Genomic DNA, 72089 nt, shown 5'->3' on the forward strand with positions numbered 1-72089 from the left:
TCTGACTAATTTGCTTTAAATGAAAGTAGACTTGGAAAAATCCAAAACACTATTCCCCAGGTCTCCCATCTTCACTGACCCTGCAGCAGATGTGACCCCGAGGAATTGATGTTGTCTCTGTGGATCGACAAGTAGGCTTTCCCGTTTGTCATGCAAACAGGTTAAATCATAGAAGACATGTAAAGCCAGTTGTGCTTCTTTCTACCTTACAGAAGCATCCCACACATGTGAGCATATGTGTGAAAGTGCAGGTGCACACAGCACATGTGTGGAGTGAGAGGGATGTCTCCCTGTCATTCTTCCTTCTTTCCCTTCCTTGGAACAAGGTCTCTTGTTCGCTGATGCGTATGCTAGGATGGTGACTGAGCTGCTGGGCACTCTCCTGTCCCAGCTCCCATGTAGTAGTGCTGAGATTGCAGACGCTCACACTCTGTGCCCAGACTTTACATGGGTTCTGGGGATTTGAACTCAGGTTCTTGTGTGTTTGCATGGCAAATGCTTTTATCTACTGATCCATCTCCCCAGGCTCTTCTTATGTCACTCTAGTTTTAAGACACCGTCCGTAAGATGTGGACAGGGGCGGCTCCTATCACTTTCCTCTGCATGAATGACAGTAGTCTCAACGCCGGCATCAGGGGGGCCCAGAGAGCTGTTTGCTGGAGATGTCTGAGCTTGGCTGCTAGAACACTCGGGATGGAATGTGACAGACTGGTTGACTCCCTCAAACAGTAGAAGTCTGTATCCTTCCAATTCTGCAACCTGAAAGTCCACTGTCGAGGTAACAGAAGGATTGTTTTCTAAAAGGTGGGGCCTCTCCTTTGTCTTCATATTTTCTCTTTGATATGTACACACTGTAGTGCCTCATCCTCTTCTGAGGTCACTAGTCTTGTTGGATCAGGACCCACCCGTCTGAACTCTTTTAATCTCAACCACTGGCTTAAGGACCTTGTCTCTCCACATACTATGTGGCCCTAATTTAGTCTCTAGCAAGGTGTCTAATGGCAACTTATCTCAATGCAAAGAGAAAATGTGCCTGTTGAGTTCTGATAACGGTGAGGGAAGATGGAATTGGATGATGTGATGGAAAATAGGCAATTCTTGGGAATTCTACACACAGATAGAGAGGTTGGTTAAGGTCACTGTTTCTTCAGTCAGGGAAATAGCAGAGAACTTGAACGTCTACATGACTGTAGAATCCAGGGCTGGGAAGGAAGCAAAAGCCAGTAGGAGACACTGTGACCATCATACAGGGGCCAAGAACTGGATTGAACTTTTCTTTAAGACTTGGCGCTCTTGGTATTCAGAGGGGGTCAATCAAGCTACTTTTAGGTGTTGGACCACAACATAGAAATATTTTTTTTGGCTGTTACTATTTCATAATTTGGAATCTGTTTGTAGGACTAAACTAGAGATATTTGTTCTTTCTTCTACACACTGCAGGCACATCTGCTTTAAGCATCATAAAAGCAAAAACTTTAAAACTCTCAAGGTATCCGAGATGTAGGTGCAGTAGTAATGTATCCCTTCCACCATAAGAAGGAATCACTGGGAAGCTAGCAACTTGCTCAGGTGCTCACATCTGAAAAGTTCAGTGGTTTGGAAATCTAGACAAAGAGCACAGAACTGAACCTTTGCTGGAAGAAAGGACCATTGCTGCAGCTACCTGAGAAAACAGGTCCCATATTGAAACAGATGAGAAAGGCTGCCACCTCTGAACATCCACCACCACTGTTAATGGTTGAAGACTTCTACTTCTTTTCTTCAGAGAAAGGGTTCATCATGAAGACAGACAGTGTGAGCAGAGCATTTTTTAGCAAATTAAAACAAAGGACTAATATATCTAGAGGGAGGTTGGGGCAGGATAGCCCAAAGTCAGGGATAACCCCCTACTTGGCTCTGCATTGTGCTTTTTAAACAGGTTTGTATGAGTATTTAAGTGGTTAGAATTAATATGGAGATAAGGTAATGTCTTTTTCTTCTCAAATCCTGGTAGACCAGATCTCTTTTTCAGGGTGTTTCTTCCCAGAGCTGATTGGAAAGCTTCTAAGAATGGTCAGAGCCACAGTGAGCGATCCTACACTCGTACTGTGGAAGTGAAGGAAGCCACCACTTGTGTTTTGTGTCATTGGGTTGCCAGTCACCCTGTGCACTCTTGTGATTTCCTTTAGGAGGCCTTTCTGCATTTAAGCCAGTTTCCTTCTGAATCTGTGTGTTTGCTAAAAGGGAGACACATTGTCACATACCCCATTCAGCATGTACAATGCAATTGAAGGAAGTTAAGGGATCTTTAAAGGACTTCATTAAATCTGTGTTCAGAACTTTGTATTTGAACTTTGAACACCATCTTTATGTTTATTTAATATGTATTAATTCCTTGCCTCCATTTGTTTGTGTACTATGTGTCTTCTTGGGGTGATTCGAACCAAACTCAAGTCATCTGTAAGAGTAGCAAATGCTCTTAACCACTGAGACATTTCCCAGTCAACTCCCACCCCCACTTTTTGACTCAAGTCCTCACCAACTATCCCAACTGGCCTCAAATTATGTACCCCAGACTGGCTTTAAATTTAATGTATAGACCATTGAATTTCCTAGACTCTGAAGTTAAGAGAGTCCATGTCTTAAGTTGTCTGGGTTCACACCTCTACCTTAAAGCAAGAATGTAGAAGTAATTTGGTCTTGCAAATGGCTTTTCAAGGGAACAGGCTGCCTCTGTAACTCCTGTGGATTCCCCCTGATGCTCCATGCTTAGCACTGGACAGGTGTTTGGTGAGCGCCCTTGGCTGTGAAGTCAAGTGCTAATATGCTCGAGCTTTATTTATCCTCACTGATGTGCGCTGGGAGCCTCCTCTGCCAAAAAAGCCAGTGATGTAACAGTCCCACAATTAGACCTCCACATTACACCACCAGGCACTCTGTGTCCCCAGTCTCAGTGTGTCCCTACAATGACGTGCTACCAGTTGCCAGTCTCACTGCCACCTAAACTCAGCTGATGAGAATGTGAGGTTCACTCTATTTTTATTCCCAGAAGAGGAAAATCCAGCTTCACTGAGCCAATCGCAGCGTTGTCATTCAGCAACTCAAGCGTGAGATCAGTCCTCCTCCCCCTTATTTTGTAAGTAGTGTGTTGGAAGTTAAATATTAACACGGAGAAGTCTGTAAAGTCAAGCAAAAGCAGTCTGCATTGTCAGAATGGGGAACGTAGTCTCCTCTCACTGCCAGGACATCTGATGTCAGGAATCACGGTCTAAAAATGTCTTGTCTCCTGCTTCATCTTCACAAAATGGCAAGGCTTTTATGTTATATTATTTCACCATTTTAAAGATGAGAGAGTTAAGTTCATAAAAGGGGATGAAACTTGGCCAATGTCCTAAAAACGGTGATGAATGAAATGTACAGAGGCTCTTCACTAGGCCTAAATTCCTGCCCAGTAGACCAAAAAGAAATTGGAGTTACTTATGCTGAAGGAGAGAAAGAGGGAGAAGGAGAGGGGGAGGGGAAGGAGAAGGGGAGGAGGAGGGAGGAGAAGGAGAGGGAGAGGGAGGGGAAGGAGGAGAGGGAGCGGGAGAGGGATGGGGAGAAGGAGAGGAAGGGAGAGGGAGAGAGAGACTGAGAGACTGAATGAATAATGGGGTAAGTGAGCAAATCCTCAGACTGGCCAGTCTCCCCTTAGCATTGTTAAGTGACTTCCAATGACCATGGAGGGTTCTCAGTCTGTGTGTGTGTCAGTCACCTTCCTTACCACCTCAGTGCTACACCATATGTGCAACTGACATTGCTGTGCCTTTGGGGTCACCCAGATCTCACTGATTATGGCTTGTGTTATACAGGTGAAATCTGAATAGTCTCCCAGAAAATGGAGATTGTTCTGTCTGTGGTATATCTCCGTATCACCCTGGCAACTACACATAGTCCATAATTCCCAGAGCTTTTACCTTCACTTCCTGTTTCTCTTTTGTATTTAATGTAATCTTCCCCCCTCCCTATGTATGTATGTGAGTATGTGTGTGTTTTTCCCTTTCTCTCTTTCTGTGTCTCTGTCTCTTTGTGTGTGCACATGCACACATGCATGCGTGTGCACATGTCTTTGTGTCTGTGCACAAGCAGAAGCCGGAGAAGGCATCAGACCTTTGGAGTGTTGTTCCTGGTATTTGCAGGACAGTCAGCTTGCTACGTAACTGCTGGGATCTGAATTTGGGTCCTCATGAGTGTATAGTAAATGCTTTTAACCACGGAGCCACCTCTGCACTGTTGTCACCCCCAACTCCCATTGCCATGTCTTTAGTCAAAGAGAAGAAGTGGACAAGGATTGGAGACAGTGGCAACTGCCAGGACAGGGAGCGCTTAGTGGTCTGCTTTTGTCTGAATGCATGCTATGTTGGTTAGTTGTTTTTTGTTTTGTTGTTGTTGTTGTTGTTGTTGTTGTCAACTTGATACCAGGTAAATTCATCAGTGAAGAGGGAACCTCAGTTGAGGAATCAGCTCCATCAGAGTGGACTGTAGGCAAGTCTGTGAGTCTTGTTCTTGATTAATGACTGCTGTAGGAGACCCCATCCACTGTAGGTGGTTCCATTCCTAGGCAGGTCATCCCGGGATGTATGAAAAGCAAACTAAGCAAGCCATGGAAAACAAACCGATAAGCACACTCCTCCATGGCTTCTGTTTCAGTTCCTGCCTCCAGGTTCCTGCCTTGAGAGTGTCTGCTCTGACTTCTCTTAGTGCTGGACTATAAAGTACAAGCTGAAATGAATCCTACCCCAAGTTGTCATTTTTAGTCATGATGTTTTATTGCAGCAGCAAGCCAGCATGTGTGCTAGCGACAAACTCAGCAATTGAGGAAGAATGGCTTGGATTGATGGTGGTGCAACCTGGCCTCACTCAGCCCACACCAGTACTTTAAAGGCTGAGTCACTCCAATGGTGCCTAGAACACCACACTCCATGCCAGATCCCTCTCCCCTTGAGATTCTTGGGACAGTGTGGCGTGTAATTCAAAATGCTTAACTCCACAGCTTTCTGTAAATCTTGCAGTCCAGGGCAACCTGCATTTACCCCATTTCCCCATCATTTCCAACTCTAAACCTTATGGTCTTGATCCTGGCGGCTTCCACAGCAGCTGGGTCCTCAGAGCTACTAACGACCTGGGATCTATGGGATTCCAACAACCTGGTGACTCCTCTACAGGGTAAGGAAAGGACAGTTGAAGCACATCCCAGGACAGCCTCCAACCCACAGGAGCAAGTGAGGGACCAACAGGCTATGAATGGAGTTTCAGGACAGCCTCCAACCCCACAGGAGCAGGTGAGGGACCAACAGACTATGGATGGAGTTACAGCATCGTGGGAGATACCTGGGTGACATGAACACAAGTGCGACCACTCAAAAAATGAACTTTCCAAACATGAAGCCACGATTGGAAAGGTTTCGGGTAATCATTTACAATACCAGCGGAGGAGAAACATTAACATAACAAGGAAAACCAAGCCAGTGAAAACAAAAGAGAAAGGAAAATGATGACAAGGTTGGAGAGACTATGCCGAATGGCACAGCGATGAAGGTCACAGGAGTAAATTGGAAGAAGTGGAGAAGACATAACTGGACAAAGAAGGAGAGGACACTCCCCTGAATCAAGGCTACTAAGGAGAACCAAGAAGTTTTGTCAGTGATAGTGGGCAGCTCCTCTAACCCTGCAGTCAGGCCCAGTCTGATCGCAATGATGGGGACAGCTGCTCCAAGTGACAACTGTTAAGAATCTGGCGGATCCTCGCTCACTGTCACTGCTTCAGGACCCTCAAGGGTCTTCTCCATCTTGCTTTTGTTACTTTTCAACAAAGTCTGTGGCCCACGTGGGGAAAATTCTGTCAAAGCTGTGCTTTTTTTCTCTTTAGTTCAAATCTGAAAATGGCCTGCAGGAAGGACTTCCAAAGGGGTGACGCCAGCTGTATGCATTGCCTTGACAGAAAGGATTTACAGTCAGAAAAGTCTCTCAGGAGCTCCTTCAATGACAGGAGTTGTCATCTAGAATACTGATAGGAGGAGAAGCACCAGCAAGTGTAAAGGGCAGATGGACTCAGCTCAGGTGACAGAGTCTGAGCCATCAGTCTGCAGCTCCAGGCAATGGCATCCAGGTGGCCAGACAGGCCAGTCCTGGCACAGTGTCCCTCACCACACCCCATAGCTTGCTCAACTCTAGAGTGACACTCCATGAGGAAGATCCTTGGGCTTCTTTGTCAGGAACCATAATGGGACAAGGTAATAACTAGCAGGTGGTCTCCCCGAGATGGCCTGATTCAGATTATTGTATTATCTGGACAGGTTTGCTCTTACTGGGCAAGGCCGCAGGATAATTTATTTTAGGAAAAATTCCTGCTATTAATATCCCTTTCCTGTTGTTATTAAACATATTTAACAATCACTAAGTAATAGCCCACCCCTTTGGAACAGATCTCTGCAGATCTACGAAGATGTACTGTCTTGTGGTGATGCTATATAGACAAATAGATGACTTCTTAAGTCCTAATGATGATCCTATAAGAATTCCTAAAATTATATCAGTGATTATTAAGCTCTTTTATAGTGAGACTGCTATTATGTCTTTTCTTCTAGTTAAAACTGCAGTGAGAACTCTGTCAGTCTCCCAAGTGTCACCTGTTAATCGCTCTTAGATAGTAACCAGACTTTCTCCTACTCAGATCACACTCCAAGAGGTTGTAAAACAATTAACCAAAAGTCATAAAAAAAGAACGATTTATTATAGGTTGGTACAAAAGAAAATATTGACTTGGTTTACCTATACAAAACTTCACTAATAACTTAGTTATAGTTTTAAACCTTTAGTGAACCAGTGGAGCTGTGACAGGTGATGGATTTTTAGCTAAATAATTACTCCTAATGGATATGCATGTAAACATTCTCTGTTGTAAACTTGTATTTCAATTTATGATTTGATTTTTGTGTGAGCTTGTGATGAACTTTTCAACATGTGATCGTGTATTCTGAAAGATGTTTAAGTGCTGAGGACAAAGAGAAGAATCAGAACTGAGCTGAGAAGAATTGAGTTGTGAGAGGGAACTGAGCTGAGGAAAAGTTTTTAGTACAACACCTTTTTGACAGAACTGAACCCAAGGAGAATTTAGAAGTATAGGCATAGCATTGGAAGAAAAGGCATTGAAAGTATAAACATTATTGGGACATAAGAGCAGGAGGAGAGAGCAAGATTAGAAGAGAATGCAGAGTGGAATAACTTAGAGACCATAAGTAACATAGAAAACACTAAGAAAGCAATGTGCAGAATGCAGAGGGAAAGAGAAAAAGAAGAAGAAGCTGAAGAAGCTGCAGAGCACAGAAGGTGCAGGTATGCTTCTCTTTACCATGGGACAGAACAGGTCCTTTCTTAATAACAAGGCAGGCTTAGTCTTACTAAAGAGAGCAAAGTGTTCTTCTTACAAATATGGGTTTAATTCATTTAGTGTTAAAAGGGTAGAAGCTTTTTCTTTCTCTATGTAATAAAAATTGGAGCTCACTTTTCATCCAGAGTGAGTGAGTTCTTTCGGCACCAGTGCTTGGTCTTTTGCTCCATGTGCATATATAACTATGGATGTGTATGTGTAAGTATGTAGAATGTATGCATGTGTGTGTGTGTGTGTGTGTGTGCAAGAATGTAATTGTGAGATTGCATACAAGCTTGATCCAACTAGTGTGAATGGAAATGCATAAATGCACATTTGTGAATCTGTATATGAGCCCATATAAGTTTATGTATATTTGCCTATGTAAAAGTTTTTCCTTCTGCAAGCACTATTCACTTCTCTTGGTTCAATAGAAGTTTATTGCTCCAAACTCCCCCATAGCCTGACAAGCAAGAGGCATAGGGACAAAAGGGAAAAGGCTCTAGCCTTTATTTTATCTCCTTCTATTTTAGGATGAGGTGCTAAGTTCCAGAGACTGCAGTTTCTGGCCTCAGAGGAACACAGAAGGCAGGTCAGTTACAGTAGCAGAGCATAGTGACTTAGATATAGATGAGTAAATCCGCTACAGTAGCATAGTAACTTAGATAAGTAAACTTTTTATTATTGTACAGCAACCCTAAATATCTTCTAAGACAGAGTCCTACCCCCATATCTCCTAAGACCAAATCTTACCATCCACTGATGCTCTTCCTCCTCACTGCCTCAAGAAGAACCAACAAGAAGGAAAACCCTCACCAGGGCTGGCCCTCTACACTTGTAGTGTGGACCCAAGAGAGAGCTGAGAGATGAATATGCAGAAAGAACTGAAGAACACCAACCCAGGAACCGAGCAGCAGGATGAGGAAGTGCATGCTAAGATGGATCCTCGTTAGTGTTGATTTAGGGCTCAGGGAGAAAGCTGACCACACACTGAGAGCGATGGTCAGGGTGGGCCTACAGGGACTAAGGCTCCTTGAAGCAGATTGAGGAGCTGTGATGCATGCCCAGCCAGTTTCTCTCAGTCAGCTTCTCTCAGTCGGTGTTGTGGCTTCTAATGGAGAAGGGGAGGAAGAGAGAGGATGGAAGGGAGAGTGAGGAGACAAGAGGCAAGACAGTGAAGAAGTGGGGGAAGGAGGGGCAGGATAAAGGGTAAGCAAGAGGAAGGAGGTGACAGGAAAAGGGAGGAACCAGAACAGTGAAGAGGAAAGGGGAAATGAGGAGTCTTCTCCTGGCTGGACTTGGATGGAATGCTTCCATCTATCTGTGCTCTCTGTCTGGGGTGACTTGATGCTTTTTTACCTCCACAATGAAAGTCATATAACACATATGTACTCAAGGGCCCCTTCCAGTTCAGGCTATTTATTTCACTTTTCCATGTCTCAGACACCCATACTTCTGTTCTTCATGGTCCAGCTCTGAGGACAAGCTGCTCATCTTCCCCTGGGACTCCCTCTTCTGGGCTTACATGGTTTGGAGTTGTCATTTCTTGCTACTTGTCACAGAAATACCAACTCGCACACACAATGCTCAAGGTTCCCCCTCCTCCCTCTTAGGGAAGCGGTCTTCCTTCTCTGCTAGTTGGTTGTTCCAGTTATTTATTCAATGGGGAAAATAGGTGGTACGGTTCCTTCTCATTGACATATGGAAGCCCCAATGCCCAGTAACTCAGAATGTGCCACTGTTTGTAGTTAGGGACTTTGGGAAGGTAATTAACCTTAGATGAAGCCAGCAGGGTGTGGTCTAATCCAACTTGCTGATGCCATTATAGGAAAGCAACTCTGAGCATGGAAACATCTAGAAAGTCTTCACAGAGACAATGGGGGTACAGTGGTAAGTCCCCGCCAGGCAAGGACAAAGGCCTCAGAGAAACCAATCCAGCAATATCTGGATCATTTAATTAAATTTTGGGTATAAGCCCTTTGGATAATTTGATTCCTTAGACATTTCTGGAGGACAACACACACCTCACATCTACTTGGGTAAACATGAACGCTGGCTCTACAAGAAAAGTCCCCAGCATCAGATGTCCCCTTTCCATGGACTCACTCTCCTCAACATACTCAGACCATCACAGCAGATGTGTATCAGATCAAGACTCACTAAGCGGGGTGATGGGTGTATATTTTGTGGGGATCAAGGAGAGTATACGGACAGCTATAGAAGGGCAGTGCTGGACAAAGATTTAATGGAAGAATAGAAGAGATACTACTGTGAGGAGGGAGGTTCACCTGGGCAGCCAAGTGCTTGGCTGAACTTGAAATTTGAATGTAAAGGAATGAAAGACATCATTTACTGGCAACCAAGATCTTTGGCTTTGGTTGTCAAGTCTGTGTTCATGGACTTTTCTCTCTCTGTGGTTGCACTAGTCCTAACCTATCCCCCTGAAACTTGGGCTATCATTCATTCACTCACCCATTCATTCAGTCACTCATTCTCTATATATTGTGGTTGACTCATTCTCATATGCTAAGTGATATAAGAGTGACAGGCTTCAGAGAGGCAAGCAGCTAAGTTCACTCCTTCAGCTGTGTCTGTCTTCATTAAACAAATCTCTATTTGGTTATCTATTTCCTTATCAACTATAATAAGTAATATTTATGAAGATGTTAACATGTGTGTTTCAGATACTTTTGTTTTACCCTAACTAGAGAAGTTGGGTATTATCCTTACTATTCTAATTTCACAGCTGAGGAAGTTGCAGCTGAGGTGGGTTACAGCAGAGAGATGTTAGATGTCGTTCTTAAGGTCCTAATCAGTAGGGGCCACACCAGAATTTGAGTGCAGTAATGTTCGACTCGGAGTTGAAACTTTTAGCTGCTATTTCATAGTCTCTCTGAAACCATACCAGGGGTTCTGGTTCAAGAAAGATGAGGAATTTTTCTGAATGACAGTAAATCTTCATATTAAAAATGCTAATCAAAGGTATATGTATACCCAGTGGTCAAATTTGACTTCTATGTAGGAGTCAAATGGTTTTCAGTCTTAAAAAAAATCAATGTTGTGTTTAGTTTTTCATAGTCAACTTGAAATAACCTAGACTAACCTGGGAAGAGAGTTTTAATTGAGGAATGGTCTAGAACACGATGGCCTGTGGTCATGTTTATGAGGAACCACACTAATTATTAATTGATGTGGGAAGACTCAGCCCATATGAGTGACACCATTCTGTAGTGCGTCCTAAACTGTAAGAAAGGAAAAGGCAAACAAGCAACCCAGCCTGCGTGCGTTTATTTCTTTCTTTTTTTTTCCTTTTCTTTTTTATTTTCGGAGCTGGGGACTGAACCCAGGACCTTGTGCTTGCTAGGCAAGCGCTCTACCGCTGAGCTAAATCCCCAACCCCCGTTTATTTCTTTCTGCTCTTGACTGTGGGTGTGATGTGACTTGAGCTCCTGCCATTTTGAATTCTACACTATGATGAACCGTAACCAGGAAGTATAAAGAGAACACATCCCCTTTCCCATTTTTTATTTTTTCCACAGCATTTTATCACAGAAAAAGAAACAAAACTCAGACAAGTGCTTTGCCCACTACTATCCACTTCTATCTTTAATCCCAAATAAAAAACATGCAGCTCATTGTGACGTACTCCTTCTTTCTTCAGTTTTAGATATGACCCAATGAATTCTTATCATGAAGGCAAAGGTCCTCTGTCTTTCATGGTTTACCTCCACCAATATAAACCACCTCCTGCTCACCCATCTACCCTCCCAGTTTTGTCACATCCCATGTTCAGTATTTATACTATTTTATATGAATATAATCTTTCTATCAATCATGTGTACTCACTAGGATGCCCTTCTTATTTATTTATTTATTTATTTGTTTGTTTGTTTATTTGGAGCTGGGGACCAAACCCAGGGCCTTGCATTTGCTAGGCAAGCGCCCTACCACTGAGCTAAATCCCCAACCCCTAGGATGCCCTTCTTTTGTACAACTTTCTATTTTCCTGGAGTTGATAGTTGCCTCATGTTTTCTTAAACTCTCTATACACTCACTGCCCTTTCATCCTGCACCTTGCCCGACTTGTCCAGCTCTCCCCACCATGTCTAGTCTGGACTCTGGCAGAGCAGAAATTCCAGAGTACTCTAAGGTCATGGACACCCTTCTTCTTTAGTCCTAACTGAGAAGCTCCTTGAGAAAGGTTCATAGAAGGAAAATGTTGAGACCTTGAGTATTCAGATAAGCATTTATTCTCATGTCTGTTTGGCAGTTTTTTTGGGATGAGAATCCATGTTACAAGTAGTTTTTCTTCTTCTTCTTCTCCTTCTTCTTCTTCTTCTTCTTCTTCTTCTTCTTCTTCTTCTTCTTCTTCTTCTTCTTCTTCTTCTTCTTCTTCTTCTTCAAAAATTTGGTTTATTGTAGCTAGACTCTCCTGCAATGTTAAGCTGGTTCTTGATCCTTTAAAATAAACTGGTTCTAATATTTGGATTATTAATAAGTTTTGGCTCTTCTCTTAGTCCTATGAATCTATTGGGATGTGACTTGTTTTCTTCTACTGCTGTGAGATCCCTGTGGCCCATTTATCAGGATGCATAAAGTATTTGAGTTTAGGAAGCATTTTTAGAAAGTTTCCTTGTTAATTTTTTCAGACGTTGGCTCCTTCTTGGAACACTAGGCTAAGGTTTCTTAATTCTCCCAGTGCAAACAAGTTTATTTTTAATTCTTCTTGGGTCGAGGAGATGGCTCAGTGGGTAAAGTGCTTGCCAGACAAGCATGAGAACCTGAGTTTGGATTCCCAGCACCCATGTTAAGGTACAGTAGCGCATATGTGGATCAGCACTTCCACAGCAAGGTGGGAGGTGGAGACAGGAGGATCCTTGGAACTTACAGGCCCGGGAGCCTGGTGCACACAGAGCAGAGTAGCAAAGCACCTTGCCTCAAACAAGGTTGAAACCCAGGAATGTCCTCTGACCTCTGCACATGTGCAGTGACATGTACATGCACACAGATACACACACACACACACACACACACACACACACAGGCACACAGACACACAGGCACACAGGCACACAGGCACACATGCACATATTACTGGCTCTAAGTAGTGCTTAATAATCACTGGGAATCCCAGTAGAACCGAGACGGCTTCTTGCAAGTACAAGCCTTAGGGCTCAAGTTTATAGCCAGACTGCTCACGTTCCTCAGTAAAAGCACAAGCTTCTCAGAACTCTGGGTGGCCCTCTCTGCTAGTGACCCTTTCCCACCCAAGGGCTCAGTCCCACGGGACACCCTATGAATATGAATTTTCTCCAATCTCCATGGCTTTTCCTTCAGTGACTCATCCATGGCAAGCTCAACATTATCTCTCCCCACAGCAAGGCTGAACTTTCCGTGATGTGGGCAGCGGTGGTCAAGGAAGGAGGTGAGCAGTGTGTCTGTCTAGAGTCCTGCTGAGTTGATGGAAGCTTTTCCTGTCTGACCTGCCCTTGAAAAGGACTGTCTGTGAGCTGATGACTTGGGGACATGGGGCTGAGAGGACAATGGGAAAAAATGTGCAGACCTGTAGGGGAAACCCAGGGGATGAAGGCCAAGGCTGAACGTAAGTGCAAATCCTTTGGAGTTTTTTTTGGGGGGATGGTAGGGGGTCGCTTACCTCTTGACGTGGAATTAAAATAGAAAGGTTTATGGTTTTAGAGCAGAGAAACAGTCGAGTCATCATGTTTACTAATGGCAAGCGTAAATAGAAGATAACCATTCTCATCCAAACTCCCCCACTTAATTTTAAAATTAGTAGGAAATAAACCATTTAAGTGGAACTGGGTGGGATGTATACAAAAAGCTGGTCATATTTTCAACAAATGAGCACCAGAAGCTGTTATGACAATTATTCTTTAATGATGACCCATGACTCTCCCATTGACTCCCTGAGGGTAACCTTCACCAGCTACCAACACCCAGGGCCTTTGGTGTGATACGATGTGGACTTGGTTCATTTCTAAGACTTAAAAGCATCAAATGGCGAACAAACCGAAGCTTTCTCCAAAAGATCACTCAGTCATGGGCCACCTCAGAAGCCAAGGGGAACATGTTAGTTCTGAGGTAGCAGCAACGAAGTACTCTGAACCAGTGCTCTGCTGGGTCCTCTTGAGTTTAGGTCTCGATCCAGCTCTGTGCACTTCTCTTCACAAACATGGTGCAGCCAGCCTTGCTCCAACACCTCTGCCCAGCGGGGGAGGCCTCAACAGGTTTCTGTAGGCCAAGAGCATCGGATTGATCTTCCGTGGTCTGTTCACTTACTTTCGTCCTCGATATGTACAGATAGTTTGGACCCTGTAAGTAACTGGATTGTCATCTGTGCCCCATGAGTAGAGGAAGAGGAATGAATGGAAGCTGCATATGAGGGCACATACATGTTAGCCCAGCACTTGACAGGTGGGGGCAGGAAGATGAGTTTAGGTTAGTGTAGGCTATATGAAAGCCTGTCTCAAATCCAACCAACCAACCAACCAACCAACCAACCAACCAACCAACCAGGTGTGTGTGTGTGTGTGTGTGTGTGTGTGTGTGTGTGTGGCGTTTGTGATATGAAACCCTGTCTCAAAACCAACCAACCAACCAACCAACCAACCAGGGGGGGTGTGTGTGTGTGTGTGTGTGTGTGTGTGTGTGTGTGTGTGTGTGTGCGTGTGTGCGTTTTGATATGAAACCCTGTCTCAAAAAACCAACCAACCAACCAACCAACCAACCAACCAAGTGTGTGTGTGTGTGTGTGTGTGTGTGTGTGTGTGTGTGTGTGTGTGTGTGTATGCATGTTTGTGATATGAAACCCTGTCTCAAAACCAACCAACCAACCAACCAACCAACCAACCAACCAACCAGGTGTGTGTGTGTGTGTGTGTGTGTGTGTGTGTGTGTGTGTGTGTGTGTGTGTGTGTGTGTGTGTGTGTGTGTGTGTGTGTGTGTGTGTGTGTGTATGCATGTTTGTGATATGAAACCCTGTCTCAAAACCAACCAACCAACCAACCAGGTGTGTGTGTGTGTGTGTGTGTGTGTGTGTGTGTGTGTGTGTTGTATGTGTATGTCGTTCTCTAGCACTATTTACCTCAACTGCCTTGAGGTAGAGGAGACGGAGTCTCCCACTGAACTTCAAGTTCTCCATTTTGCTAGGCTAACCAGCCAGTGAGCCTCCTGTCCCCGTTCCACAATGCCGGGGTCACAGGCATACACAGCAATGCCTGGCATTTTGCATACGTGCCAAGGACTCAAACTCAGGTCATCATGCTTGAAGAGTGGGTCTTACCCACTGAGCCAGATTTTAAGGAAATTGTTTTAAAACAAGTAGTCAGGGAGCTGAGTCAACCAACCCGTGTCAGCAGATTGTCACGGACCTTTGATTTCTGCTATGCATTAAAATCTTGCAGGGTGCGGTGAGGCGTCTACGCTCAGAGCCAGGAAGCTGCTAGTCAAGATTACATGGCAGGTGCACTCCTGGCTGCTTTCCTCCACTCATAGCCATCTTTGGAGACTGCTCTTGGTCTTCGGGTTCCTCTTAGCAGACACAGTAACCCAGAGGACCCGTGGGAGCTTGACTCTGGGTGTGGGTGGGTGTGAGGGCTTGCCTGTTTCACTCGTGGGGAATCCTGTCCTTTGTACCAGTTTGCATGGAGAGCGTGGCCTTTTCTTCTCTTCTGGTCTCCGTCTGTGCAGCATGACAGACTCAATAAAGCTCACCAGCCGCACAGCACATTGCGTTATTTCACCGGTGCTGCCTTTCTAGAAGACATGAACATTCAAGGAGGGAATTCTCCTGAGGGCAGAGAGGGGGTCAGGAGGGTCTTGTTACAGCCCAGGCCTGGCCCCGAGCCTGGCACATAGTTGATACTTAATAAGTTCTGCTCAGTAAAGGGAAGCAAATAGCAAATGTCATTTAATAACTCCCCCAGTTCTCAAAAATGTTTCTGCGTTGGAGCCTGGCACAGCTAGCATTTAGCGGAGGCTCTGCACTCCATGTGTGTGAATTTAGTTAACACTCACAGCCATCCCGTGGTCTCGTTTATAAAATCAAATGTGAACGTTAGACTTTTCTCCGCAAACAGACAAATATGGTTGTCCCCTTGTCCCCGCATCACAGGTCAGTGTCAGACTTCCTGATGAACACTCCGGGAAGGGGAGAGTTAAGTTCCTTATGGTCTGACCTTTTGGGACTCATCACATTACACTGTTACAGCCCAAACACTGAGCAGTTCTCAGACAGGCAAGGAGCCCCTGGCTTCTCTGATTCCCATATGCCTATCTTCTTTCAAAGTTAAAAAAAAAAAGCACAAATAAATGTACTGCTGTTTGAATCTGAAGTGTCCTCCAAAGGCCTCATCTTCAGCATAGTGTTTCTGGGGGATAGTCGAGCCCTTAAGAGGTGGACTCTACCCCACGAATCATTGTGGGAGCCCTTGAAGGGAACTGAGGATTGTCAGTCCCTTCCTGTCTTCATTTTCTGGCCTCTGTGGGTTGAGCAGCTTGCTTTATCCCGTGGGGCCTCTAGGTGCAGGCTTATCACAGGCCTGTAAGTAGGGGGACCGACTAACCCTGGACTGGAACCTCCAAAACCGTGAGCCTGCTGGATGTGGTAATGTACAACTGTAGTCCTAGCCCTGGGGAGACGAGACAGCAGGATTGCCACAGGTTCAAGGCCTGCTTGAGCTATACAGTGAGTTCTGAAGAGTAAGGAATGGCTCAGAATTTAGAGTGAGACTTTGTCTAAAAATAAATAAATAAATAAATAAAACCTAACAAAACCACAAAACAACCAACGAGAAAAAAAAAAAACAAACCAGAAATAGCAATAGCAACCAAACAACAAAATCCAAAACTGAGCATGCTGGTTATGTCTGTAACATTGACACAAGGTAGCTCGCTAGAAGAGGGAGCCTTCAGTCTGTGAGGGATACCTGTGGACCAGTCGTCTGTGGGGCAGTTTCTTTATTGATGAGTAACGTGGGATGGCCCAGCCCACTGTGGGTGGTGTTACCCCTAGGCAGTAGTAATGCGTTGTATAAGAAAGCAATCTGGGCAAGCCAAGGAGAATATGCCAGTCAGTAAGCAGCACTCCATGATTTCTACCTCTGCTTTTCTGCTTGAGTTCGTGCCCTGACTTCTGTCAGCGATCGCTTTTGGTCACGATGTCTACCGCAGCAAGAAAAGGCAAACTATGGCAGAAGCAGGTACTAACGATTGAGCTATTGCTGTGACAGACCTGACCATGTTGTTTGGGGGGTGGGGCGGGTGTTGGGGTACTGTTTGGAATTTGGGCTGGAAAAGCTATTGCACACTCAAAGCTTTGTGTTCTGTGGGAACTTGGATAAGAGAGAGTTGAGAGAAGTGCGGCTGATGAAGGCTTGGCTTATGAAGTTTCAGAGAGAGGAGTCCCTTAAAGCCTCTGTCTGGACCACTCATGTGATGCTTTGATTGAAGAATCTATGGTTTCCAGTGAGCCTCGGCTGTAACTTGGCCCAGTCTAGAGACATCTGGGAAGAGGGAGCCGCAACTGAAGAACTGTCTACATCAGATTGGCCTGTGGATGTGTCTGCAGAGCATTTTCTTGATTGTTTAGTGGTGTGGAAAGGTCAATCCCACTGTGGGTGGTGCCATCCCTACGCCGGTGGGCCTGAGCCGTAAGAAAGGTAGCAGTGTGAGCCAATAGGTCCATTTTAAGGACCAGGCCTGCTTCAGGGAGAGAACGTAAGTCCCAGAAACTAAGTCATAAGACACCAGCTCTAGGAACAGACCTTAAAATCCAGAACAAGGTGGTAAAACCTCCTCCCAAAGGACGGCCTGGGGAATAACCAGGAAAAAACGAGGAAATAGCTTATCTCAGAATGGGCCATCTGCACTGGACAGCCCTATTTCGTCACACTGCTGAAAGTCCATGACATAGGAATGCAGACCACTGTGACCTCTACCTACCAATGAAATCTTACATTACCTAATCCTTCTAGAGAGTTCCCCCAGTTGCCTATAAGAAGGTCTGGGGTTGACATTTTAGAGAATGGTTGACAACCCCTCCACCTACCCCCAACCCCCGCATGCTGGTTGCTTCTGCAAAATGAATACTCTGTTTTTGCATACTGAGTCTGGGGTCACCCTTCAGCGATTTTCGGACCCTTACACAAGTAAGCAGAGTTCTTCCATGGTCTCTGTTACAGTTTTTGCCACCGAGTTCGGCCTGACTTCCCCCAAGGAAGGGCTGTGACCTGGAAGCGCAAACTGAAAAACCCTTTCCTCCCCAAGTGGCTTTTGATCACAGTTTATTAAAGCAACAGAAAGCTCTCTAACACGGAGAGAGCTCCATTGCTCTCCAGGTGCCTACAGCCTGAGTAGGAGTTGTGCTTAATCCCCCTTCCGCGGGACAATTATCCAGGATTTCCTTGTCTAAAGTCAACAGAGACCAACCTCTTTGTCCGGGGCTACATCCTTTGCTGCATGGTCACCTGTGCGGCTTTGAGCTTTCCCTCCGCTGAGACCGCTCATGATCGGGCTGGGGAGGTCTGGCTAGATGCAGCAGGAGGTAATATCTTGGTGGAGGGCAGGGAGGGAGCCTTATCTCCTGCTGTAATGTGGAAGGGGTGACAGAATCTCAAGCAGTGAGGGCCTCTACCTAGAAAAAGCCTTTCAGGATGATCTGTGACTGTAAACAGGACCGAGGCATTTTCTACTTTTGAGCACAGCACATTGGAGGGGCGGGGCAACGGCTGGGGATCCCTCCTTCCCCAGTCACCCTCTGCCATCTGCCGGCCACAGCCGGAAGTGCTCCTGAATCGCTTCAGGTGGTTCCTGTGGGGAGTTTGTTATGTTTTTTGAGTATATAGGGTCTCACCACGTGGTCTAGAGTGGCCTCTTCTTCCTCATCTGGGGGTTTACAGGAGTGAGCCATGGTGCCAAGCTCAGGAAGGAAGTCTTTTTAGCTGTATCTGTTCTGAGCTTGAGATGCAGCTTCTGAGAAAAATTGTGTCACAACTCACCGGACTCCATAATTTATTTCCCTCAAAATTACAGTTCCGAGGAGACTTGAACATCTGAGTGATCGGTTTGCCATTTTTATTCCTTTGCTGGAGAGGTGACTTTTGAACTCTGACTCTGTGACCTTTTAATTGTAGCTTAGCAATTATTTACTGTGTGCATGCATGCACATGTGGCAGTTGGAGAAGGTCTCTCAGGAGATGGTTCTCTCTTTCTACCACGTGGGACTGAACTTGGGTTGTCAGTGTTAATGACATGTGACTTTACATGCTGAGCCATCCCACTGGCCCTCTATAACTTCTTTATGACGTTGACCAGGAATTGTCACCTCTTGGTTCTCCATCTCCTCGTCTGAGTCAGTAGACCTTGTGGGAGGTGCTAGACCTTGCTTCTCTAGTGTTTGACTCAGTTGACAAAAGCTTACAGGTGTACAGCCTGTAACAGCTTGCACTCCACTTGCTCTCAGTAAATCCCATGCACCATGCTCTTGGATGTACCTAAGAGTTTAAGCAGCCCTTAGACTATGGGACGCAGAGCATTCTGAGAACTACTTATGCATATGTGCCTGTGCACACTGTCTGTGCCACATTTTAACACCACAGTCAATTCAAACAGTGTCAGCCCATGCTCTCAAACCTTTCTCATTCCCTCCTGCTAGAGCGATTCATATTCCTTGTGACCACCTACAATACACTATCTGGAGTGTGGCTGTTCACTGCTATCTGGGAATATGGGCCTGAATTGGCCGGGTCCTTAAGGGTCAGGACTTGTCTATTGTTTCACAGTGTCCCATGCTAGGTTACTTAGCATGCACTCGATAAAGACCTGTTGACAGGATCGCTGTCATTGGATTTTCCGGGAATCCTGGATCAGGTGGAGCGGGTGAGAACTGTGGTCGTTCTGTAGAAGAGTCATAGAGACTGGACTTAGAGGACAGTGGTGGAATTGAGAGTGGGATTCAAGGCTGGGGAGAATAAATATACATGCAAAAGAGTGAAGAAATAACAGCGATAACAAGCCTCACCCGGGGCCCAGATGCAGGCACACAATGAGGATTCACTACGCTAATACTCAGACAAGGTCCACCTTTCAAGCTGGTCCTCTGTCCCCATCCTACTCCACAGGAGGACAGCTTCATTGGGGAGGTCACACTCACTTTTTCTGTCCTGTTTCTGACAGTCCCATTAGCCATGAAATGATCAGTGAACCCAAAATAGATGTCCAAATATTTGTTCCCCAAACTAGCTTTTTAATTCTTTTTCAATTACTTTTAAATTTTAATTATTTTTAAATTCATGAATATGAGTGTTTTGTCCGAATATATGTCTGTCCACCATGCCTAGTCCTGATACCTGCGGAGTCGAGAAGAGGGAATCAGAGCCTTTGAACTAGAGTTATAGATGGCTGTGAGCCTCCATTTTAGTATTGAGAAGCCAACCTGGGTCCTCTGGAAGAGCAGCCAATGCTCTTAACCATGGAGCCATCTCTCTGGCTTGAAGTTTGTTTCTATTTATGTGTATGTCTATGTGTGTATGCAGGCCAGAATAGGATATTGGATCTCCGTGAGCTGGAGTTATAGCCAATTGTGAATTACCTGATGTAGGTGCTGGGAACTGAACTCTGGATTTCTGCAAGAGTAACAAGTGCTTTTATTTGCCGAGCCATCTCTCCAGCTCCCTATTTTGACTTCTCAACAGGCCGAAGAATACCATGAGAACAGCCCTGTACTTCAAGGACTTCAATCCTTCTTGATGATGTTCAATAAATAGCAACAAAGGCTTACTGATTGTGTCTGTAGTGCTAGAACCCTCTCCAGAATCCTGGGACCTACAAAACCATGAGGTGCTTGAGAGTAGAAAGTATATCTTATCCCATGTTCTTTTTCATGCTGGGGTTTTGTGGGTCCTGGCCCAGGCTCCACCACTGAGCTACAACCCATCCCTTCTAATTCATTCTTAACCCCTTACGTGATACACAGAACTGGTGGTGGTGGTCTTGGTGACGTCAGTGACAGAGATGATATTAAGTGTAGTTGATTGGGCAAAGTCACTGTTATAAATGCATTCTCTTATTCTCAGCGACCTCTGAGGCAGGTCCCTTGAACTTTACTTGGAGGAACACATTGCCACATCAGAGGGTCAAGTCGTTGCCTAAAGCCACCTCTGGGAAATGGTGGGCATGGGATTTAGACCTGGATCTTTCTGACCCCTGGAGCTGAGTGATGCTGATATCATAGTGTGGTCCATGGTAGGTGCTTAACATCTGCCTGTGGAGCCAAACGGAGAAGATTGAATAGAATTTGGCAGGGTTACTTCCCCTGCCGGTCCCACTGAGAGCTGACTTGAGAAGGCGTTATTTGTTACAGAACATTATTTTATCATTAGTTCCACAGTAGACCACTAGTCCCCCGAGGTAGGCAACTTTCACGATGTGCTTCACATGCATTTTTTAACCCTTGTAATAGTTCTGACAGGAATACGTGATTACCCTCATTTTTCAGATGAAGGAACAAAGGCATAGGGGGAGTGGCTTGCTGCCAGTGCGGGGCTTGCGGTGGGAGCTGAAAGGCTTCTATCTGTCTCTGACATACCCACTTTACTCTGGTCTTTTCCAGGTCACAGATGACCTGGCCCCATGCCTCAGAGTTTCTGTTTCCCTTGTTTCCCCTCTCCAGATCTCTCTTCTAGCTAGCCCGACAAAAATCACAGAAGCCTCATAAAATGACAATCAGGGCTGGGCTGACTGGTCTAATCTGGTTCTCCATCTGCTCTCTCTTACTAGGACAGCTACAGGAAACCAACAGTGGATGTCAGAGGCGACAGAAGCCAGGGTCTGTCCATGGAGAGGGCTGGACACAATCTCTACTGCCTCTGCCTCATCCCCTCTCTTCCCCGTGGCTCGGGAAGATGGGCGAGCCAGGAAGAACATAATTTATTTCTCTAGAAAAAAGAAAAGAATTCCCTTGGGAAATCTGCAGCTCCGTGAGCCAGAGGAGGCTCTGGCTCCTCCCTCATGGTGTCTGCTTCGGGAATGAGTTTTCTCGGCGATCCTCAAGAGGCTGGGTTCTGACTCCTCCCCAGACCTTTGGGTTGGTACAGGACCAAAGCCCACGTTACTGGGTCTTTATAATTATACACTTGTATAACTTGTAGAACAGCCCACAACATCCTTTGTTGCATATTTATAATGAGTTGTGTTTCATACGATCCTGAATAGTCTGGAATTCCATAAAACAAAGTGGACGGAATGAATGCTTCTCTAACACACAGGAACCAACAAATAGGATTGGCAGAGGGCACCTGCTAGCATTAAAGTAACAGAAGAATAATTGTGGGAGTGTTCCAGAGCAGGGTGCCTTCTGTGCCTGGAATCAGGGAGACCTTTGCTTTGGGTTTATTGGGGAAGGAACTTAGGAACCGGGGATCCCTGCTAATCTCCCTAATCTAAGAATGTGGAGTGTCTCAGTGCAACTCCGCTTAAAAATAGCTAGAGTTCACTGTGCATGTGTGCATGCATGTGTGCTATGTGCATGTGTGTGTGCTGTGTGAATGTGTGCACGCGTATGTGCTGTGCATGTGTGTTCATGCATGTGTGGGTACACACATGTATGCACATGTAAAGGCCAGCACTTAATCTAGGTGTCTTCCTCAACTGCTTCCCACCTTGTTGTAGACTTACTTGTTTGTTTGTTTTTAGAGAGCCCCTCACAAGCCCTCAGGGTCTGGCTATTACCATCCCTCCTATGCTGGGCTTATAGGCACATGTCACCAGGCCTGGGTTTGTCATTGTGGGTCCTGGGGCCCAAACTCAGGTCCTTATGCTTGCATGGCAAACATTTTACTGACTGAGCTATTCCACAGCCCTATTCCAGTTCACCGGAAGGCTTTGTTTGCACTGGGCATCTAGTAAAGTCAGGAGAAGGATAAGCCAAACACGGAATAGTGACACGTCCCTATCAGTTACAGGCTACGTGGAGTTCTTATGAGAGGTTGTTCAAAGCCATCGCCAAACTATGACAAATCTCATTCATTGAAGGGATATCTATGTGTCTCTTTAGATAAAAAGTGCTGTCTCCTTGGCCATTTTGCAGACATGCTCCTCCCTCTGCTTCCCTGCTCATACCTTCTGGTGTCTCTGTAGGGAAAGCTGCTATCTGGTGAATTAAAATAAGCAGTGTGTGTTTGAAGAGATTGGTAAGGGGAAGACTGTTCAGAACAGATGAACGCCTTTGTGCTCCTCAGGCCCTAAGGCAAGGACCATTTTCTTCAGCCAGAGACAGGATAGCCAAAGAGGGACCAAGCAGGTTAGAGGGTCACCTGGTGCAACCCCATTTCACAGGGGTGACATTACACTTGGTGCAGTGACCCTCTGACAGCAGGTCCCTTCACGGCAAGACTGATTGATGTTCTTCCAGGAAGGGAAAATGCCAGGGTGTTGAGCATGACCCTTGGGGTAGAGAAGACAGCCTTGGTGGTAAACCCATGTCGAATGGCACCGCACTCCTGAATCTCTTCACCCTGTGCTCCATACTAAGGGATACAGGGAGACTTTGGGTTCTCCACTAAGGTTTCTCAGAAGGACCGGGGAAGTGGTTCACTGTTAAAGGGACAGACAAAGGGTAGGAGAGGCTGTGCCTACATAGTGCCTAATATCTAGTTTAAAACCCAGTGTTGCCAGACAACCAGATGTTTCCACACACACAGATGTCTGTCCACAGGAAGATCCGCCACTACCTGACTGGAGGTGCCCACTTCCATCTGGTGGTTCTGGAGAAATGGGCTTCTGAGTTCACGTTTGAGTGGGAAGAAGTGATCCAAAGCCAAGACCAAGGCACTCAAGTTCATCTCTCCTCCCTGCCCCCGGCATGCCTATCCCAAACTCCCCAAAGTGTGCAAGGAGTGCCCGGTCCAGGGGTTTCACTGGTATTTGTCCACACATGAGCTCAGCTCATTCCAATTGTGCTGACTCAGTTTCCAGGGAATAAAAACCGAAGTGACAAAGAGACAAGGTGCTAGGGGAATGGTGACCTCTTCTGCTTGAACTTACACACACACACACACACACACACACACACACACATACGAGCACACATACACACATACACACACATGAGCACACACACATATATACACATACACACGAGCACACACACACATATACACACACACACGAACACACACACACATACACACACATGATCACACATACATACACACACATATACATACACATACACATGAGCACACACACATACACACATACACATACACACATACACACACGAGAACACACATACAGATACACACATATACATACACACATATATACACATACACATACACATGAGCACACATAAACATACACACACACGAACACACACACATACACATACATACACACACATACACACACACGAGTGCGCACACACACACACATACACATACATACACACACACGAGCACACACACATACAGATACACACACATATACATACATACACACACATATATACACATACACATATATATATACATGCACACATGTATAACAAACATGTACACACACATACACACACACATGGGCACACATACACATGGGCACACACACACACACACACGCACACACACACACACACACACGAGCACGGAGCCTTAATTGATTCAGAGTTCTAACGGAGGAAGAACAGGAAGCAGAGCAGAAAGAAGAGACAGTTTCTGGGCTTCTGTGATGTTGCTAGATTGACATTCTCCACCCATGCCACAAAGAAGCAATGTGGCTCAATTCACCCAAAGTCACATCAGCATAAAAAGCGAGCCTGGGATCTTGCACTTCAGAGCCAATGTGCCCTTCACACATGTTTGTGTGTGTTCCTTCACGCTCTTTTTCTAGACAGTCCTGTGAGCCTTATTGACAGACGACTGGACCAAAAGGCATGACCAGTGGCCCTTACTCCCAGCATGTGAAGGGCTGACCAGTCTGCACCATCACATCTGTAATTTCTGTGACCAGTATACTGCCGTTTGAATTACCCCACGGTGTTCAACACGATGACCACCGAGTTTCAGGAGAAATAAAGTATTCTTCTTCCCATGGGTTTGGAGAAGAAGTCAGTTGTAAGGGCCAGCTTTAGAATGATCCATTGTTCTGAGCCAAACTGGTGCAGGTTTCTTCAGGTCGGATCCCATCAGCACCAGCGTGACACGGATCACTGGTCGTGAAAGGGGTCTGCACACGCATCTGTGTAGCGTTAGTCCCAAGAGAGCCATGGTCGTGCTCTGAATGGCTATTCAAAGTGTGAATGGTCGTTAAATGGCATTCTCTTCATGCTTTCAAGCCCCACCGAGGAATGTCAGTCCATCTCCTGCTCATTAGAAGTGACAATTCCCAGGCCAGAGGAATGACCAGCACAGCTAGTGAGATGGACTCTTTAACACAAAGGACAGGGTACAGCTTGGAGCCAGCTGTGCAGGAGAGGACACTATGGTGGGCGGGGCTTGGAGCTTCCAGCTACACCTTCCTTATAACGAATGTACAATAGCGTAAGCTACCTCAGAGATGCTACAGCCTAGAAGTGGAGTGAGCTCCCAGTTCCTCTTCTCAGTTCCAGCAGAGGTACCCTCCAACACTCACTCATGTGCTCACACTCATGGGCTCAGACTCATGTGTTCACACCCATATGCTCACACTCATGTGCTCACACCATGTGCTCACACTCATGGGCTCACACTCATGTGCTCACACCATGTGCTCACACTCATGGGCTCACACCCATGTACTCACACCCATGTGCTTACACCCCTGGGCTCACACCCATATGCTCACACTTGTGCTCACCCTCATCACACCCATGTGCTCACACCCCTGGGCTCACACCCATGTGCTCACACCCCTGGGCTCACACCCATATGCTCACCCTCATGGGCTCACACCCATGTACTCACACCCATGTGCTCACACCCCTGGGCTCACACCCATGTGCTCACACCCTCATGGGCTCACACCCATGTACTCACACCCATGTGCTCACACCCCTGGGCTCACACCCATATGCTCACCCTCATGGGCTCACACCCATGGACTCACACCCATATGCTCACACCCTGGGCTCACACCCATGGGCTCACCCTCATGGGCTCACACCCATGTCCACACCCATGGGCTCACACCCATGTACTCACACCCATGTGCTCACACCCTATGGCTCACACCCATATGCTCACCCCATGGGCTGCACCCATGTACTCACACACCATGTGCTCAACCCCATGGCTCACACCCATATGCTCACAACCATGTGCTCACACTCATGGGCTCACACCCATGTACTCACACCCATGTGCTCACACCCCTGGGCTCACACTCATATGCTCACCCTCATGGGCTCACACACATGTGCTCACACCATGTGCTCACACACATGGGCTCACACTCTTGGGCTCACACACATGTACTCAACCCATGTGCTCACACCCCTGGGCTCACACTCATATGCTCACCGTCATGGGCTCACACTCATGGGCTCACACTCATGTACTCACACTCTTGACTTTTCCTAGCTTCCCAGACAAGCACACACCAAGGCCCTAGATGTCATTTCAGCTCATTTCTGATAGTAAAAAAAATATTTTCAATAAATTTATATCATTTATTTCCAATAAATTTTATTCACTTATCTTTTGATAGTAAATTCTGATAGTAAAGTATTACAAAAGCACTCGAAATGTTTTGGGGATCCAAATGAATACCACTGGAGCGGGAAGGGTGAGCACGTCTATGCCGGGGGCCAAACCTCACACTCGTGGTAAAGTAACAAGGGGTTGAATAGAAAGGAGCACAGCTCACGTTCTGGTGGATAATTTGCTTGCTTGGATCCCGCTCCTCACTTATTCAGTGGTCTCTCACAGGAGTTACCAGAGAACCATGGTATATTCCAGACAGGGCTTTGCCACATTGATTAGTCTGTGTCTACTGTCCTCTGTGATCCAGACCCCGGCAGAGCTCGATGTACGTTGACTTTGACTTGGTCTTCGAGTGCTAACTCAGTGAACGGACTGGGTCTGTTCGGCCGCTGTAGTGGGGACGCATATGTCCCTGTCATGCTGGGAGGTGGAGGTACAGGCCTGAGAGGATTGTATTATGAATCCACTCTTCTTGTGTTTATCATTAGTGAGCGACTCTTCCACCCGGGCGTGACGTGAGCTTCCTTTGATGTCAGGCAGCTCTGCATTTGTTTCATTTCCTCCCCAGAACTGCACACTTCCTTATTTTCCCAGAGTATGTTTGGGGGATGCGTCTACTTAGCAGGAGAACATTTTCAATAACCTCTCCTGCTTTTATTGCGGCTCCATTAGCGTTGCTCTTTTGTTGTACAAGTTCACCTGGGCCCCATCAAAGCAGGAAGGGGACTCCGACTTCCAAGATCCAGTTAGGCAGACAAGAGACACAGAGTGGTAGAGAAGAAAAAAAAAAATAAAACAGTTGTACTGAGGGTCAGGGTGGTCTGGAAGGCAGGAAAGTCACAGCAAGATGAAGGGAAGTGTGGGTGGTAGCACCTGAGAGGCGTGAGTGAGGCCAGATGCAAGCTTTCAAAAGGCAAGGATGGGGCTTGGGGAAATGACATTCAGCAAAGTGCTGGATGTTGGGTTTGGACATGAGCACCTATGTAAAAACTGGGGATAGCGGCTTGCACTTGTAACCCCAGCACCAGGGAATAGAGGCAGAGCCTCCTAAATCTCTGTCCGTGGAACTCAGCTCAACTATCTTAACCGAGCAGTTATGATGGTCTCCTCTCACTGCAAAATCATTTTCAGTGTTTTATTCACATTGTTGATAACCTGGGTGTGTCTAACGAAGGTCTACCGTATATTTTCAAAATGTAGGTTAAAATGAATGGGAAATATTATAACAACGCGTCTTTCTGGAGTAAAGTGTGAACTGTGGTTTGTATTGACCATGCTCACGTGTGCACATTCGCACGCTGTATTGATTATTATATATGCACACACGGGTCTGAAGGAAGATGTGGGCAGAAGTTTGGCATTCGGGACCCAGAGTGGTCAACCCTGGCTTTGAATACTTGTTATAACGTCTGTATGGCCTTGGGTCAGGGCTTTGACCTACGGAGATCCTTTCTTGTTTACTCGGTTATGGCGCTAGTCAGAGTAAAATGATACAGTATGACGTGCAGAAGTTCCTGGAGCATGCGCTACACCAGAGACTGTGGTGGACAGGGCTTGGCGCTGTCATCATTGCTAGCACAACTTATTAGTTAATTTCCTCATTGCGATCGTAAAACACTGAACAGAAGCAACAAGGGAAGAAGGCTTTATTTTTGGCTGGTGGTTTCAACAGGTCCATCATGGTGGCATTTTGGGAGGAGCATTTTGGTCCCTGGTGCACGGGAATCAGAGAGCTAGAGGGGAAGTGGAGCTAAATACAGCCTTTGGGTGCCTGCTCCTCGGCAGATGTCCACCAACTAGACACCATAACATCCGCATCCTTCCAAAACAGCGCCACCAGCTGGGAAATGGGTGTTCAAACACACAAGGCACCAAGAGACATGTCACCTCTAACACGGCGGCAAATATTCTTGCTTACAAAGTTCTTTCACCTGTGGACATCTTGGATCTAGTCATGGATGATAAACTGAGTTGAGACTCTTTTTCTCTTTTCTTGTTTTCTAACTCAGTCTTAAGCATCGTGCAAAACTTTAAGAAATCTATATTCCTTAACTGTTTGGAACTAGAAGGCGACACCAGAGTGTGAGGACTTACTGTGCCTCCCAACGTCTCCCTGATGCATTCCAGACAGTAAAAGCGTAAAGGTAAATGATTGTTCTGAGCCCAGAAGAATCCCATATTTGGTGAGAGAGGCCAGTGGCCTCTGGAACTTTCTGAGATAGTCATAAGAAATATTTATAGCTATAGGCAGCTCTTCTTCAACAAAAAGCATTTAAAAAGTACATACACACACACACACACACACACACACACACACACACACACACACACACACACACACACCCCACACTCTAGCCAGGTCCATGTTTTAAGGTTGCTAAAATCTATCGTAGGTGACAAATGTGATTTTTGTTGTTGTTTTAGTTATAAAATTTGAACTTAAATTCTGCCTCCTGTCTAAGTGGAACTCTGCTATTTCCTAATTGGTAGAAAATTAGCTTGCAGCTTTTCAGTGCAACGTCTCAGACTTGGTTTGAGGAGGAAGGAGAGGAGTAGAGGGCTTGGCAAGGTTGCGGTATTGGAAAAATACCTTTGTCTCCTTTCAAACATTTGGAATGAATGAGACCCCACATATGTGTTATTAATAAATACCTCCTTCGCCACGAAGAGAAATCAAATCCTGCAGACCCTGATTCTTTTACACTGTGCTCATCAGAATCGACTTCTGCAAGGGCAACTTGAGAGCTAAGACACCCCCCAGAGTCTTTGTTCTTCCACCGAAAGGTCATGTTTTTGCCAACACTCCCTGCAACTTGAACCGGGAGAAACTGCAGTTCAAATTTGGAACCCACAACCTTGAGGCGTTAAAAGGCCAGTGAGACCCACGCTGTATAAAAACTCACCCAGAGGACATGCTTAGGATAGACAGGGCAATGCCTTAGAAAAATACATGCTCTAGGGATAGAGGGTAAAGTGCTTGCTTTGCGAGCTTTCCTTAGGCTCCAGAGCTTGATCCCTAGGACATAGAAAAATAAAAAAATCAGCTGCAGGGGTGTGTGTTTGTAACCCCAGCACTGGAGAGGCAGAGATAGGCAGATCCATCCCTTAGGCTCTCTGACCAACCAGCCCAGCCTATTCAGCGAACTCCAGGCCAGTGACAAACTGTCTCAAGAAAACAGAGACTAGTGACTGGAGAGAATTGTCTGAAGTTGTCTTCTCGCCTCCACATGCTTGTGCACCTACATGGATGCACCCTCACTACATGCACACACACGAATACACACACATACATGCACATATGTATCCGCACATGCACACACAAAGATGGAGGAGGGGGAGGGGGAAGGGGAAGAGGAGGAGGAAGAAGGGGGAAGACAAACATGTCCGAGGGAACAAAAGATCTGTTCACTGGGGCAGGTTTCTGGCAGAGGTTAGATTTTTCTTTCCTTCTGGGAAAGCTAAGAAGGATTACCAGCCAGCCTGGGGAGTAAGAAGTTAGCCTTGTCTGCAGGACAAGTGGGTGCTACGGTGAAATGTAGACTGTCTCCATAGGCTCGTGGGTTTGGCCGTTTGGTTCTTAGCCAGTGGTTCTGGTTGGGGAGGTTAAGGAGACCTTGGCAGGTGGGGTCTAGCTGGAGAGAGTGGAACTCTGGGTAGGGGAGGGGCATAGCACTTGATGTTTACAGCCAGCCTGCTTCCTGGTTTATTTTGCTTTTACACAGGGGTGAGCAGGCAGCTTCACGTTGATCCTGCTGCTCACAGCCCTGAGCTGCTCTTGCCCCACGCCTTTCCTACCCCTACAACAAACCAGAATAAGTCCTTTCTCTCCTGCATTGCTTCTTGGTAAGTATTTGATGACCGCTCACACACAGAAACTAATACAGGGGACTTGTAGACCGAGCGCTCAGTGAGTCTCACACTGCACTGGACATGCACCATGACCGTCGAGTCTTTAAACAAATTCCACTGAGTAGACGATGAGCAGCAGGAGGAGCCGGGTTCTGGCTTCACCTTCTTGCTTTGTCTGACACAGGACAAGTCAACCCTGAGGAATTTTGATTTTTTAATACGAGCTCGGCAGGCTGCAGGGAGATGCTCCCAGGGCTGGGAGGATCAGAATATGGTATGACCATGATGGGGTTCACTGACTTGGAAAGCATGCATGGGGCCACGAATGTCACAGCCTACTTGATGAGATCAAGAAGCACCTCCACAATCAATTCCGAGTGTACCTGTGAGGGGTCATCGAAACGAGTGATTCTCAACCTTCTTAATGCCTCGACCCTTTAACACCACTCCTCATGCTGTGGTGACCCCTACCCATAAAAGCATTTTTGTTACCAATTCATAACTGTAATTCTGCTACCGTTATGAACTGTAGTGTAAGTATCTGTGTTTTCTTATGGTCTTAGATGACCCCTGTGAAAGAGCCAATCAAACCCCCAAAGCAGTCATGACCCACAGGCTGAGAACCACTGATCTAGACTGAGGGACACCTCATCGTGAGATCTAGACTATGTCCCTAAGAGAGATTATCTCAATGGGAGGGCACATTCTGACTGTGTAGGACCATTTCCTGGGTGGGGGTCCTGATCTACCCATCTTCCTCTCTCTATCTATCATCTATCTACCTATGTATCTATATCTATCTTTATCTATCTATCTATCTATCTATCTATCTATCTATCTATCTATCTAACTATCTGTCTATCTATCTAATATGTATCTATTATCATCTATCTACCTACGTATCTGTGTATGTCTATCTATATCCATCTCTTTGTCAACCATTTATCTACCAATCATCTATCTACTATCATCTATCTTCCTATCTTTATCCATCTTTCTCTATCTTTCTCTATCTCTATCCATCAATTATCTATCTATCTATCTATCTATCTATCTATCTATCTATCTATCTACCTACCTACCTACCTACCTACCTACCTACCTACCTACCTATCTACCTACCTTCCTATTTAAAGGAGAAATTGAACTAGGTAAATCCCTTGTTGCTTGATGCTTGCTAAGTAAAGATACAGTGTGACAAATGTGACCAGTCAGCCACCTGCTCCTGCCACTGTGCCTTCTTAGCCCGGTACGTGTCTATCTTAAGGGACTGTAGCCCTCTCCAACTGTAAACAAAGAGTTGCTTCTCTCTCTCTCTCTCTCTCTCTCTCTCTCTCTCTCTCTCTCTCTCTCTCTCTTCACAGCAGCAGAAAAGAGGCCAAGACCCTGTGTCCTGTGGGGCGCAGAGCCTGGGTTAGGCTTTCTCTTCTAATTCCTTCATTTAAAGTACAGGCTGAGACTTGAGTCTACAGGGAGAGTAGATCAAAGGAGGCCTTGAGGTGCCTTCTCTCTTCCTCTTGCTCCTCCAGCGTGAAACCCCATGCTGTGTTCCTCCAGGAGAGGAAGCCTCAGCAGCTAGGGAAAGGCACAACATCGCTTGCTGAAAAAGCTGAAAACTATAGAAATCTGGAGCCTGGTTTTCCTTTGGATTAAAATAAAGGCTGGTCGAGAGGGAAGGGCCTTCTGCTATTGATGACAGGGCTGGACTTTCCTTTCCCAAGGAAGCTTCTGCAAGCTCTATTGGGCAAATTCCACTGACTTCACTGCTCCTTAGAGCAATTCAGAGCCACCTGGAAAAAACGGGTTATAGACAAATAATGAATCGGCCACCTTGCTAATAAACATAAACTGCTTTGTTGTCACCCGGGGATGTCACCTGTGCCCGGAGATAAAGTGTGGATGCTATGCAGCCAGCAGGGAAGTGTTCTTAGACCTGTAAGACTGCACAAGAACAACACTATTCTAATATGTATTTATTTGTGTGTGTGTGTGTGTGTGTGTGTGTGTGAGTGTGCCTGTATACTGATGGTGGTGGGTGTGAGTGTATGGTACGTGTGTTCAGCTGTGTTTCCAGGCCTGGAGAGGCCATGCGATCCCCTGGAGCTGTAGTTGTAGGCACTTTTGCGCTAACCCCCCTGGGTGCTCCGAACCAAACTTTGTCCTCTGGAAGAGCAGCAACCATTTTTAATTACTGTGCCATCTGCCCAGCCCCTCTTGTGTTTGGCCAGCTTAAAATGTTCCCACGATCCTGCTGTCCACTACTGACTTTTTGCACAGAGTGAAAGTCCTCATTCTGATTGCAGAAGGTGGGCAGTGGATGCAGTCTGAGGTGTTAGAGCAGCCTCTGCTTCTTATCTGAAAGTCACCGTGGCTATGCAAGTTAAATGCGTGTGAGATTCCCGAAAGAAAACAGCCTAGAGTGCCAAGAGGGAGTCTGCCGCTCCTGGAGGAAGGAAAGGAAAGGAGAGCTCAGCACAGAAGAGCAGCCAACAGGGACAGGCAGGCCTCTGTGCAGTTTCACTGTTTGCTGCTTTTGGAATCACAGGAGGATTTAGGAAACAGCTGGACCTAGGGGTGCACTCCCTTAATCTGAGCACTTAGTGGGGGAAGGGAGGGTAGATATTTATGAGGTTGAGGCCAGCCTGGTCTACTACATAGCCAGTTCCAGCGTAGCCAGGAACATAGAGGTTCCCTATCTCAAAAAATGGGTAATGTTAATTATAGAAATATTGCAGTTACATGAAATGGTAAAGGTGAAGAGTTTGGGCCTAGGGCGACTCACGGAGGCAAACCCTGCTGTGCAAGTTGGAGAAGCTGAGTGTGGATCCTTAGAACCTACATAAAAAGCCGGCTACGCTGGTGCTGTAACTCAGATCCTTGAAGCTCATTGGCTGGCCAGCCTAGCTGACTATGTGAGCTTCAGGTTAGGGGAGAGACCCTGTCTCAAAAACTGCAGGTGGAGACTGATGGAGGAAAGATAGGAGTATCAGCCTTGCACCTCCATTTGCACACATACACCTGAACATAGTTACACCTGAACACATGTACACACACATACATCTGAACACATGTACACACACACATACACACCTGAACACGTGTACACACACACCTGAACACAGGTACATACACATTCATATGAATACATGCACACACATATACCTGAACACATGTACACATACACACACACCTGAACATATGTACATATATATATATACACATATACCTGAACACATGTATGTACATACATACATATGAACACATGCATACACACATACACCTGAACACATGCACATACACATGAACACATGTACATGAATACACATACCTAAAGACATACACACACACCTGAACACATGCATACACACACATACACCTGAACATAGGCACACACACATACATATGAACACATGTACACACATGCACCTGAACACATGCACACACACAAACACATGTACATACATACACACACCTAAACACATGCACACGCACATGTGCGTGCACACGCGCGCACACACACATGAACTCATGTATACACACACACACACACACACACACACACCCCACAAATAAGTAATCAAATCTGTTCCTTAGGGGGAAAATAAAGCAAATGCCAACAATTTTAATATAATTATTCCTGGTCTATAAAATCATCATATAGACTTCTTTCCAAGATGCTTTACCCACTCTCTGTTTACTTCTTTTAGGTTAGTTGCGATGAAATACACAGAATGTGAAAGTCATGATCTTAACTGCTGTGCCGTGCTCGGTGCTGTTGAATGTGTTCACTGTACAGGGCCAGTTCTGTCTGCAGACATGACACAGAGGCACACAGATACCGGAGGTGGTTTGAATGGAAACGGCTCCATAGGCTCACAGGGAGTTCTTTTCTCTTCTCTCTCTCTCTCTCTCTCTCTCTCTCTCTCTCTCTCTCTCTCTCTCTCTCCCCTCTCTCTCTCCCCCTGCCTATTGATCCAGATAGAGATCTCTCAAGCTACTTCTCCATACCATGTCTGCTTGCCAACATGCTCCCCACCACGATGACCATGGCTTACACCTCTGAACCACAAGCCAGCCCCAGTTAAATGCTTTTCTATTAGAATTGCCACGGTCATGGCGTCTCGTCACAGCAATGGAGCAGAGACTGAGACAACATTTCTTTATCCTCACTGATTTAAGATTAACTTGTTATTTTTATTACTTGTGTGTGTGCGTGTGTGTGTGTGTGTGTGAGAGAGAGAGAGAGAGAGAGAGAGAGAGAGAGAGAGAGAGAGAGAGAGAGAGCCCTTAGAGTACAGACAAGAGCATCAGACCTACTGGAGTTAGAGTTGTAAGGGGCTGTGACCTGCCATGTTTTCTAACCACCTTTACATACATGGTGGGCATCAGTCTCACATCTCCAGCCTTGTATGACAAGTGACTTTATCTACTGAGCCATCCCACCAGCCCTTAAATGACTTTTTCTTGAATTTATTTTATTTTAGTATGTATGTATGCACGTATGCCTGCATGCATGCATGCATGTAGTGTGTGTACATATGTATGTATGTATTTAGTGTGTATGTATGTATATATTCAGTGTGTGTATACATGTGCACCTGTGTGTGTGTGTGTGTGTGCTCGAGCATTGTGTATTTAACCATCACAGAGTACATGTGGAGGCCAGAAGAGGACTTAAGAGTCATTTCTCTCCTTCAGCCTTGTGAGTTCTGGCTGTCAGACTCTGTAATGAGTGTCTTAACTGCTGAGCCATCCCACTGGCCCTTAAACAACTTTTTAAAATATTGTTTTGTAACTGATCTCTGAGGCTAAATTTTTAGCCTAACGTCCTACTTTCCTTTCCACCTCATACTGTAGTCACTGACCATGAAAAGACTTGGAGGACTGGGGAGAAAAGAATAGAGTATCATTTTTAAGAACAGAGCTGTTCCAGAGCTGGTCTGAGCCTGCTCTCATGGCTGTCACCTGACTCTGAGGTATCCCAGGCCCTTGGGAAAGCAGCCACCTTTGCTGTCTACCAAGGCTCAGGATATGACAAACTCCATCATTGAAGAGCAGTGTGGATGCCTCACCTGCTGAGAGCCAGGCTCCCTGCTCCTGTGTGCAGACTAGGGGTGCACTCATGAGGTGTTAATGCTGTTCTTGCAGACACTGACATGATCCTGGAAGGTGAGAGAGGACAAAACACAAAGGTAAAGAAGGAATGAGAAAAATACTCCTTGGCCAGAAAGACAGCTCAGAAGTAAAGCAGCACATGCTGCTCAAGCACGAGGACCAGAGTTCGAATCCCCCGCACCCACATTCACCTGAACTGGGTATTGAGTGTCTGTCACTCCCGAGTTCCCATAGCAAGATGGAACGAGGAGCCAGGAAAATTCCCAGAAGCTCCAGAGCCAGCCGGCCTGCTGGATGCAGTTGAAAACAACAAATAGACCACCCCATCCCAAACAAAATGGGGGTGAGCATAGACACCTGAGCTGTCCTCTGATTCCACACATGCACCAGTAAATGTCCACACACATTTCCACACACGCACAGTTATAAAAACCCATATATGTCCACCCACACGTATGCATACATCAACACAGATGACATGAAAACGTACTCCTTAAATATGTCATTATTGCCAAGCCCTCAGTTGGAAGCAGCAAGCTGGGCAGACTAGAGAGTTGGTATTCTCCGTGGGCTCAACACATGGAGGCTATGGCCTCCTAGTATTCCTCCTGAGCAAGTCCCCACGGATGATATTTGCCCACTAACCACGTGTGCCACGGATAAGCTGAGACTAGCTGAGGGTTCACGCATTGTAAAAAAAACAATTACCCAAACGTCCCTTTGTGAATCCCACCCTCTCGGTTTAGCCTTGTTTTTCCACTTCCTGTGAGGTGACTGGTGTGGTCCTGGTCTTCTCTTTGCCTGGTGGCACCTTGCGTCCAATTCTCTCCATCTTAGATACCAGGATTTTTGGACTTTAACAGGGATAGAAACACTTTAAAATAACATCAAAGGATGTTGTGCTGCCTGGCTTTGTGTGTCAACTTGACCCAAGCTGGAGTTATCACAGAGAAAGGAGCCTCCCTTGAGGGAATGCCTCCATGAGACTCAGCTGTAAGGCATTTTCTCAACTAGTGACCAGGGGGGAGGACCCAGCCTATTGTGAGTGGTGCCATCCCTGGGCTGGTGGTCTTGGGTTCTATAAGAGAGCAAGCTGAGCAAGCCAGGGGAAGCAAGCCAGTAAGCAACATCCCTCCATGGCCTCTGCATCAGCTCCTGCTTTCTGCCCTGCTTGAGTTCCAGTCCTGACTTCCTTTGGTGATGAATAGCAATGTGGAAGTGTAAGCTGAATAAACCCTTTCCTCCCCGACTTGCTTCTTGGTCATGATGTTTGTGCAGGAATAGAAATCCTGACTAAGACAAGTTGGTACCTGAGACTGGGATATTGCTGTGATAGGCCTGACCATGCTTTTGTTCGGAAGAAAGTGAATTTTGGGACTTTGGATTTGGAAAGCAGTGGAATGCTTTAAATGGGACTTAATGGGCTGTCCTAGTAGGACCATGGAAAACTTGGTTACTGAGAGTGATTTAAATTGTGCGGACCTGGCCCAAGAGGTTTCACTGGAGAAGAGTTTCAGTATGTGGCCTAGAGATTGTTTCTGTGGTATTTTGGGGGAAAATGTGGCTGCCTTTTGCCGTTGTCCAAAGAGAGTGCCCGAGGCTAGGGTGAAGAGATTTAGATTAATTGCTTTGAAAAAACGACGTCGACGTCTCAAAACGGCCTGGTGTAAATTCTCTTGTGTAGTTACTAAAGTTCACTCTCATGAGGAGCATTTTAATGAAAAGGAGCAAGCTGAGAAAGGAAAAATACAAAATATATGGCTTGAGTATTAAAAGGACACTGGGAAGTGAAATGAAGCTGAATCCTGTGTTCAAGGACATTAAATTGAATTAAGGGAGTAATGACCTTGGGGCAAGATCCCACCCAGCTAAATTTAGGATCAGGCTCCGTAGTACAAACCTTTAATTCCAGGAGGTAAAGGCAAACAAATTTCTGAGTTCAAGGGCAACCTAGAACAGAGCAAGTTCTAGGTGAAGAAAAATTTAAATCCTGGCTTGGTGGACCACACCTTTAATCCAAGTGCTTAGGACACGGGCATGAGTTCTAAGTCAGTCTTCCTGCAAGCAGCCTTTAGGTGAAGATGTAGAACTCTCAGCTTTGCCTGCACCATGCCTGCCTGGATGCTGCCCTGATCCTGCCTTGATAATGGCCTGAACCTCTGTACCTGTAAGCCAGCCCCAAATAGATGTTGTCCTTTGTAAGACTTGCCTTGGTCATGGTGTCTGATCACAGCAGTAAAACCCTATCTGAGACAGATGTTATTAGCTGAGAGCTTTTTTTCATTCAATAGTCCAGTGAAATTATTTAGGAAATGTCCTAAGGTGGCCGGAGAGAAGGCTGAGCCATGACGTACCACCATGCAAGTGTGAAGATGTGCATTCTGCCCTTGGAATTCACGTGAAACAGACAGCAAAAAAGCCGGGCATGGTGTCACATGCTTGTCATCTCAGGAGGATTCCTGGCTCCTTAGCCAGACAACCTAGCCTAATGGGTGAGCTCCAAGCCCATAAGAGATCTTGAGACCTTGCCTCAAAAAACAAGATGGTCGTCGACACCTGAAGTTGACCTTTGGCATACACACACACACACACACACACACACACACACACACACACACACACACACACGTGTGTATGGATATCTACACGTGCATGCACACATAAACCCATTGAGAGCACACAATTTGTTTTTCACACAAATTGGAGTAGCTGACTATTGTGTTTGAATGTGGAGAATATTTTTCTTCGTCGATACATAATTTTATCAAATTTTGGAAAACTGAGCATGCTTATAAAGAAATACCAGTAAAAACAGACATTATGGAAAAAAGATAATTATGCTCTATGGGGCCTGATTTCATCTTTTCACGGTCATGTTGGAATTTGCATTAAGGCATCTGGCTGCTGCCTGGAACAAGAGGCATAGCTAGTTACAGACCATCTGTAGTGACAAAGACAATGTTGGACATGGAGTAGCATTCTGTGCTGAATGAATGAACGAATGAATGAATGAATGAATGCTGGTTTGTAATGCATGGGTTTTAAGGAGGTTGCTGACAAATATTAGACAAAGAACTATGTACCAGTTAACACTCACCTACTCGATAAAAATGTTTCTGTGCAACAAACACATGTGTACTTGAAACACAAATACATCACACACGAAATCACTGTCTAATGAGTTTATTAGGAAGACCAATAAGCCCTGGCAAGTCAGAGAAGAATGGGATGCTTCGCTTTACCGTCGAAGCTGAGTGAGTTCATGGAAGGACTTGTAATAGATTAATGCTGTCTGGCTTCCCGTGGTGGGGGGAGCACAGGTTTGTGGACTCTGGTGGACTGCAGTGCTGGACTAGGAACATGCACAGAGTTGGTAAGAGGCTGCAAGCTCTGGACATGATGCTTGAGTCCCAGAGACAAAGTGAAGAGTTGGTGTGTGTGAGTGTGTGTGTGTGTGTGTGTGTGTGTGTCTGTGCCTGTATGTGTATGTCTGTCTCTCAGTGTGTGTCTGTGTGTGTGTGTCTGTGTGTGTGTGTCTGTGTATGTGTGCCTGTGTGTGTGTGTGTGTGTGTGTGTGTGTGTGTGTGTGTGTCTGTGTGTGTGTGTGTGTGTGTGTGTGTCTCTGTCTGTGCCTGTGTGTGTATGTCTGTCTCTCAGTGTGTGTCTGTGTGTGTGTGTCTGTCCGTCTGTCTCTGTCTCTCTCTCTTTCTCTTCCTCTTTCTCTTTCTCGCTCTGTGTTAGGGGCAGGATAGCAAGATAGAGAAGGAGGTCTCATTGGTCCCCCAAGTAACAGTTGAGGAGGGAAGGGAGTTGGAAGAGGGGGGGGAGGAAAGAGGGGATGGAGTTGCTACCTAAGTTGTGAGAGGCACTCAGCTAATTCAGACATGTACAGAGTGGTATCCACAGCCCGTGTGCACTGACTCCTAGGTAACTTTCAAAGACAAGACTAGTCTGTCTTGCCAGAGTGCACCCCAAAGTTAAAGACCCCAAAGCAGAGGTGAGTGCAGGAGACATTGATCTGGGCTCCCCCAGATTCCTCTCAGGGCAGAGAGCTTATTCCATGTGATGCAAGACCCAGGCACCAGCCTCTGTCGCAGAACCCCTTCCAGGGAAGGCCCGACTCCACCCACTGGTGCTCAGACTGGGAGGATAAGGGCACCTCCCCCAGGCCAGCTGGTAAAGGCCCTGAGGGGTTCCAGCACTCAGAACTCCATGAAGGGTGGGTTGAGGCTGGCTTTGAGACTTCCACATAAATTGCCTTCTTTCTCTCTTCCATCGTTTCCTTCCCTAAGATGCTGATCCTGAGAGAAGTTCCTAAAAAAGCACCGCAAGGGCTCTGTGGGCCAGGGCACCCTCCAAGGCTGGCAGTCAGCTGGTGGCAGGACTCTCTGAGCACAATAGTTTGATGGTGTGTTATGGGGACATAGGTAACATTGGATAAGAGGGACCAGGAGCAGGCCAGGTCCTGACACATACTCTTACTCTCCAATACTGTCTTGCTTTAGGGTACTTCTCTGACCGGGTTTGGAAACTGAGGCTGGCAAGGGCTGGCAACATAAAGAGGAAGCAATGACTATGGCAGACAGGACTGGTTTGAGCCTGGCTGCAAAGCTTATAAATTAGAATGAGGCTGTTATCAGGAGGAGGAGGAGGAGGGGAGGGAAGGAAGGGGGAAGAGAGAGGGGAGGGGGGGGTGGGAGGGGGAGGGAAGAGGAAGGGGAAGGGGAAGGGAAGGTGGAGACTTACAGGAAGCCACAGGCAGGGAAGGTGAGGGCCACCACAAGGATCTACTGTGGTATGACTGACAGGACTGGGGTGTGGTCCATAGCTGAACCCTGGAAGATGGTGACCACCAGAGATGAGGAGTTGTTGACCCTCTCTGTCAGGAAGGTAAAACCCAGCATGTTGGCAAGTCGGTCTATGGGAGTCTACCTCTGGCCTCAAACTGCAGTTTCTGATCTGAGGGTCCCACACAGTCAGAGCACACATGCGGAGACCATACTGTGTACAGTGCACTTTGGTGGCACACATCTGTCACGTGGTACTTGGGAGGCTGATGGAGGACAATCAACAACTCCCAGACCAGCCTGGGCTACCTACTGAATTCATCGCCTACCCTGGGCTACAGAGTGAGACCTTCTCTCAAGAGTAATGACATAAAAATAATAAAAATGTTGGTCCGATTAATGTTTCTTTCACGAAGCATTCTTTATCCGCATTAGTTGCTCAAGGGGCACCCATGACTGAGGGTGGGCTGTAGTCTATCTCAGTGCATGTAAACTTTGGTAAGTTTCTGCTCCGTGGACTTGCAGATTGACCTGGTCCATTTCTTGCCAAGGGACACCGAGGAGTTTCTGAGCTTAGCTGTAAGCTCCGCGGCAGCCGGACTCCTCCAGCTGGGCTCATCCTCTGCCGCAGAGGTAGAGGGAACGAGGAGGATGGGCCCCACGAGTGTCTGTGACCCTCCAGGCAACCGCAGGGAGCACCCTGGTCGCCCATTTCTGGTAGGCAGTTAGCAGATTGCAGCCGGGTGAGTCCTGAGCGAGGAGTCTGCCGCTGCCCATCTCGGCAGCAGATTTTGATAGCTCCCCCGGTTCCTGTGAAAAGCAGTCACTCCGCTTGCTGAACGTGTTTCTCAAATACCGGCATCCAGGGACTGCAGACTCACAGCAACAAACGTTACGAGGCAATATTTCTAAATAGACATGCCGAAAAAAATCCAAATAGGACCATTAAATAATAATCCTCATTAAACCCAACCCAAAACAAACAGTCATTAAAAGTGTATGGAAAGGAAAGAGAAACAGAACTCCAAATGTTTTTAGGGAAGATTAATAATTTGCTTATTAATTTGATTGGATAATGACCTATCATTTTTTTTCTGAAGTGGAACATTTAAAAATATTATTAAAAGCCCTTTTTAGTTTAGTTTTTTTTTCCTGACACAATGTGGCTGTCAGTGATGCAGAGTGGTTTTTTTTAAGTATGCAAAAATAAAGCCCAATATTTTACAATGTGTTGCCTCCCCACAACCCCCAAGGAGGCAGCTTTCTCTAAAACATTAATCTGTGGTTTAAAAAAAAACTCACTGCTAATTCATAGGAAATTAGACAAGAAGTCTACTCTGCAAACACCCCTGCTAAGGCTTCATTAGTGTGTATTTTCACATAATTCAATTAGCCAAAACACATACGCATACTAGCCGAGCTGTTGGCTGCTCTGGGAGTGTCGGCAGGCTTTAAGCAGATCTGAAACCAAATGGCATAGACGGCTTGCGAGGCTCTGTGCACACAAAGATACCTTCAGGCTCTAATAAATTCGTGAAACTTTTTAAAGTCTGATTTCCTAGCAGGCAATCACTTTTAATTAACGGGCTCACCTACAGCAACACATGTCCTTCAAAAACTTACATTATTTTTTCTTTTTGAATTTCAAAGTTTCTATAGTAAAAGTTGAATAGCTGAGTAGCTTAACCTCAAAAGGACTCCAGGCTTTTATGACAGTTATAAATCACTGTGGTGCCTTCTCTATAAAGAAGAAAAGATTCTTAACACAACAGAGAGAGAGAAGGAGACCTCTTTTTAGTCATAGCTAGAAGCAAGCATTTTCTCCAAAGGTCAAAAAAAAAAAAAAAACTTTTCCTCAGTTAAAGAATAATTTTAAGGACATTGCTGTTACTTGCAGAAGTAATCGCTTATAATTTACTCTATGAATTAAACATTCAATTTCCAGGATTGAGGTTTGACACGAAGCGGACTCCCTGCTTTCTCAAGCCGGCTTTGTGGAGTTTCTCCTCTTGTCAGTCTTCAGTAAACAGGGGCCGTGGTTGAACGAGGGGTCTTAGACTTAATGAGCCCCTCTCCTTGAGGAAAACCAGCATTTAAATGTTCTCTGAAAGCCATGTTGGGGTTCTCCCCCCTCCCGCCCTTTCCTTTCCAGGCCTTTGTTTGAAAGGCAGGATATGCTTCCCTGCTCCTGGGCTGTCTGAGGCTAACAGTTAGGCTGCAGAGACCTGGGAAAGAGATAGAATTGTCTGAGATGAGGGAAGAGTCAAGATGGAAAGGAACCGTCTGTCTCCTGCCACTGTCCTCAAGCACCCTGGATCTGCCTCAGGTTCAAGCAGAAACAGTCAGCTCCACAGCCTGGTAGAGATGTCTGTCTGCCCCAGCTGCCCCACCAGCAGGCCCCCACCTGTTTCCACCACCTGCCTGCCCCACCTGCCCCCACCAGCTGCCACCACCACCTGCCCCTTCACTCCACCAGCGTTTCCTCAACTGAGGAGCCTGCCTTTGTTGTCTGATTGCCATTCCCTCCTCCAAGTACTCATTCAGGCAGACTTGGGGACCTCACCCCCAGTAAAGCAAATTAAGGGAGTAAGAGTTTACTCTGGCCCACATTCAAGGCTACAGTCCATCACCATGGGGAGGTCAAGGCAGCAGGAGCTTGAAGACATTGGTCACACACATGCACAATTAGGACTCAGAGAGTAATGAATGCATGCTGTTATTCTGCCCCAGCTCCATTTATACAACCAGGAGCCCAGCCAGGGAGCAGTGCCGCCCACGATGGACAGGCTTTCTGCATCAGTTAAGTCTATAAAGATACCCTCACAGCATGCCCAGAGGTGCATCTTCCAGCTAATTCTGTGTTCTGTCAGTTGACAGCTAACACTGTCTGCACAGGGCATGTTCTTAAAAAAGTGATGTCTGCCCTTCTAAAGACTGCATCTATCTGTGGGGCAGAAATGACTGGGGGGGGGATTGAGGACACTTAGCCCCCCTTCCCCACCGGGGTCTTTCCTGAAGCCACTGGGGGTGACCACCCTAATATTCTTGCTAGTCTCCCAGTCTCATTGCAGAGTGCTGAGGCATTATTTAATAGTGTTTGAAGAGATTAGCCAGGCCACAGACAGAACAATTTTCAAAACATCAATCTGCTTCATTCCAGGCTTAATTCTTTCAATAGTTTCCCATTGCCCTGAAGATAAAATTGGAAATGGTGTTGGCGACGTCGCTCAACAGGTCTGCTCACTTCAAAGCCCAAAAGGCTGAGTTCTATCTCCTGGACCCATGTAGTGGAGGGGAAGAAACTCACTCCTACAAGCTGTCCTCTGACCTAGGCACATATGACAGCACACACACATGCATACACACACACACACACACACACACACATACACACACGTGCACACATACACAAACACTCACACATACAGGCACACACTCCTACACATGTACACATACACAAACACGCACTCACACATACATGCACACATACACAAACATGCACACACACATGCACACACACACATTCATGCAATACACACTCACGCATGTACACACATGCACACACACATGCATGGACACACGCATGTGCACACACAGGCACACATGCAAGCACACAGAGTAAATAAGTAAATGAGTGTAGAGATGTTATCAAACTCGGAGGTCACAATCTCTGCCCAAACCATCCTCCCCCAAGACAATTTCAAGAACCAAATTAAAAGGGGAAAATGGAAAAAGGGCTTTCTTCAGTGCGGCCACATTGGGAAGAGGAGCAAAGGGCTCTGGAGCACCCTGCAGATAAGTCTTCAGGGTCCTGCCGTGATACCAGAGCTTAAATAGAGGCCAAGGACATCACAGCTACGCAGTCCTGGTCACGGAGTGGCCTGCTCACCTTGCGTGGGTGACAGTCTCATTCAGTAAGGTGGGCTGACGAGTTAGAATTGTGTGGAATGTCCTTCAGGGAGACAAGATACCCCTCTGGCTGGCACCTTCTCCCAGCACAGATTCCTTGGAAAAGTTACTTTGTGTGTGTGTGGGTGGGTGGGGGCATTCACTGTTTCAACAGGTTGGAAGATACAAGTGTCTCTTCAGAATATCTTCATTTCTGCCAGGCTGGGTACAGAAGCATTTAATTAATAATTAATTTGGAGACAGGGTCTCTCTCATTATGCAGCTCAGGCTGTTAGAACTCACTATGTAGACCAGGCTGAGGTCAAACTCACCTGGCTCCGTGCTGCAATTAAAGGTGTGCACCACTATTCTTGGAAAATAAAGACTATTTTTTTTTTTTTGGAGCTGGGGACCGAACCCAGGGCCTTGCGCTTGCTAGGCAAGCGCTCTACCACTCAGCCAAATCCCCAACAAAGACTATTTTTAAAAGAAGAAATGGCAAGGTCTGACTGGACATACAGTCCCTGTATGACCTCACCTGCTCACATCGGTGTCTGGTACTGTTCTTGGGACAGAACGATGAAGACATGCACCTTATACACTAGTAGTGGGGAAGAGACACCACATTAAATGAATAATAAAAACCTAGGACCGCCTGCAATTGTGAGGGTTATAGTGAGGCCTGAGAGCTGTCAGGTAGGTGTGGAGCTCGGGTCTCTGATGAGAACAGATGGAGAGGGAGAAGCCACTAGTCAGGGAGAGCTACCGAAGGCCCTTCCCTATGCAAAGCCTGTAGAGTCCCTGAGGTTCCACACACTTGATTCGCTCTGGGCAGAATGCCAACACCACTGGCATGTGCCTGGCACATGAGACTCTATGACCTGTCTCAGCCTGGCTCTCTTCAAGAGCGGTGGACTTTTTCAGACATAAATTATGAACTTTGCATTGATGAACATCTGGGTGCTTTGTGATCCTTCGTTCATAACTTCTGTCTGTGAGTTATAGTCATTGAAGTTTCCCCTGGTTTCTTTTTATATTATTTTAATCTTTAAAGGGTGTCTCTTCAGTAAGGTGCATACACTTAGATGTACACTAAGTGCCTCTGGCGTCTCTTCCCAGTGAACTCTCCACACGTGTCTGATTAGAATTGGAACTTCTAGGAGCTGGAGAAGCACTGGACCAGAAAAGCTCACTGCTTTTCCAGAGGACCAGAGTTCCCTTTGTGCACACACATAGGGCAGCTTGCAACCTCCCTGTCTTAGGATTTGTATTCTGTCACACAACATTATGACTAGGAAGCCCATTGGGGAGGAAAGGGTTTATTCAGCTTACACGTCCACATTGCTGTTCATCACCAAAGGAAGTCAGGACTGGAACTCAAGCAGGGCAGGAAGCAGGAGCTGATGCAGAGGCCATGGAGGGATGCTGCTTACTGGCTTGCTTCCCCTGGCTTGCTCAGCTTGCTCTCTTATAGAGCACAAGACCACCAGTTCAGGGATGGCACCACCCACAATGGGTCCTCCCCCCTTGATCACTAATTGATCCTTACAGCTGGATCTCATGGAGGCATTTCCTCAAGGGAGGCTCCCTACTCTGACAACTCCAGCTTCTGTCAGGTGGACACAACCCAGGCAGTGCACTCCCCATGCATGTCTCTAGGTGTTTGGGATCTGCTGCCTCCTTCTGAATTGTGGGTTCTCCCACCGTGTGCATTGGAAATGCGTTCTAACCATATGCTAAAGCCCTTCCTCCCCAGGTTGCTTCTTCCCACAGCAACAGAGAAGCAAACTAAAACAGAGGAGTTGTCAGATGGCCTTTCTCCTAAGATGCAGGGCCTCTGCCTCCACTGATAAGCAGTGGCAGTCCATCAAGGTGGCAGGTTACAAAGATAACGCTGCAGATTTCCCTGTCAGGGCCCAACATTTGCAAGGTCCAACTGCCTGGTCCCAAGTATGGGAAACAGTAACAGTGTTTAACAGCTACTTACAATGTCTAGATCCTCTAGAGATCAGTTAACACTGTATCTTTGTGATTTGCTCTTTGGTTCCTTCCTTTAGACTGGCTGACCAAAACAATAAAAATTGAAACAAGTCAGACATCCCTGGTTGGAAAATTCTAAATATAGCAAAAACACCTGCGCTCAAGCCTGCTCTCCTTCTGGTGGGGGAGTTGTTTCCTTACAGAGAGAAGTATTTGTTCTCTTAATCAGATGCGCCAACCTCAAATGATGCTCGTCTATTCATTAAAGCTGACTAAATGACTTCTACTTAAAATTTCCCTTACAGCTACTTAAGAAGGTAAATTTGTTAGCATTTTTTTTTCTCACACGAGGATTTGTTACCAGGCAGCAGTTGGCCTTCCTGCCTTGTTCCAGGCTGTACTAGTTCAGTGCTATATTTAGAGACTTACAGAGATGGTTTGTCCCAGGTAATGAAACCATAGCTCGTCTCAAAATGTGATCACCTCCCAGACAGATTTTTTTTCTATTAGAAAGAGCTAGCTTCCTGGAGGCTACCATAGTTTTGTTTAATTGGCTGGTTCTGAAAATAACCATTTAGGTAGTTTGAGAGCCATCCACTCTGATGTATTGTGTAGGGTTCTCTAGAGGGACAGAACCAGTCTCACTGCAAAGCACAATCATGAAGGGATTTACGGTTGGCTTATGTAATTGGAGCCTGGGAGATCCAACAACGGACATCTGCAGACTTGGGAGGGGGAGAATTCGGTAGCTGCGTAGTCCAAGAAGCTGGAAGGTCCCGAATAAGAGGAACCAAGAAGGGAGCCCTGGGTGAACACAGTGGTGCCCATCTGAATCCCAGCACTCAGGGGCAGAGGTGGGCAAAAGATCTCTGAGTCTGAGGTCAGGCAGCCCCAGTTGGCAGCTGGAGGACTGGAATTCCCTGGAGAGTTCCAGAGTGTCTCTGTGAAAGCTGAAGACCGCAGCCTGCAGCAAGAACACTTTTTCTTTTGAAATGTGTGTGTGCGCACATGTGTGCATATTCACACCTGTGTGTGTATGTGTGTATGTGTGCATATTCACACCTATGTGTGTGCACATGTGTGCATATTCACACCTGTGTGTATGTGTGTATGTGTGCATATTCACACCTGTGTGTGTGCACATGTGTGCATATTCACACCTGTGTGTATGTGTGTATGTGTGTGTGCATGTGTGCATATTCACACCTGTGTGTGTGCACATGTGTGCATATGCACACCTGTGTGTGCACTGTGTGTGTGTGTGTGTGTGTGTGTGTGTGTGTGTGTGCCAGTGCCAGAGATCTTCACGTATTATTCCTCAGGCACTGTCCACTCTGCCTTTTGAGACAGGATCTCTCACTGGAGTGGAACTCGACAATGAGGTTGGATTAACTAGGATTGTATGCTCCAGTACACCAGGCTTCTTAATGTGGGTTCTGGGGTATCTGAACTCAGGTCTTCATACTTTGTGTGATACATACTTTACCAACAAGCTGTCCCCCAGCCATCTCCAAGCCCTCAGTATACACCGTTGTTCTAGAAGAACGGGGATGTTCTGGATGTCTCTCTCCCTCCATTTTCATCCCATCGGGGCCCTCGCCAGTTGCACGGCGATGTTCATGTTTCTGGCTGGCGTTTCCCTTGCACTGAACCACACGTTAACACTCTGTGGAACACATGCAGTGGTGACTTTGCTCCCTAAGACAGCTCTCAGCTGACCCCCCCCCCAGCAGAGGTGTTTCCCATTCACTGCTGGCCTGTCCCAGCCTTTCTCCAGTGTCATAGACACAGGGGAGGAGTCACCTAGTGTTGTCAAGTCCTGATGCCTTTCAGGGCTTTGCTGTCAAAAGTGATCCCTCGGACTTTGCAAACTACTCAACGAAGGTACCAAGTTTGCAGACAGACGCCTGAAGATACTGTGGCCAAGACAGTGGAGCGAGGAAAGTCAGCAAAGGTGTCAGCACTGGAGGTCTTTAAGTTGAAGAACTCACCCAAGGGAATATTTTTCTAAACGAACCAACTCATGCTCAAATGAACCATGAAATATTTATCTGGAAACTGTGACTGCATGTGTTTCCCAGCAACGTGAGGTTTTACCCTAAGAGGACCGCCAAGACATGAAATTGAATGTGAAGCTCTTGTATGCAGTGAGATGTCACCCATCACAGTGAGCTCTGGGCTAGCTGCGGGGGTGGGAGTAGAGCCCATCTTTTGGTAATTAGAGAGTGTGGAAGGGAAGCCATCTCTGCAATATGTGACTGTGTAACTCTCCTCAGACCCACCCTGGCTTCTGCCCACTGCCCACTGCCCACCTCCTTGACTCTCAAAGTGTCTTGTGTTTTGGGTTATATACTGTGGCTATACCATCCATAAGAGACCTTACAGAATGCTATGATATGAACCCTAAATAGTTAGATAGCGGCTGGCATCAGAGGAGCCTGAATTTTCTTCAGAGAAGGACGGGAATAGTTCAGCCAGTGAGCGCTTGCATTTCTTGTCAGCCAGATTCACTTTTTCCTAAAGATTTGTTGGGGCAGAGGAATGAGGGTGGGTGGGGGAGCTAGAAGAAAACATTGGTTCCTCTCCAGCTGGTGCCTGTAAAGGTCAGAAGAGGATGCATGTGTGTATGTATGTATATATATACATATATGTATGTATGTATGTGTATATATATGACTTGACGTAAAGGCAGTTGTGAACCTGACATGGGTGCTGGGAACTGAACCTTGCTCTTCTGCAGTGAAAGAAGATGGGGTTCCAGGAGACCGGAGGACAATGGAATGAGCAGTGTGCCCAGAGAGTGCAGCTAGGCTAATCAAAGAACACTGTGGTGTTTACTCTGTGAATTTCAGAAAGGCTGTAGACAAGTGCCTCCCGTTCTCCTTCTGGATGAAAGTGATGGTTGTACTAACCCTGACAGTCGCATGCAGACATGGCGGTGGTAGTGGGAGAGGCTATTTGTCTTTTAGGTTCATAGGTCTCTGGATCATGGGGAGCGTCTGCTGGATTTGACGGAAGTCATGAGATACAGGGCTTCATGCCTGGCCACTGATTAGATGTCCTGTTGGTGATTATTACCAATTTGACAGACTCTAAAGTCCAGAGATGACCCTATGGTGGTTTGAATGAGAAACTTCCCCCATAGGCTTGTGTCTTTGAGCATTTGGACCCCAGTTCAGGGAGGTTATAGAACCTTTAGAGGGTACACCCTTGCTGGAGGAAGTGCATCCCCGGGGGAAGGGCTTTGTGACTCAGCTTCACTGTACTCTCTTCCCTCCCTCTGCTTGCTGTTACAGATGAAATGTGGTCAGCTTCTGCTCTTACCACGATGTGGTGCCCTCAGCGCCATGATGGACGCTCCCTCTGGGATCGTAGGCTGAAATAAACTCCTTTATAAGTTGCTTTTAGGCATGGTATTTGTCATAGCAGTGGGCAGGTAGCTAATACGTGTGCGCCTTGCCTTGACCGTCTTAGTTCACTGGTGTTGGTAGATCCTCCTGCCTGTGAGTAGGGCAATTCCTCAGCAGAGGACCCTGGGCTGTATAAGATGGAGAAGGTGAGGCAAGCAGTAGGAAGTGTTCACTGATCTCTCTTGGCTATGATGGGACCGTTGCCCTGACTTCCCACCATGCCAGACTACACCTTGAGCTGTGAGCCAAAATGTTCCCCCTTCAAGCTGTTTTTGTCAGAAGACTTTATCACAGAAACGGGAAAAGGAAGGAAAAAAGATGATGTTTTGGTTTTCAGGAAGAGGGAAGTTTTTGTGGACAGGGCTATTTGCAATGATATTCTTTCTCTCTCTCCCTCTCCCTCTCCCTCTCCCTCTCCCTCTCCTTCTCTAATTCTCCCTCTCCCTTTTCCTCCCTCTCCCTCTCTCTTTCTTCTTGTCTGCCTGCCCCCGTGTGTGTGTGTGTGTGTGTGTGTGTGTGTGTGTGTGTGTGTGTGTTTTCTGTATTGATTGATTCCTCTACTCAGAATATACCTTTCTGCCCTAATGACTTCTGGATTGGCTATGTGGTTTCCTTGTAAGGGATATAAATGTATAAGTGGGTTTAATACATGATTCCCCAAGGAGAAAGGCTAGTTGAGCTGTGTGGACTGACCTGTGTCTACCAACCATTGGTCTCCCTTTCACTCCCTCCATGAGAATCACGTGCCTGGAACTTAGAAGTGAAGAAATGTTCATGACACAGCTCAAAAGATGACCATAGACAGGCCCGCCATGCTCACAAGTCCTTCCTCCAACCTCAGCGAGCAAAGGTAAATGTTTATGCTTATGAGACACTGAGATTTGCGGGTTGTTTGTTACGGCAGCCAAAGCTGAGTATCACAAAGAGAGAAGGAACCACACATGAGACAGAAGCAGAAACATTTTATGCAGGTCAACAAGACTGCGCTCAGGACTGAATTATGCTGAAATCCAATGTTTGCTGCATGTAATGTTGGACTTACCTGAAGAAGGTGGGAAAATCAGGGTGAGAGTTCCAGTGCTTTTGTATCTGAGATACAGATGAATATTTTAAAAATTGAAGACATTTTTCAGAGTTAGGCACTGACTTAAAAGTCAAGAGCACACTTATGGCTAAGTAGATGATTGGTCAGAGGAAGGTGCATCGAAGGTGTTTCTGAAAGTCAGATGCATCTTCATGTCCCGTCCCATGCAGAATTCCCATGTGTTACTAGGAGACATGACATCAACCAGTAATGATGGCATTCCTCAGATACTTCAAACATTAAGGACTGTGTCTTCCATATTTAACTAACGATGAAACATTTCAATGACAAATATGAAATTTGACCTTAGATCAACTTTAAGATGCGTAACAGACCACTAACTACATGCTGTTAAGGTAATCAGGTTTAAGGTGAACAAGGCAGTGGACTCACTGGGTGAGTTAAGCTGAACAAAGTAAAGTTAACAGTCAGACCGGGGATGCCGGTAGAAATGAAGTTAATGTGAATGTGCTGTGTGGGTTACTTGGTCCAAACTCAGTCACTGTTAATGCCATACAGGATTAAGAAAACACTCAATCATATTTCAGCCTTGCTGCTCAATTTTATAAAAAGGGTAAAATATTTTTTAAGCTCTAGAAGAAAATACTTTTTCTGTATTAAGATTGACAACATAAGATATCCATGAAAATAACACTCTGATAAAAAGTAAATAAATGAAGTCATCCAGGGGACTAAAGATGGCTCAGTGGTAAGGAATATTTGCTGCTTCTGTAGAGGACCTGCTCAGTTGCTGCAGAGACAAGGTGGCTGATAAATGTCTGTCTCTCTTGTTCCAGGGGGCCTGATGTGACACCATAGTCATCAGGCATGCATGAGGTGCACACACACACACACACACACACACACACACACACACACACACACACAGGAGGCATACCTTCAGAATAAAATTAAATAAATCTTTTATAAAAAGGCCGCCAGCCAGGTGTGGTGGTGCATAATCCTAGTGTACAGTAGTGGAGACAGGGGCTTTAGGATGTTGAGATCAGTCTAGTAACTTAGCAGGAAAAAGAAAATACCTGCAGGGCTGTGTAGAAGAAGCACCAGAAGTTGCTTCAACTGAAAAAAGAAAAGCTTCAGTAAATTGAGTGGCCCGAGATAACCTTTATTTTTTGCGTGTAGGTTTGCGTGTGTGGTATATGCACATGTGCGCACTAGGGATCTGTTCTCACGCTTTCATAGCGAGCCCTCTGTGAGCCCCCGTCCTAGCCCTGAGTGTTCTTTCCCTGTAGTGTCTAAACACTGAGAATGTTACAGGGGTGTGGTGGATACTTTGCCCTCTCAGATGTTTTCTCTAAAAGTGCTGACATTGTCTCATTACGTGCTTCTCAGAGTAAAGAGAATGGGTCTCTTACTGAATTCCATTATGCTACACACGCTATGGAAAATTCGTGGTTCTTACCTGGGTCTAAGCATTGCTTTAAGCCTTCTTGTCAACAGTCCTACACACCACCATCCAACTTCTCCAAATTGAAATGGAGGGGGAGGGGGGAAACAGAATATTTATTCAAGAATGACAGTGGTGCAGCCAGACCTATCAGTAAACTCCTTTCAACCTCAGTGACTCCAGAGACAGAGGCAGGAAGATCACAAGGTCAAGACCTGCCTGGACTACACAGGGTGAATTCCAGACCAGCCTAGTTAATTTAGTGAGATCCTGTTTTAAAACAAGAAGCAAGGGCCAGGGACAAAGCTTGTTGAAAGAATGGCTTGCCTGACTTATACAAACCCCAGGGTTCAAGGATTTGATGGTTGAGTTCTTGCCTTCCAACTCCTGTTGTAAGAGCCGTGGGTTGCTGATTTATTGTTCTCATGTTCTTGCTGGGAGACAAGGTGTCAGCAGCAAATTGAACTTGAACCTTGCTGTCATTACCACTTTGTACAGGCTGTTAGAGGTCTTGATTGGGCACTGATGGAAAGAATTTGTTACAACAAACTTCACAGGGCCAAGTTTACTGTCAAAGCTCTTTTTAACATGTTCCTGGCACTTCTGGTTACTTCAGCTCTACTAAATCTGTTTGGTTTACAGAAAAAAATAACAGGCTAGGAGAGGAACCACGTTAAAGGTCAGCAACTGTTGGGGGCAACATATTAGCTACTTTTCTTGTTCTGATGAATGAATGCCTAATGGAAAACTGGGAGGTGCGGGTTATTCTGGGATGCGGTTGTCATGGCAAGGAAGGACTAGTAGCAAGGACACTTCTGGCTATGGCAGCAAGGGCCTAAGTTTGCTTGCTCACATCTAGGTGGATCAGGAAGCAGAGAAAGGGGGACAAACATGGGCATTCAGTTCTTGTTCTCCTTGTTCTTCAAGGCAGGGTGCCACAAACATTCAGGACAGGTCTATCCTCTCAGGAATCTGTTCTGGAAAATGTAGCAGTGAATTAGTTACTAAATGTATCAGTGAACTAGTTAACTGCTGTGGCTCTGTCACGTGAGTGCTGCACCTGCCCAAGAGCTCTCTGGATTCACTTTAACCCTGAACGAAACACACACACACACACACACACACACACACACACACACACACACACACACACACACACACACCCCTGCACACTGGTGTTCTCAGCAGATAAAGTTGACCTGCCTTGGCTGGGCATTTCTAAACCTCCCCTCTGTTATTCCTGAGTTAACATCATTTAAAATCTATATTTCATCTCCGCTATCCCAGAACCAATCCAGGAAGTGGCCCCTAGGTCCACTTTCCTAGATTCTTACATGTCAGTCGGCCTTTATCTTTCTGTTTTCCCTTCATGGTGATTTTCCTGTTCTTCCTCCTCTCTCCCTCTGTCCCTTGCCCTTGCAATCTAAAAGTCCTGCCTCTGTCTTCCTGCCCAGCCATTGGCTGCATGGCAATTCTCATAAACACTCTCAAAGATGGGCCTTATTATTGCTCTGGTCATTTGTCAATCTATTCAATCAAATTAATTTTGACAAGATTAACCATTGCCATTCAAGAATATTAATTCAAAAATATGCCATAAAATCAAATATATCATAGATTTTGTTTTATGCTTAATATTGTGGATAACTGAAGCATTCAAGATAGCCTCAGGCTCTTGGTGACTTCAAAAGTGGTCAAGGTCTTTATAAACTTATTTATTTCACATCTATTTTTTATTTATATATGTTTATGTGTGCCTTGTGGGTATAGGCTATGTGTGTAAGAACATGTAGAGGCCAAAAGAGAGAGTCAGATCCCCTGGAACTGGAGTTACAGATGGCTTTGGGACACTGGCATGAATATTCGGAACCAAACTCAAGTACTCTGGAAGAGTAGCAAGCATTGGTAACCTACGGAGCCATCTCCTCAGACCCTAAAGATGCAATATGTGAATGCCTGATGCCTGAGACCAGAAGAGGGTGTAGGAACTGGAGTTACGGATGGTTGTGAGCCACCATGTAGGTGCTGGGAGCCGAACCTGGGTCTTCTACAAGAGCGGCCAGTGCTATAACCACTGTCTTCACCCACAGTTATTTTTAAAACTCTACTTTGCACTGTATCATTAGAAGACTGATGATTCTAGATATAAGTACATTTCAATCTGTAGAGTTTTATTCCCTTCTGCAGAATTTTTGCCTATGGAAGGAAGAGAAACCATCTGTAGCTCCAGTTCCAGGGGATCCATTGACCTCTTCTGGTCTCCACTGGGATTTGGTCTGTGTGAACCCACACGTACACACATACACTCAGATAAAAACAATGCACCTTGGAATGTCGGTCCAAACTCATGATCTAAGCACCTTAGCAGTGGATTCCAGAAAATTAGGAAACGACACACAGCAGCCTCTGAGGCCCTTTGTGAGGAGCTGAACTTGCTAAGGTTTTAATCTAGGAGAGATGAATGATGCCGAGATGCTGACTTGAGGAAGCACAAGGACTGACGGGCGTAGGTGTTTGGCTGAGGAGTCAGAATCCAAGCCAGAATTTAGAAGTTTAAATAAGAGTAACTCCCAAAGAATCGGCTTAGGGTGCTGTTTCCCTCTCTTACAATGGAACAAGACAATGAACTTGTAAACTGAAATGTTTACTTTGCCATTCTATTCCTAGACAGGGCAGACCCACTGCTTTGAGCCTTTGGTGGGCCAGCTTAAAGCAATACTGGAGATGTATGTGGTAGGAAGAATTACTCACCTTGTAGCCAGGAAGCAAAAGATGAAGAAAGGCTCAGGTCCCATAATTCCTTTCAGGGCACAGCCTGCAACAACCCAAGGATTTACCACTGGCCCTTTTCATAAAGGTTCCACCCTCTCTCTGTGTAAACCACGCAGCTGACCTAGTCTTTACCACATGGGATTCATAAATATCCTTGTTGTTGGGACTGGACAGATGGCTTTGGCAGTCAAGAGTGTTTGTTGGTCAATTAGGAACCGCCCACACTCCAGAACAGGTGCTCCCCCATTTCCTGCTCCCCATCACTAGCAGCCAAAGACACCGGGGTTCCACTCTTGCTGTGGGTTCCACTCTTGCTGTGGGTTCCACTCTTGCTGCGGATCCCACTCTTGCTGTGGGTTCCACTCTTGCTGTGGCAGCGGCGCTGTGAGCATGCTCCATTCGCACTGTAAAGCCCGTGCTCCACCACAGCCCGGTTTCTCTCCCTTTCCAGTTTGCTCAGAGGCAGCTCTTTCGCCTCTTCCTCCACCCCACAAATCTCTTGCAAGAGGTTTATTTTGTGGCATGATTCTGTAGTACCCCTTGACCCTCCGATCACCCAGACAAGTCTTTTGCCGAAGCACAAAATATTTACTGCTCTTGTAGAGGCCCGGGTTCAGTTCTCAGAACTCACATCATGGCTGACGACTGGCTCCAGGGGATCCATTGACCTCTTCTGGTCGCCACTGGGATTTGGTCCGCGTGCACCCACACGTACACACATACACACAGATAAAAACAATGCATCTTGGAAAATATTCTACACTACAGCAGCTACTGTGACACGGTTACTCTAGGTTTTTGGGAATCGGCTAAATCGCCAGAAACATCTAATTCTGACTAGACGTACACTAAATGGGGTGGGCACCTCCCCGGCAAAGCAGATGGCAAGAGGACTGAGGGTACAGTGGGCTTTTTGCCTAGCCGTCTCTCGTCCTCACGGGGAGCTCATCTGCTTCACTGCTGCTGTATTCCTTCACTGCCACGAAAATCCTCCCCAGTGACCAGTGATACTAGAGGCTCTCCAGGAATCTTCCAGGCTTTCGACACCCGGTTAAGACTTCTGAGATGCCTAGCCTCACGGCTGAGAAGTTATGGGGTTCTCAGCCTCTCCAGGATGCAGCCAGACACTCACATAGTATTGTATCATCAAATCTCTCTCTCTCTCTCTCTCTCTCTCTCTCTCTCTCTCTCTCTCGCGCGCGCGCACGCGCGCGCGCGCGCACGTGCGCACACACACACACACATATATATATATATATATTTTTTTTTTTTTTTTCATTCCACCCACTGGTTAAATCACTTCTCTCTACTTTCTGCCCACGTTCATCCCTTTAATTGGCTTATCTGGATGGGTGGCCCAGCACAGCCTTTGGGGACTGCGGGTGCCTAGGACTTCTGCCCTAAAACTCAGGCTGCCGGCATGTTTATTGTGTTCCTACGGTCTGTGATCTTGATCTTGTGGAGGGGGATGCGGCGCTCAAAGCATCTAGGGGCTAAATGCTCTGTAGGGTACGTTAAGGAGGATGCTCGCGGTACTTTCTAGGCGATACTTCCTAAAGGAATAGACGGTTAGGAAAACAACGAAGGAGCGCGTGCCCTTAAAGCCGATCACATTCAGGACGCATCTGAGTGGAAAAGAGATGGGGTTAAGATCCCCCAGCCGGCACCGTCTCTCTCTTCTCCTGGGGAAGCACGGAGGCTCCCCTCCCCCACCACTTTCTTTCCTTTCTCCTGGAGCAGGAAGCGGGGCTTTTCGATGGAACAAACAAACCTGCTTGTTCGAGGCCTGGGGCAGGCCACTGCACTCTAAGGTTTCCGTCTGAATTAAAGGCGAGGCTACCGAAGAGGAAATAAAAGGACGCGCGGGGAGATCAAATGGAGCATTTGTATAGAGCCTTATTCAAAATGGACACAAATGCACCAACTTTTCAGAATTATAGGTGAATCAAAGGAAAAATTACGTCCAAGGAGATGAAGCAGGGCCAGCAGTCTGACCACGTACGGAGCAGAGACGCAACTTTGAAGCTTCCGGCCTGGTGCGCCAAAGAACCAGATGTGGCAGGTGGAATTATATAGCGGCCCAGCATCTGGAGAGGATAAATCTGCCCCACAGAAATTCAGAGGTGCGCGAGGAGGTGGTGAGAACGGCTGGTGGAAAACGCGCTTTTGAAAGAAAAATCGCTTTGAAGAACGTGGGACGTCCCTTAAATAAAAATAAAAGTAGGTCTAGGTTCAATTGCTGTATTTATTGGGGCTGGTGTGAAGGGATCTGACGCAGCGATTCTTCAAGTTTCTGGGATTTACATCCCAAACTCCAGCGGTGGCGGCGGCGGGGGAGAGAGAGTGTTTGTGTCGGTTAGAACCCAGACAGGAGGCGGCTTGGGTCACGCCCATCTGCAGCTGTGTCCCTGTCCCTCCTCCTGGCTGATTCTGGGTATAGCACCCCTCCACCCCCAACCCCCACCTCTGGCTTCCAGACTCCCAGCTAGGAGGGGCTGCTGGTGACACAGCCCAGATGAGGACACACTTCAAACAGCTAAACAGGCCTCTTCACCCACCCCCCATCACTCTGCATCCTTAAGGTCACACATTCCTTTCCTCAAATACGAGACCCCCTGCCCTTGTTGCTGCTTAGGGATCAGAGGGCCTGAGGACAGGCTGTACTATGAACGGTTCTCAGCCTCGTGGTATGGAACTCTCTCAGAAGAGAGCTTTTTGTGTGGATTCGTTCCCTAGGTGATCAGTTTTAGTGAAGGAGAGGAAGAGGAAGGAAAGCCTTCGGACAAGATATTTTCTGGGGGCTGGGGATTTAGCTCAGTGGTAGAGCGCTTACCTAGGAAGCGCAAGGCCCTGGGTTCGGTCCCCAGCTCCGGAAAAAAAAGAACCAAAAAAAAAAAAAAAAAGATATTTTCTGAACCGGGCGTCTCATGTGGAGTTTCAGGCCCAAGATAACAAAACAAGGGGTCTACTTTGAACAACTTTTGTTGAAAGGAGAAGTCTTGCACTGGCTTAGTTAATATGTGCCCTGCGCTGTGTGATCTGAGGCAGGGAATAGGTGACTTGGGTTGTCTAACAGATGTCCCTCTGTCCTTGGGTAGTGGGGTGGCGCTTGGTTTGCTTGTGACCCATGTCATGTGACAGTGGTCAGGCTGCCCTTTGACCCCGAGGTGGCACGGGGCCAGGTGTATTCTTGCCCTGTTTGCAGCCTCCCTGTTTAGGACCCCGAGGGCCTGGATGCTCTGCCAGGCAGAGAATTATTAGTGTTTATTTTAGCACCAAGTCATGCTGGGTCCACAGAAGAGGTGCCACAGACACAAGAGATCTCACCATGGATGGAGCAGTTCCAGCCCAGATCACCAATACGTATCGTATGCGTCACCATCTTCTGGCCGGAAGGGACCTTGGGAATGATCAAGCCAACCGCGTCACATTGTGCTCTGAATCTGAGAAACACCAAGGAGACTTGTGGGGAGTGGTGGCCCAGGTATGACAAAGTTGGGATTAGACCACCAGTTTCCACTCCCAACAGGAGGATTGACTCTCAGTCCCTCTTGTCTCTACCTCTCTGTGCCTTCTTGTCTTACCCAGAGATCCCACAATGTTTTCTTGCTGGCATGAAGCTCTTCCCTGCTGCCGTCTGCAGTGGGAGGTCCTATGAAGATTGACACACTGTGACTGAAATGACCTCCTATGGTCAGCAGTGACCATGCACACCTTCCTCCTCTAGGATGATTGGGTGAAGATAGGGCTTGAACCCAGATGCTGGGGGAGGGCTAGGTTAATATGAGCAAAGCCCCCTCCGGGAATTTCCTCTGGAACACAAGTTCCAGTCAGGATGAGTGTCTCGTTTTCTGAACATTTGGAATCCTTAGGGCAGAGTTGAACTGATAACCGCACAGCCTGTCCGGGTGAACGTTCACTGTCCACTTGCCTGGAGTCATCTGAGAAGAGAGGGAGGGTCCAGATCAGATTGGCCCACTGGTGTCTCTGTGAGGAATTGTCTTCATTGGTAACTAATGTCGGTGGGCTCAGTTCCCCCGAGATGGCCCCATCCCCTGGGCATGTGGTCCTGACCTGTTCAAGGAAGGCAGCTGAGTGTGAGCCTGCCTGCTCTTGGCTGTGAAGCCAGTTCCTCAGTAAGAGGTAATGCACTGTGGAATAGCAAGCGGACCTACCTTCAAATTTCTACTTGAGTTTCTGCCTTGATTGCCCAGAAATGAGGGACCTAACCTGGAATTGAAAGTCGAATCAACCCTTTCCTCTCATGTTGATTATTGTCAGGATATTTTAATTACAGCAGGAATGGAACTAGGACAACGCCTCATTCCTTCGGTGAGCTATAAAGCTGACTGTGAGAGACGAGCGCCAACTCTGCTCTCTTCCAGACCCTATATCACCCAATGGCTGCCACCCCTCTGCTCGGCAGACCGTCAGACATAGGTTTTAGAAGTTTGAGATAACTTGCTCACAGGTCGGGTGTAAGCCTAGTTACCTGCCTTCCAGATCTGCGCTGCTGCCTCCCATGGCTTTTGTGGCTCCTGTGTGGGGAGGGTGACCAGGTCACAAGGACAGTGACTCCCCACGAGGGAGATCTGGGCATAGGCAGTGGGGTTGATAACCTGACCCTGCTTCTGAAGGGGACAACTCAGATTAAAGAAATGATACATTGAGGTGATAATAGCCGCTAACGTGCCAAGAGTTAGGCTGTCATAGCTGTGGTATACAAAGGCGGCGGCCGTAAAGTCCAGTTCAGTGACAGTGAGAGGGATTTGGCCAGAGGACGATGATTCTCTCCGATAACAGCAGCAATGCCTTCTGCACGAACATCAGTAGCCTTCCCACCTGATCTCAGGGCTCTTGGAGGCTGCTTGCCACTGAGAGATGAAAATTTCTCTCTGCTGGACAGAGGCCAGCTCATCCCATAGCCCCACAAGGAGCAGGCCTGGGACAGACACACTGTTCGTTTGGACAGCATTTGCTCAAGTATAAAATATAGCTCTGGGGAAGGTGACAATTTCTACCACATGTGCAGGCTGGTGAGCCAGATTCCTGCCTGTTTCTCTGTGTGGGAACAACCTTTCTGCTTGTTCTGCATACCCCTAGGAGCCTGTTGCTCACTCATACCTCAAGCAGTCAGGGCTGCACACAGTTTGCCTGGGGCAGCAACTATGTCTTAACTTGGGTTAAACTTACTAACTCGACGAATTATCTTATGGGACAGAGTATCCAGCATCTTGATACTCTGGGAGCGCATCGCCCCAACTCCATCTGTGTAACTTCCTCAGATGCCGCCCCAGAGATGATCTGAGCACACATGCTTATGAGACAGCGAACGCCCTCTCGCTAGTCCGTGCTCTGAGGTGGATCTTCAATAGGCTCTTGGCTAAGTGAGTAGCCATCAGCTTGGGAGCTGTTTTAAAGGGGACCAAGCCTCTAGCTTCACTGGCTTGCAAGTGTGTAAGATCTGGGCATACTGGTTGACTCTGGGCATCTGCATTTTGGGAATGTCCGGAGGAATTTGAGCTCTGACTAGGAACCCTGTAACCTTTTGTGGGTGCTACCTCATCCTGTTAGTGGCTTAACTACACTCAGATAATTCTTACACATATGACGCTGCCTCAGTCCCTGTTAAAGCATGTTCTCTCCTTGGAAATGACATGGGATTTCTTGTGTCCAGCAGCCGTCAATACTTTTGAAAATCTTCATTCATTTATTTATATTCCGTTGCATTTTTTAAGGAAGTTTTCCGACTTCTGAGTACCGGTGATCTGCCCAGGTTCATTCTTCTGGACCTGAGTCCCATCTGCCTTTGATTCCTGGCTAGGGACAGATGTGGCAGAGGTAGTGAGGTCACCGTAACGGAAAACGGAGCCTCCATGCATCAGATTCTCAGCAGTATTTGGCGAGCAGTCCAGGAGTTAGTGCAGGGAAGCCATCAGGAGTACAATGAACTCTCTGGCCTGTCAACTTCCCATGGTGCACGAGGGCTGGAAGCTCTCATTTCTTCTCAGTGGTGGGACAGGTTGATACATAGAGCTAGTCTCCCAGAATCCCATGTAACTTTCTTTCCTGAAATAACAGCTTTAAGGGGAGAAGAGAAATTACCATTTATAATCAAGGACTCCAGGGGGTATTTTAGTTAAGTCCTTGTCTAGAAATGAAAGATTGTTTAGGAGGAAAACCATGGGCCAGGCAGACCAAGGTTACAAAAGGGGGAATGAATACCCCGAGGATGCAGTAGAAAGTGGCCTCCTCAACTCCCAGTTCTGCTTACCTAGTCAACAGATGCCATCCCCCTGCCTTAGACCCATCCAATATTTTCATTTTGTGTGTGGCCACGTCGGACAGCACAGGGTGCTTTCTGAAGTGCAGCTGATTAACGACAAGGCTGTTCGTTTATAGACGCGTGAAGTTTCCTGGGCTCCTCACTGAATCTGAGTTCTGAGGCTGATTTCCCCTCTGTCCCCTAAGAGCAAGCTTCTCCTAGCTCCAGCTCCCGGCCGTGCAGGCTCTTCTCTCTCTGCTTCCGCTGACAGATTTCTCAGAGGCATTGATAAACATGCAGTTACAAGAACACAAGAAGGACTCGTTATTGTGACTGCTATGATCGTGAGTTTCCCGGTCACTGGCACGTTCCCCTTTACATATGGGGAATGAGGTTCACCGTCATTCCGTCATTCCGGGGAAGTCACAGAGGCAGGAGTGTGAGCAGCTGGTCGCCTGGCATCCACAGAAAGTGTGAACAGCTGGTCACATGGCCCCACATCTGGAAGCAGAATGAGATGAGGGCTGGGATTTAGCTTGCTTTCTCGGTTTTATTCAACCCAAGACTCAGCTCATGAACTAGTGCAGTCCATATTTAAGGCGTGTCTTCTTGCCTTCATTAATCCTGAACCTCCCTCTCGGATGTCCCCAGAGGTTTGTCTTCCGGATGGTTACAGATGCCATTAAGCTGACTGTCAATATTAACCACAACCTCCAAAACACCAAACAACGAAAAATACATTCAGTGCTTGTGAAAGGTAAAAGTTTTAAAGTTGGCCCCCTAGACACAAAGTTTAGAACAGAAAACAAACAAACAAACAAACAAACAAACAAACAAAAAACCAAAACAGGTTAGGCCCCAGAATTGTATATTCTAAGAAGCCTCTCCTAGGGCTATAGAATGGGTAATTACATTGGCCAGCTCAACAGCTTTCTCCCAGAAACTAGCTGGCCATAAATCTTAGAGAACAATCTTGAGAAGCAGGAAGCAACTTCTCCTAGGAACTAGCAGACCATGAAGTTAAACAATCTGAGAAGTAAGAGACAGCTTCTCCTAGGAAACAGTCTTGAGAAACAGAGAGCTTCTCCTTGTGATTTTTCACTGTTATTCTACACACTTTCCAATGACGCCATCCCTGCCCCCTTGGGTTGTGGTTTCTCCCTTTAAATACCTCTTCTCCCAGCCTCTCAGGGTCCAACTCCACTGCCCCTGCGTGGGATACGAGTCTCGACCCCAGTGCACTGGTTGCTATCGATAAACCTCATGTGATTACAGCAAGGATGGTCTTGTGTGAGTTCTTGGGGGGGGCGCGTCATCCCGAGACTTGAGTGAGGGTCTCCCCGCTCCGGGGGTCTTTCACTTGAACTCATGTTGAGTGCGGGGCACTGGCCAACCATCCTGAGCAGCTTTTCTGGAACTCAAGACTCTGAGGACACAGTTTGAATCCTGCAGGCTGTGGCCTGCTCACAGGTTAAGAGGCCAATTTGGTAGGAAGCCACAAGCAAGCTTAGAATGGGACGGAAAGAAAAAAGAATTATGCTTTGTCGCTCAGGAAGCAATGGTCGGGGGTGAAAGACTGGCACACAGCAGCATATCTGAGCCCCTATAGCAAAACCCCTTCTAGCCTTCCTAGAGCCTCTCTTAGTCTTAGCCTGTGAGTAGCTCACAGCATCAGTTCAGGATCAGTGCTCTAAGGAGTCAAAGGCTACATAATGTATCTTTAATCAAATCAGCTTGCCAGGATAATTTGAAGAATGCTCAAAGTATCACTACTGTTTTTAACTAGTTTTACTTTGTAATTGAAGTTATGCACCCTTAAAAGAAGTTGTGTTTCAAATACCTCTGCCCTTTACAGCTTCTCCCATGAGTTCTGCCTCTAAGCTTCTCCAGGTGAGTCCTGGGCATACGACCCCTCCCGATTTTAGGGAGGTATCCTTATCCGGCCCTACTTGCCTGTCTTCCTTGTGCCCTGGAGGTTGTGACTCCAATGAAGACACCAGAGAACTCCTTATGAGGCTCTGGCTCCCAGGTACTCTTGGATCAGCTGCCCCTGTGCTTGCTCAGGAACAAGATAACCAGAACAAAGCGAACTTAAAAAGGGTGGAGGAGTTGACAGCAGATTATACTGTAAGCCTCTTCTTACTCCACTCAGGTGATTCCGTGGCATGTAAGACTGGAGGCTGTGGATTGGTGTGCCCCTCGAGGAAAAGATACAGCAACAAAGTTAGGTTGGCCGGTGTTATCTCTGCCCCACCCAGGGACTTATACTGATAGGCAAAGAATGGTATGGAAGAACGATTTTAAACACAAAGTATTAAGAACTCCCTTTCTTAGGGGAGTGAGCTTATGTACTGAATGAAAGCATACCAAGATTAAGAAATATAAATAAATTCTACAAATATATAAAATATAAAGGCTGCATTGTGCCAGGAATTGAACAATAACTATAGAAGCTTTAGCCTGAAGGTTTTTTAGGCCTAATGACAATCGACATGCCGACCATTAAGAGTTAATAATATACTTCTTGGGACAGGTTAATCTGTCCAGGCTGGCTTAGAGATTTTCTTTTTGTCTAGTGCCCTTGAAACCACAAGATTCTTAAAAGGCGGGTTGTGAGGCTGATGAGGGAAGATGGTTGTAAAAGATAAGTCTGTTCTGTTCTGGGTTATCAGTGATGACTTATGACCAAGAGGATGTTAAAATGTGTGTCCAGAGGGAAAGAGGATATGATCTGTATTTTGGAACAACATGACTCTATCCCTGTCTACTGAGTTCTGTGTAAATAAAGAAGACTGCCATATATGTATGTGTATGTACATAGAATGTGCATATTCTACATATGAATACATAGGTACATAAATAAACACATAAATAAACAGCCAGCCAGTTAGCCTGTGAGAGTCCCATGACCCCCATGCCTGACTGACTTCCCCTCAGACAACTCCTTATCTCCTCTCCAGAACCTGGCCATCGCTGGGGCTGACCTCCAGCAGGCAGCCACTCCTGTGATGGCTAATGTCGGTTGTCAACTTGACCTACCTGGTAAGAGGAAATCTCAATTGAGAAATCATCTCCGTGAGACTGGACTGAGGGAGTGTCTGTGGGGGCTTGTTAGGATACATATGATGTGTGCCTGTGTATGTGGAGATCAGAAGATGCTACAATGTTGCATGTCTTCCTCGATGTTTCTTCTCCTGAATTTTGAGACGAGGTCTCTCACTGCACCTGGAGCTCACTATACTGGCTGGCCAGTGAGTCCGCAGGAATGGTGTGTCTCCATGGCACAGTGCTGGGACCACAGGCGTGTACTCGTGTGCTTGGCTTGTTTATCTGGGCTCTGGGGAATGGAACTCAGGTCATCTGGCTCGTGCAGCAGGCACTTGGTGACCTAACCATTTCCTTACTCTTGTGCTTTAGGACACCCAACTTTGGTTATAGACCTGCATGTGCTAGAGGTTGTAACGTATTCTGAGGCTCTGGCAAAGAGCATGGCATATCTCTCTAGTTGATGGTGAGGAGCCTTGCACACTTACTGAGTGTGCCCAGAGAAATGACATCACCCTCTGACACCAGTAAATGACAGGGTGGTTTTGAAAAGAGGTTTGAGATTTGGCATCTAGAGGACATGACTGCTGTGGTCCCCTTCCCTCTGGCTCTATTGTTGGGCTGTGTGCATTTGTATCCTGGTCCTGGTTAGGGATGGTGCTATTTTCTCTGAGTGACTGGGGCTCCTCTGAGCACGACATTGATACCTCACAGGTGCTGAGGCAGAGATGGTCGCTGTGCCACTATGGCAACTTATTAATCACCTTTCTCATCACTGTAACCAAATACCTGACAAGAAGCAGCTCAAGGGAGGGAGGGCTTGTCCTGGCTCACGGTTTGAGGTATCACAGTCCATCTCCACGGAGGGGAAGCCACGGTAGCCATTAGCTTCCACTCACCAAAACTGACCTGGCTACAGCTGCCGTAGAATGGCAGATCTGCCAACAGCAGAGACCAACACTGAGCCCCAGATATGGCACCATTCCTCCAGGTGACCAACCAGTAACCTGGTGGCAGGTTGACTGTATTGGACCACTTCCTTCTGGTTATGGATTTGCCTTTCCTGCATGTAATGCCTCTGCCAAAACCACCATCCGTGGACTCACAGAATGTCTTATCCATCGTCATGGTGTTCCACACAGTATTGCTTCTTACCAAGGAACTCATTTCATAGCCAGAGAAGGGCGACAGTGGGCCCGCAATCATGGAATCTACTGGTCTTACCATGTTCCCCATCATCCCAAAGCAGCTGGTCTGATACAAAGATGGAATGGCCTTTTGGAGATGTAGTTACAGCACCAATTGGGGGGCAGCATGGAGGGCTGGGGCAGAGTTCTTCAAAGGCTGTCTTTAATCAGTGTCTGATATATGGTACAGTTTCTTCCATAGTTGATTCCATAGGAATCAAGGGGTGGAAAAGGGAATAGTTTCATTCACTATCACTTCTAGTGACTCTCTAGGAAATTTTTGCTTCCTGTCCCCACAACTCTAGGTTCTACTGGCCTAGAAGTTTTGATTCCAGAGAGGGGAGTGCTTCTATCAGGAGCCACAACAAACATTCCATTGAACTGAAGCTCAGACTTCCTCCTGGTCATTTTGGGCTTCTAATGCCCTTAAACCAACAGGCTAAGAAAGGAATAACAGTGTTGGGAGGGGTGATAGATCTAGATTACCATGAGGAAATTGGAGTGCCTCTCTATGATGAAGGTAAGAAGGATTATGTCTGGAACGCAGGAGATCCCTTAGGGAGTCTCTTAATACTACCACATCCTGTGATTAAAGTCAATGGTTAACTACAACAGACTAATCCAAGCAGGATGACGATGACGAAGGACGCAGACCCTCCAGAAAAGAGCCAAGACCTGCTGAGGGGCTTGCAGAGGGTGGAGGAAACACAGAATGGGTAGCAGAGGAAGGTAGTTATAAATACCAGCTAAGGCTACATAACCAGTTGCAGAAACGAGGATTATAAAGTAATACGAATGCTTCTGTTTTATTTTGTTAAGAACACATTTCTCTTTCTCCCAATTTCTTTAACATCAATTGGTATTTAAGTTTTGATTCTAAAAGAATGTTCCCAAGGGACATTGCCCCATTGTAAATTTAAAATTCATTCGCAATTGTATGAGGAATAGTTATATCATATTAGACATATTCGTGACCCTGCTATTGTTTCATGTGGACATGAAATTTTATTTGTGTCAAGTTGACAAGGGGTGGATTGTAGTGGCTATTCCTGGTTGTCAACTTGACTCATTTTGGAATGAACTACAACCCAGAATCGGAGGGCTCACCTCTTATCCTGATCTTGAGGCTAGGAGATACAAGTTTCTGACCTGGATCTTGGCATGGAGATCTTGAGGCATAGCGGCTATGAATCCCAGGAGACTAAGGCAAGGAGATCTCTGAGTTCAAGGTCATCTGGGATAAAGCAAGTCGCAGATCCAGGTGTGGTGGTACACGCCTTTAATCTGGGCCATACCTTCTGCTGGAAACCTACATAAGGTCATTGAAAGAAGGAAGACTGTTCTTTCCAGCCAGCCTTGTGGGACCGAGCCACTGCTAGATCTGTGGACTTCCATTCACAGTTGCGCTGACCATTGTTGGGGAGTTGGACTACAGACCGTAAGTTATCAACAAATTAATTCCCTTACTGTATGGAGATGACCCATGAGTTCTGTGACTCTAGAGGATGCTGAGCCCATGGAATGGTCTCACTGTGGGCCTTCCTTTCTCAGTTAAACCTTTCTGGAGGCTCTAATAGAGATCCACACCCACAAGTGTGTTTCCACTGTAGTTCTGAATCCATTCAAATTGACCGTGAAGCCATCCCAAGCAGTCAGGAAAAATACAGCAAGCTAGAGAGATAATTCAGAGTAGTACAGGGTTGAGGAATCTAAAAAGAAAAAAAGGGAAACAATTTTTAAGAAAAGAAATAAAAGAGAGAGATCAAACCTGTGGCTGGGGATCCTGTCCTGTCTGCTAGATGTACAGTTCCAGAATATATTCCTCAGATTCATGAGGCAACGAGGTGGGTAGGGGATCCATTGCACCACCGCCCATTCGGACCTATCTGCTGCTCTCCGTTGCACAGGATTAAATGTTGCGCTGAGCCCAGGGTGAATAGGTACCATCCTGTCCCTAGTTACCACTGGCAAATAAATTTGCCTCCAGCAATATACTTCCAAGCCTCCAAACATTAGAGTGAGTTAATTTTAGCAGACACAACAAGTGAGGCCACAGGAACAGCAGGGAGGGGACAGTAGATCCTGTCACCCAAGTAGGGCAGAAGCAGCAGTTTAAATTATGCCAGGAGACAAGACCTATCTGACGAAAGCTCCAGTGTGGTGCGGGTCTACACACGACCTGCAAATGGGGACCATTCCCAGATGTACACACACATCTACCATGGGCAGCTGCAGAGGCTGTCCTGGAGGACACTGGGGAGAGGGGGGGGTGAGGATACAGACCTCCAAGGACAGAGAAGAAGCCCCAGTAGGAAGATCCTGGCCTTAAAGATCCCCACCCCACCTTTGACTTCCACTGTTTGACATCTAAAACCTGGTTTCTCCAACCATGAAAAGTCATAAAGACGGCCTTGATCTTTTGTTCCTGAGACCTTGGAAAATAATCCGTCTGTAAGGCTGAAAACCAGGAATTAAAAAAGAAAGGAAAAAGAAAGGAAGAAAAAGAAAAAAGAAAAAGAAAGGGAAAGCCCCAGCAAACCCCCTTGAAGTTTCAGTTGCCTAAGCCAATGTATTAACTCCTACTTCTCTCCTTTCTACCGCTCACAAAGCAAGCTCCTCAGGATGAAAGTCTCTCCATGCCGAATCCACTGGTTTTAAGAGAGACAGCTGCCTTGTGAAGGGGCTGGCGGCGGGCACCCCTAAATAGCTTTCTTTTTATTTGTTTCTGACTTTATTGACCACCCCAAACAGGTTGTCTTCTTTTATTGCAGAACAAGGAGGATGTGGGTGGCGGGGAAGGTGGCGGCACTCACGGTGACCTAGGACTGGGCTGCAGCCCGAGGTTAGTGTAGGAGTACTGAATGTTTGATTTTTTTGGGTCATACTTAATGTTCTCTTTAAAAGCCGGGGAACCTATTAGAGTAAGTGCAGCCAGCCACTGATAAATGGGACACATCTGGCCCGGTCCCTGACACAAACCTCCCAGTATTAATTATGCTGATCGTTACAGCTGTGAAGGGGAGACCATTATTTATAGTGATCTTTGCTAAGTAAATCATTTTTAAAAATGGCTAAATGCAATATTTCCCTTTTAAGAAGTCCTCCAGAATTAAAGGGGCTTTTCAATGGAACATGAAACATATTGCAGAGAGAGAGAGGAGCGCACACGCTCTAGAGAGAGCGATAGAAGCTGTCTTGATTAATGGCCGTGATTATCAGCCATGCAAATCACTTTCACTTATTAAGCCTTGTTTAATATCCTAATGAAGGCTTCTTGAGCAGATTTGGAATTTCCAGCGAAAGTGCCCTTTCATCTAGGAGAGAACGAACCCCGCACTATTAAGAAAATCTCATTTACTGCAATTCCTCCCCTGCCCAGGACCCCTTTCTCAGCTTCCACATCGCAGCAGGAGACAATTAACCTTTTCAGTGCCGGAAGTGATTCCCAGCGTCTCCCAGCTGCGAAGGCCGGCGGGGTCAGGGGAGGACAGAAGTCCTCTGTAGTCAGCGCTGCTGTGGGACAGTTCTAAGAAACTGGACTGCACAGGAAAGCCTTGAAACGTGGCTGCTGGTTAGGCGACTCCGCGTGGGCAGACGTGGTACCCCCGCACCCTACCAAAGTCTTTTCAAACCCCGGCCCCAGCCCCATCTGCCATGGCTTATTCAGCTCAAATCAAAGACGGCCAGAAATGAAAGCAGGCACACTGAAGAAAAGCCCAACTCGCCTCTAAATGCTGGGCAGCCTTTGTGAGCCGCCAGGAAGTTGGTTTTATTGAGGTTGAAAGTCTGGGAGGTGCAGCAGGGTGGTGATTCAGGGACCCGCCTTTGGCTGGCTTTACACAGCCCCTGAGCTCTTGCTCTGTGGCCCTGCTCAGGCCTTGGGGTCCGAGGTGGGCTGGGGCTGGGACCTGCTCTCCACCTTCCGGTATCTGGGCTGCCACCCGTACCCAGAGGACAGGGAGGGACTTCCAAAGGTCACAACTTCTTGTTTCCAGATGTAAGAACCCAGCTGGAGTTCAGAACAAGAATAAAGGCCACAGAGTAGGTAGGGTCCCTTGTGAAGCTCCCAGTGTAGTGATCATGTCCTCTGACTCACTGGAAGGTCTTCAGAATGTTTTGGGACCACAGTCTGGATTTGGGGACCCACTGTTTTTAGGACGGAGGGTGATGGCTTTGCATCTGGGTAAAGGCAGGGAAGAGCCCACCCGTGTGCTACGTTGCTTTCCATATTAAACAGCACCAAATGAACCCTCTGCTTGGGGAGCAAAGGGCCTTCTGTTTGCTTAGTTTGTGTGAGGTGTTGACCTCAACCCCTGCACTCCAAACAGAATCCCCAAACCTTCAGGACCGGACCGAACAACCAACACACACTGAATCTAGCAGGCCATGCATGAGGTCTTTTGCCTTTCTGTCTAAGTTCTCGAGGGTGATCTTCCTGCTTATGGGAAGAAAGCCCATGGTGCATTGCACTTCCTCTGAACCCTAGTGAAGGTGGGGAAGATGAGGAGCTCCTTTATATCAAAGAGGAGGCCATAGTCAGAATGAAATAGTGGGCCGTGCTGCACTAGGAGGCTCAAGATGGGTGGGGGATGGGGGTGGGGGGGGGGTGCTGGACACTATTCTGCACCAGAGGAATGGAGGAGGAAGCTTCCCTGTGTGGTGACCCTGGAACAGGCATGGATCTCAGAGCTCAGTGGGGCGACTGGGATGGTTCACAGCTCAGATTACTACACAAGACTATTCTGTGAGCCACACTGCTGCCATCTTTATTAGTGAGGCTGTGTCTGCTTGTTGAAAACCAGTCACAGTTGGGTTTGTTGACTGTTAACCTCCCCTCCTAGGAGGGAGGAGGCCATCATGGGATCCTTACTGGAGAACTCAGGCATTCCTCCCAGCCAGTTGTATGCAGCTCTGCCCTAACTGCCCCTGCCTCAGGGAGGGGTTCCAAGTATAAAGTCTGGGAAGGACTAGGGAAAGGGGCTCTACCTATGTGGCCCTGAAGAGTGGTCACCCATGCTGGGTCCAGACTTTCCTGAGTGACTCCTTGAAAGCCACCCTCTCTCTTGCTCATAAGTCCTGTTGCTCCAGTAGACTCATTGGTTCTCCAAACAGTGGGATCACACATTGGCTCGTCATTGACACCTTTGGAGGAGAGGTGATGCCTCCCCTAGAAGGGATTTATTAACACCCAGCCTTTCAGAGTATTTGTTAATTCACCATACAGATGGCTGACCTTAGCTCTTGTCTTAGATCTCCTCCCTCCCTCCCTCTCTCCCTCCCTCCCTCTCTCCTCTCCTTTTTCCTCCCTCCCTCCTTCTGTCTCTCCCTTCCCCTCTCCCTCTCTTCCTCCTTTCCTTCCACTGCTTTGAGACTTTATTTTGATATCCCTCTTGGTATCACTAGACTAACTGAACAGATGACTGAGTTGGGGGTTAAAAGCCCAATGGAAGGTCTTCGGCTGGCCCTGTGCTGGCTCCACTCCATTGAAGCCATTGCCCGTTTAAGACGTAAACAACGTTGAACCGGAGACAGATTCTCGGGAAGGAGTAAGGTCCTCATGGTCTCAGTCCTGCTCACCTCGTGAACCAGTGCTCTCACAGCACAGCAGCAACACTTTGGAAGCTACCCTCATGTGTCTGGGGTGTGGTTATCAGTGAGCGTAAACCTGCAGCCGCTTCGTGTTCTGCTATGCTTACGTCCTGAGTCCTTTTCCGAGTGAAATCTCTGTGGCTTCTTTGCTAGGTGGTCCCTCCCCCTTGTGCTCTCCTTGTCTCTTCCTGGTTCTCATCCTGCTCAGGCCCAGCTAGCTTTAACGAGAGTCACATATGCCAGGCCAAGTAGACCTTCTACAATGGGGGAACTGAGGCATAGAGGATGAATGTAGCAGGTCTTGGGGACACAGCTGGGGAACTGGGCAGTTAGCGGCACATGCTTTGCACACCGGAGGGGTGCTGTAGATGCTGACAGGGCCAGCATACAGAGGGAACAATGGTCCTTTCTGTCCTGTGTCCTTACATAGTGTTGCTACGAGGAGCAATCTGAATGGCTGTGAAGGTGCTTTGTAAGTAAAAAGGTCAGAGGTTATAGTTATAATTAAATATTTTTAATGACAATGGAAATAGGAACATGTAGAATATAGCTAAAGCATCGGCTATGAAAATCCGTGCCATCTGTTCTTTGACAGTTTTGTAAATACGCCATGGAAGGCACAGACCTCAAGATGTGGTTTTTGATGGCCCCGCTAAACTTGCAGCTTATTGAGATTTTAGCAACTTTGCCCAACCTCTCTTTCCCCATCCTAGTGTGTGTGCGTGTGTGCGCGTGTGCGCTTGTGTGCATGTGTGTGTGTGCGCACGCGCGCCATGTGAATGCCTGCAGAAGTCAGAAGAGGGTGTCAGATCTTGAGTTGTGGGTGGTTACGAACCATCATGTGGGTGCTGAGAACTGAATCCATGTCCTTTGCAAGAGCAACAAGTGTTTTCAAACACTGAGCTACCTCTCCAGCCCCTTATTTTAAATTTTAAAGTGGAGATAAAATACACATAGCATAGGAGGTCTGGGAGACAGTTCAGTCAGGACCTGAGCTGCTGCCTCTGGTGTCTGTTCTCTGCTCCTCCACTCTGTGGGTCCACCCTTGTCCCTGGCATCCATCCAATTCTAATGGAATGGAGTTGATTTCATGTTTGTGTGACCCTCTTTTTGTTTGGAATATAAGATTCATTTATTTATTATTTCATTTATTTTTAAGATTTATTTATTTTGTGCATGTGAGTACACTGTCACTGTCCTCACACACAACCGGAAGAGGGCATCAGATCCCATTACAGATGGTTGTGAGCCATCATGTGGTTGCTGGGAATTGAACTCAGGACCTCCAAAGAGCAGTCAGTGCCCTTAACTGCTGAGCTGTCTCCCCAGCCCCAGATTTATAGTTTTAAGACCTACTGTTTTTCCCCATTCCTAATTCTAGAAATACTCTCCTGGGTTTTCTGGTGTCTCTTTGCACTTTAGTATTTCCCAGGTAGGACACAGTCCGTCCACAATCCATTCTTAGTGACCCAAGGAGCAGACTAGTTTCCTTTTCCACCTATACATTCTCTCCTGAGGCTGTCCACAGAGTCAAGGATCTTGGAATGCATCTTCTACTATGTGTCAAGCGTCTAGGTGTGCACCCATGTGTGTGCCTCAGATGAATATTTTTACATCAGCTTTTCCAA

This window comes from Rattus rattus, chromosome 10, assembly GCF_011064425.1.
Source record: "Rattus rattus isolate New Zealand chromosome 10, Rrattus_CSIRO_v1, whole genome shotgun sequence".
Lineage (NCBI taxonomy): Eukaryota > Metazoa > Chordata > Mammalia > Rodentia > Muridae > Rattus > Rattus rattus.